General features: G+C 41.9%; 2 protein-coding genes, 5 long non-coding RNA genes and 2 pseudogenes across 8 annotated transcripts; 4 read left to right on the forward strand and 5 right to left on the reverse strand.

Annotated features, from left to right (window-relative positions):
* Nucleotides 1-1,262: 1,262 nt before the first annotated feature.
* LOC108341465 (pentatricopeptide repeat-containing protein At3g09040, mitochondrial-like) lies at nucleotides 1,263-3,122 on the reverse strand (annotated as a pseudogene).
* Nucleotides 3,123-4,342: 1,220 nt separating this feature from the next.
* On the reverse strand, nucleotides 4,343-12,023 carry LOC128197536 (uncharacterized). The gene is made up of 2 exons (XM_052879592.1): nucleotides 10,856-12,023; nucleotides 4,343-4,859 (listed from the first exon to the last, which is right to left on the reverse strand). The coding sequence occupies exons 1-2, from the start codon at nucleotides 12,021-12,023 to the stop codon at nucleotides 4,786-4,788; spliced, it is 1,242 nt and encodes a 413-aa protein (XP_052735552.1). The 3' UTR covers nucleotides 4,343-4,785.
* Nucleotides 12,024-12,201: 178 nt separating this feature from the next.
* LOC108342343 (phosphatidylinositol-3-phosphatase SAC1-like) lies at nucleotides 12,202-24,612 on the reverse strand (annotated as a pseudogene).
* Nucleotides 24,613-24,918: 306 nt separating this feature from the next.
* LOC128197379 (uncharacterized) lies at nucleotides 24,919-38,198 on the forward strand. 2 transcript variants are annotated; one of them, XR_008249875.1, is made up of 4 exons: nucleotides 24,919-25,339; nucleotides 25,831-25,899; nucleotides 36,936-37,068; nucleotides 37,255-38,198. It is a non-coding gene; the product is annotated as an uncharacterized LOC128197379 (long non-coding RNA). The 2 variants fall into 2 exon arrangements; XR_008249876.1 differs by lacking the exon at nucleotides 24,919-25,339 and adding an exon at nucleotides 25,388-25,476.
* Nucleotides 26,404-29,491, forward strand: LOC128197382 (uncharacterized). The gene is made up of 2 exons (XR_008249879.1): nucleotides 26,404-26,640; nucleotides 29,114-29,491. It is a non-coding gene; the product is annotated as an uncharacterized LOC128197382 (long non-coding RNA).
* On the reverse strand, nucleotides 26,710-27,950 carry LOC128197381 (uncharacterized). The gene is made up of 2 exons (XR_008249878.1): nucleotides 27,146-27,950; nucleotides 26,710-27,062 (listed from the first exon to the last, which is right to left on the reverse strand). It is a non-coding gene; the product is annotated as an uncharacterized LOC128197381 (long non-coding RNA).
* LOC128197383 (uncharacterized) lies at nucleotides 32,904-35,991 on the forward strand. Its single transcript, XR_008249880.1, has 2 exons — nucleotides 32,904-33,140; nucleotides 35,614-35,991. It is a non-coding gene; the product is annotated as an uncharacterized LOC128197383 (long non-coding RNA).
* Nucleotides 33,178-34,378, reverse strand: LOC128197380 (uncharacterized). The gene is made up of 2 exons (XR_008249877.1): nucleotides 33,646-34,378; nucleotides 33,178-33,562 (listed from the first exon to the last, which is right to left on the reverse strand). It is a non-coding gene; the product is annotated as an uncharacterized LOC128197380 (long non-coding RNA).
* A 27,573-nt stretch (nucleotides 38,199-65,771) lies between the features above and the next one.
* LOC128197537 (uncharacterized) lies at nucleotides 65,772-66,368 on the forward strand. The gene has a single exon (XM_052879593.1). The coding sequence runs from the start codon at nucleotides 65,772-65,774 to the stop codon at nucleotides 66,366-66,368; it is 597 nt and encodes a 198-aa protein (XP_052735553.1).
* Nucleotides 66,369-72,089: the final 5,721 nt, after the last annotated feature.

Consider the following 72,089-nt stretch of genomic DNA (forward strand, 5'->3'; position numbering starts at 1 on the left):
CTCTCTCGTGCTGAGTATTGTGCTTGGTGAATAGATGTTAATCACCAAAGTTTTTACTCGTAAGACCTTGAAGAACAAGGAAGATATGTCCGAAGTTGCGGGTGAAGGACAACTCTCATCCGCGGTTCATATGAGGAACCGGTGTTGATATATGTATATGAAGGATAGAGCCGAGATAGGTTCAATAGCTGCGTGTGAAGGGCCAGTGTCCATTAGCTTTGTGTGAAGGATAATAAGTCTATTATTCATGTGTAAGGAATGGAAAAAGAAGTGAGACTTGTGTACATTTATTTGTATACGATATAATATCAGGAGTTAACATTTAATGTTACTATTGATATTTAAGCTATGAAAATAAGTTTATTTATAATGTATATCTATTTGTAATTGGTTAGCTCACCCTATTTATGTGTCTACGATGATCGTATAACTCGTAACGTTATACGAGAGTAGATGATGTTTCAGGTAAAGTTGAAGAAGTTTAGTGCGAGGATGCGATGGGAAAACCTCTATGGGATTTTAGAACATGTATTTTAAATTGTGAAATGTGTGGTTTGTAATTTTAAAGAGTTTTAATATTTAGTTTGTACTTCAATAAATACTCTTGAAACTTTGACGATATTATTGTGTAATAATATTAAGTGTTGTGATTTCCAATGCGAATCAATGCGTTGTTTTAAAAAAAAAAATAAAAATAAAAATAAAAAATTACTGTAATACTCTAAAAAGGGGTGTTACATGTCGGACACCGTTTTTAGGGCTAGACACGGCCCTGTTCTCGGACGCGGCGAAGAAGATACGTCTTGGTTGTTGCAACCGGAAATCGAAAAAAGCGGAGTTACATAGGAAAACTCTCTTTTTATGAAAATATTTTTCGGAAGCTTTTGATAGGGTGTAGGAAGCTTTAACCATTTTATTGTTGTATGTCCTTGTATCCACCCTTTGTGAGCTACAATAATTCAGTCTCTTTTACATGATTTGCATAACAAGGGCTCTCGTCTTTCGGTCACATATTATAATAGTTAGAATGCAACTCATGTTACTGTTATTCCGACGGTTTACCAGAGGACCAAACATTTAGAGATATTTTCTCTCGGTCCAAGAGGAACTTCAACAAAGTCATATGAAATTGTTACGCTTTTCTACAAAAGTTTCTCTCCAAACCTCTCTGGAATCAATATTCTCACCTCCGATTTATGTGGGATATCAAAATCCATTAGTTGTCCCACTTCAGGTAGAAGAAGCACAGCAAGTTTGTCATACTACATGCCCAAAAACTCCGAGAAAAGAACGCTTGCATCTGCAAGCCTTTGTGAATCCATATACATGCCCAACAAAGAGGTTCCTAAGAATTCGCTACCACATAAGAGACCCCTCTTTACTACAACATAATGGATCTGCATGCCTAAAATTACCTCTGCAGAACCCTTACAAACATCTATGACGCTCACAAATGTAATCTCAGATGGCCACAGTCCCAGTATCAGCATCTCATGAATAAGACTAATAGCTTCTTTTATGTCTTTTGGAGCATATCCTGCAATCAGAGCATTATAGGAGACCACACTCCGTTCAGGCATCCTAGAATAAATTTTTTGTGCATCTTCAATGTCTCCGCATTTTGAATACATGTCAATAAGAGAACTTCCAGCAAAAAGGTTAGTTTCTAAACCCAACTTAACTGACAGGTAATGGAGTTCTTGTCCTACATCTAGGACCTTAATATTTCCACATGCACTAAGTATGTTGGCCAAAGATACCTCATCAGGTACAACGCCGTCCAAATTCATTCTTTGAAACAAACTGAAAGCAACAACCTCCTCTTCTTCCTGCACATAACCAACAATAATGGCATTCCAGGAAACATGATCTCGGCATGTCATGAGCTCAAACTGCTTAGCAGCTTCCGTCAAAGCCCCAGCTTTGGCATACATATCTATCAATGAATTGTTGACAAATAAATTGGAGGTAAAACCCTTCTTGATAATAGTTGAATGCAACTGGTGACCTATTCGTACGTATTCAAAGGATGCACACGAGCTCAAAATGCTTGTGTAGGTAAATTCATATGGGTGAACGCCACATATTGTCATATCCGAGAACAACTCCATGACATTACTTAAATACGCATTCTGTGAATAAACTCCTAGCATGGTGTTCCAGACAATCATATTTTTGTGAGATATAGCGTCAAATACTTGGCGTGCAGCATCCAGCATCGCACACTTGCCATACATATTGATCAAAGAACTTGCAACGTATATACTGGAATCGAAACCTTGCTTGATAGCCAGGGCATGAACTAGGAAGCCGTGATGGAGGGCGGCTAAACTGGCAATTGCACTTAAAACACTTGCGAGTGTGGATCTTGAGGATTTGACACCATGCTTACTCATTTGACGAAAGAAGGCAAGAGCCTCCTTATAATGGCCTCTCTTGGCATGACCAGAAATCATGACATTCCAAGCCACAACATTGCGGGTGGAGATGGGCATCTGTGCAAACAATTGGCAAGCATTGTCCAGCTTTCCTAAAGAGGTGTAAGTGTTTAAGACGGTGACAAGTGCCACAGGGTCTAGAAGTGGAAAAGAAGCAGGAGAAACAATGGTGCGTATTTTGTCAAATATGTGAAGTGCTTGCTGAGGCAAGCCGGCTCGAACATAACCAGAGATTAAAGAGGTCCAAGAAACAGGGTGGAGATGAGGGGAGGGTGCAGCGTCAAATAAGGTGAGCAGAAGTGAGAGAGTGGGAATTGGCGTAAAGATGGATGAGTGCGCCATGACAGAAGGAGGCAGATTGAAGACCCCTCTTAATTATGCAGCAGTGAACTGCCCTCCCCAACTCAACATTGTGTAGCTTTGCACAGGCGGACAGAGTGATGGCGAAAGTAAACTGATCAGGGGAATGGCCAGAGTTGAGAAAAGAAGCAAAACATCGAAGAACACTCTGGGGCAATATGGGTGGAGTGCATGCGAAGAAGGGAATTCCAGGCACTGGCATTCCCCTTCGCCTTCCCCTGGCACTCACTCTCAACACTCCAACGCCCATGGTAGCCTCTCCCTCTCACCACACCTCTCACTGTAACACTCACGCGCATCAATCAATTCGATTTGATTCCCTTTTCTCCCCTTTCCAAATATTCGCACATTCTTTCTCTTTTGTTCTTCTGTTATAAGTAAAATCCAATTTTGTGTATGGAACCTTCTATTCTCGTTTTTAATTAAGGCCAAATGACAGATGACATTTCATCCTTCCCTATGAAGCTCCGAGACGGCTGGGAGGTCGCGCTTCCCCGCTTCCGACACTTTGCTGACACGGACACGTTTCTGGGACGTGCACGACATGGTGTCGGACACCGTTTTTAGGGCTAAACACGGCCCTGTTCTTGGACGCGGCGAAGAAGATACGTCTTGGTTGTTGCAATCGGAAATCGAAAAAAGCGGAGTTGCATAGGAAAACTCTCTTTTTATGGAAACATTTTTCGGAAGCTTTTGATAAGGTGTAGGAAGCTTTAACCATTTTATTGTCTTATGTCCTTGCATTCACCCTTTGTGAGCTACAATAATTCAGTCTCTCTTACATGATTTGCGTAACAAGGGCTCTCGTCTTTCGGTCACATATTATAATAGTTAGAATGCGACTCATGTTACTGTTATTCCGATGGTTTACCAGAGGACCAAACATTTAAAGATATTTTCTCTCAATCCAAGAGGAACTTCAACAAAGTCATATGAAATTGTTACGCTTTTCTATAAAAGTTTCTCTCCAAACCTCTCTGGAATCAATATTCTCGCCTCCGATTTATGTGAGATATCAAAATACCATTAGTTGTCCCACTTCAGGTAGAAGAAGCACATCAAGTTTGTCATACTAATTTTGTCAATTCTAGATGGTTCAAGAACTATTTGTCATGCTTCCTATTTATTTTGTTTTTTCCTTTCTGTTATGCTGTTTTGTCCTATTTAGTTAGATTATTTCCTGTCTATCCAGTTACAAGAAAAATTCAGTCTGTGCATGCATCATTGTTTCCCACTTTAAAATAAGGGAAAACAACATAGAACATTTCATCCTTAATAGTTTCATTCATCCCTAAATATCCAAAATGTCTGAAAAAGCAAAACAATAGCACTTCAAAGCAAATTCATTAGAACCCATCTCTATATATTATAAGGATTAAAACAATTAGAATAAAATTATAAGAACTAAAACCTAAGTATAGTAAAAGTACCGGAACTAAACTTCAGTTTGAGTATGGAATAACCAAGGCAATCCTATGGAGAAAAAATGTGCTCAAATTTAAAAAAGAAAAATTAATTATATATATATATAAGGCCTGACCAAATGATAAGAAAACTGACAAAGTCTTTTGTATAAAATGTTCAAATTATACATGTCAAAATAATAACCCATCATATCCTTTGTAGTTTTTCTTCCCCAGTTAACCATCTTGTAAGCTGTGACATCCCAAAAATACAGCATAACACCATAAAATCAGAAAATCACATTTAATAATATTTCAATACAGTTTTCCAACTAAAAACAAAATAAAACCCGAACGAACGCTCAAGGACGAACGTCCTTGAGTACAAATCCAACATAACGGACGAATGTGCAAAAGTCGCACGCCACACATAAGAGTTTTACAAATTTAAGATAAACGTACAAGAAACCTGACCGAACGGTTTACACAGGATAATTACTGAACGGTCGAATTAACTCAAAAGAAAACAAGAGATGATCGAACGACCACTCAATTCAACTAAATACAATACTGGCCGAGCGATCTCACTGCTCGATCTTCACTTCAACATCAACCAGGCTCTCTTCATTCAATGCTTCTTCCAAACGCTCATCTCCCTCTGCTCACACCCGCACGGATGATCATTGCAATGACAAGACGGACGTACAAGTACAATGGACAACACAAGGAAAACGAAAGGGTAAGCTTACGTAATTTAACTCATGCATCAACATATAATTTCTAGCAAACAGTTCATTTCACACATACATATCAACGTACGCATTCATCATACATCACATAATTTAACACATGTACAAAATAAAACTCAACACGACTGACTGTCCGGACTGTATGAAATCTGCGTAGTTACAGGCGTTCACGCACCCGGGTGGTGTGGTAACTGGCATCCTCATCAGCTGCCACCCGAGGTTAGTCCGTTCTTACGTCGCCCATGTTAACTTATGGACTAAGGACCTCCTGCCGTTCCCACGCATGACGTGCGTCCTCTACTTGAGAACGAGCACTCACGGAACATCAGGATGAACAGCCAACATTAACTATCCACAGTCATACTTTACAACTTTCAACATTCAACCATGAGTCGTTCCTGCCTGGAACGCTCGTTCAATATTCATAACTTTCATATCATCGCAAATACTGTTCATCATTCATTATTCATCAATCCATAATCATTTTCATCATTCATAACCAAATCACCAAAAGTCGAACGTTCTGTCCCCAAAGAACGAGGACGAACGCTGTAAGTGAGACCAAAAGACGCTCGTTCGGAACGAAGACCGAACGTTAAAATCTGCAGAAAATTCTAATAGTACTGTTCATTGGACGCACGCATTTTAGTGGGAGAAGAGAACGAGCGCTCAAAACGATACCGAGCACTATTCGGACGAACGCTCAATTCAAAGAAGAGCACTATTAGGACGAACGCTCAGTTGGAGACCGAGCACTATTAGGACGAACGCTCAGTTGGAGACCGAGCACTATTAGGACGAACGCTCAGTTGGAGACCGAGCACTATTAGGACGAACGCTCAGTTGGAGACCGAACGACACTTTGAGCGTACGTTCAGTGTAAGACCGAACGCCTTCCAGTACAATCGTCCGGTGTAAGACCGAACGCTATTCTGGGCGAACGTCTGGTGTAAGACCGAACGCTATTCTGGGCGAACGTCTGGTGTAAGACCGAACGTCCAGTAACTCAGATTGATAAGTCTTGAAAATAAACTAAGAGAAGTTTGGAGAAGTAATACGAACGGAAATATGCACTGCTACGTATATATATACAAGTACAAAAAAAAAAAAAAAGGAAGTTTATCAGACGTACAACGTTTCTACAGTGCCAAACCGAACGCTCAAACAGAGCATTCTAGGGTGAGGACGCTCGTCCTCAACCAGGGAATTTATCATGTTGACCAACAAACACCGAACGGTCAGAGACCGTCTCAGAAACGAACGTAAAATATCATGGGAATTACAAAGAGAAGATCAAAACAGTGCTTGGCCGAACGCTCAAGCATGGCAATTTAGGACGAGGACGTTCGTCCTCAAACAGGGATTTATTAAAATGACAGGATCAACATTTCAAACCTTTTATTAGGGGAAAACCGAACGGTAAATGACTGTTCAGTACGAACGTACATGTTCATAAAGTCCTCTTACAATTCATTTTTCATTTCCAGTTCCTTTCTCATAGTTCCACTCGTTCACATAAAGAAAATCTCATTTTTCAAACGATTCATATCATGTACTTTCATATATTTCATTTCATCCAAGTAACGAACGTTCATGCATCCAAATCAACATATAATATTCTCATACTTTCAAAATAACGAACGTTCATGCAAATCAGTCATGGCAGCATCATACAGTGAAATAACGAACGTTCATACCATCATTTCATCATTCATCATGCATCTATACAGTAAAATAACGAACGTTCACACCCACACATACAACAAAACAGTTAAATTAAGTAAGCTTCCCTTACCCGGAAATGACGAACGTTCACAGATTCTCTACTCAAATTCCAATAACAAGCGCTCGTTAATCCACTGTTCAGACGAACCCCAATAATGAAAAATCAGAACCGCTCTACTCTAAGAAATACGAACGTACAACTCAAACACAGCTAAGGACGAACGTCAGAGAGGAAGGAAGAACCTACCAGCTTCACCAGTCGAACGTTCTCTCTGGAACTCCTACGCCGAGCGTCCTTCAATCTTGCCGGAGTGTGGAATGGAGGAGGTGCAGTGGTGATTTCTTAGAGAGAGAAGGGTGCAGAGAGTGAAGAGAGAAGGAGGAGAGAATTGAATCTGAGAAACTGAAGGAAAGAGGGTGAAGAGAGAGATCTATCAGAATTAAATTAAGAGGTGAGTGCTCCACTCAGCCGAACGCACGTCTCCACTATACCAGTGCGCGCTCGGCCGGACGCACTACACCAACCCACTCTGGACGGTCGACCACTGTACTTTTGCCACGCGTCTTCCACCATCGCCGACGCTCGTTCAGCTGGCCGACCCACTGTTCCCCACTACCGGACGTGTGGCGGCTGGCGTCCAGCAGTGGCTGTCGGGCACTGCTGTCGGCCATGTACACTACTGACGTGGCGCGCTCTCCTGCCGCCACGTGGACGCACGTTTTTTTTTTTTTTTTTTTTTTTTTTGAGTCCTCACATTCCCCCCAACTACAAAAATTTTCGTCCTCGAAAATTAGGACGGAGTCTCGAACAGATGGGGATATAAATCTTTCATAGCATCTTCCACTTCCCACGTAGAGTCGCTCGTCTTCTCGTCCCAGACGACTTTCACCAATCTGACGGCTTTCCTCTTGTAGTACTTGGTGTCGCTATCTTCAATGCGTACCGGCTGCATTTCCAACGTACGATCTTGACGAAGACGAATATTCTCCAACTCCAATACATGAGAAGGATCGGATACGTACTTACGGAGTTGAGAAACGTGAAAGACTGGATGCAAGTTTGATAACTGAGGCGGCAAGGACAACTCGTACGCAACTGGTCCAATCTTCCTCAAGATCTGATAAGGTCCGATGAACTTGGGAGATAACTTCTTTGGTCGGATGGCTCTCCCTACACCAGTGGTCGGATGTAGTCTAAGGAAGACATGATCTCCTGCATCGAACTCCAAGGGTCTTCTCCTCTTGTCAGCATAAGATTTCTGTCGACTCCTGGACGTCTTTAACCTTTCTTGAATCAGCTTCACTTTCTCAGTTGTTTGCTGAATGAGCTCTGGTCCTGTTAACACCTTTTCCCCTTCCTGAAACCAACACAAAGGCGTTCGGCATTTCCTTCCATATAGAGCTTCAAAAGGAGCCATTCCTATATTGGCTTGAAAACTGTTGTTGTATGTGAACTCCACTAAAGGCAAGACTTCATCCCAGACGCCCATGTGATCTAGGACACACGCCCTCAATAAGTCTTCAAGCGTCTGAATGGTTCTCTCGGACTGACCGTCTGTCTGAGGATGATAGGCCGAACTCATTTGAAGTTTACTACCGAGCTCACTTTGTAATGATTGCCAGAACCGAGAAGTAAACCTCGTGTCTCGGTCTGAAACAATGCTGGATGGAACTCCATGCAGGCGAACAATTTCTTGGATATAAAGCTTAGCCAGGTTCGTCATTGACATCTTTAGATTGACTGCTAGGAAATGAGCACTCTTCGTCAGTCGATCCACAATTACCCATACAGAATCATGATTTCTGACCGTTCGAGGTAAGTGAGTCACGAAGTCCATCGCAATGCTGTCCCACTTCCATTCTGGAATCTCTAACTGCTGAAGTAGACCGCCAGGTCTTTGATGTTCAGCTTTGGCTCGTTGGCACGTTAAACAAGATGCCACAAAACGTGCAACATCACTCTTCATTCCTGGCCACCAGAATGAGTTCCTGAGGTCTTGATACATCTTAGTCGTACCAGGGTGTATGCTAAGGCGGCTGTGATGTCCTTCCTCAAGAATGATTCTTTTCAACTCGCCATCATTCGGAATGCACGTTCTATCCATGTAGCGTAGAAGACCATCAGTTCCAGTGTTAAACTCCTTGGCCTGATCTGTACCGAGTGCGTTCAATATCTTCACCAACTCTTCATCTTCTCGTTGCTTCTCTCTGATCCGGTCGTATACATCACTGGAGATTCTAAGAGTACAACATTTAATAATATTCGGTTGCAAGTCGAACTGTAACCTTAGATCTCTAAAGCTTTCTACCAAACTTAACTCTCGGACCATCATGGAGGAGACGTGAACTACCTTTCTGCTTAAGGCGTCTGCTACAACATTTGCTTTTCCCGGGTGATAGAGTAGTTCAAAGTCGTAGTCCTTCAAGAACTCAAGCCAACGTCTCTGTCGCATATTCAGCTCCTTCTGATCAAACAGGTACTTGAGACTCTTGTGATCACTGAACACTTGAAATGTCGATCCATACAAGTAGTGCCTCCAGATTTTCAAAGCAAAGACGACCGCTGCTAATTCCAAGTCGTGAGTTGGGTAGTTCTTCTCATGAACCTTCAGTTGTCGAGAAGCATACGCAACCACCCTCTTTTCTTGCATAAGTACACAGCCCAAACCCTGATGAGACGCGTCACAATATACCACGAAGGGTTTAGCCGTGTCAGGTATGACTAATACTGGGGCGCTTGTTAACTTATTCTTCAATTCCTTGAAACTTTCTTCACACCGATCGGTCCAAGCGAACGGTTGATCCTTTCTGGTCAGCTGAGTAAGCGGAGCCACTATTTTGGAAAACCCTTCAATGAACCGTCTATAGTAGCCTGCAAGTCCCACAAAGCTGCGAACTTCAGTTACCGAACGTGGACTCTCCCATTCCAACACTGCTCGTACTTTAGCCGGATCCACTGAGATTCCTCCAGCTGAAACCACGTGTCCCAAAAATGGCACTTCCTTCATCCAAAATTCACATTTAGAGAATTTGGCATATAACTCCTTTTCCCTTAGCACGCCTAGAACGATCCTCAAGTGATCCTCATGCTCTTCATAGCTCTTGGAGTAGACAAGAATATCATCAATGAATACAACCACAAACTTATCAAGATACGGCCTGAAGATACGATTCATGTAGTCCATGAATATTGCTGGGGCATTTGTCACACCGAATGGCATCACTACATACTCGTAGTGTCCATAACGAGATCGGAAGGCTGTCTTCTGGATGTCTTCTTCCTTTACCCGAATCTGATGGTATCCCGACCGTAAATCAATCTTCGAGAATATGGTCGCGCCATGTAATTGATCCAGTAGGTCGTCTATCCGAGGCAAAGGATACTTGTTCTTGATGGTCAGCTTGTTTAACTGCCTGTAATCAATGCAGAGACGAGAACTGCCATCCTTCTTCTTCACTAAGAGTACTGGCGCTCCCCAAGGTGATGCGCTTGGTCTGATAAACTGCTTGTCCATTAACTCTTCTATCTGTTCCTTGAGTTCAGCTAACTCTGCTGGCGACATCCGATATGGTGCAATAGAGATAGGACCCGCATTCGACACTAAGTCGATAGTAAATTCCACCTCGCGCGGAGGAGGTAATCCAGGCACTTCATCAGGAAATACATCAGGGAATTCATCCACAACTGATCGTTCTCCACTCGACTTATTGGGCGATCGCTCATGATTCAAACCTTCAAGTCGTTCGTCCGAGTGCGTCATGATCAGAAAACAACTAGCACCATCCACGATGTCTTCCTTTAGCTGACCGAGCGTTACTGATAGTTCTACTTCGTACTCGTCTGGAAACACCAATTCCTTAGCACCACAGTCAATGAGAATGCGATTGGCAGCCAACCAATCCATTCCTAGTATCACTTCCAAATCCTTTAGGGGTAGGCAGATGAGGTTTACCTTATAGTTACGTCCTTCAACCTCTATAGGACATTTAACACATATAGTAGACGTCCTAACCTCACCCGCTGCTGGGGTTGATACTACCAAGTCGAACTGCATCTCGCGTTCGGCTAATCCCAATTTCTCAACACACGCCTTCGAAATGAAGGAGTGTGTTGCCCCCGAATCATACAACACACAAACAGGCATTCCATGTAATGAGCAAGTACCAGTGACGAGCGTACCTGAACTGGCAGCTTCCGTGGCCGTGATCGCATAAACTCTACCAACAGCCTGTGCTCGTCCACCCCTTCCCTGTTGCATTCTTCCAGCATTTGGCGGCCTCATTGGCGCTCGTCCGCCCATATTACAGTCGCGCTCTGTGTGACCATTCCTTCCACAACGAGTGCAGGACTTTGCTCCCAATAACTGAGGGCATGAAGACCGGTAATGTGGTCCTCCACATTGGAAACACTTGACTGATCCGTGCTGTCCAGATTGTCCGGCAACAACCATAGCCTGAGAATTAGATGGTTGTGCTGGACGAGCATACGACAACCTGTCCCGATTCATATTCGACCTGGACATGATCGGCCCTCTAGTTGGTTGTTGCTGCTTCTTCTGACGTTCTGCTTCAGCCATATTTTTCTCCAACACTTTTGCTCGCTCAATCATAACAGGAAAGGACTTAATGCAGAGGCTGGATATCAATACCTTAAGATCACTTCTCAGTCCATTTTCAAACTTCCTGCACTGCCACACCTCACTGGTGGCAAGGGTATTAAAGCGAACCAGATGTTTGAACCTGTTGGTGTACTCTGAAACAGACATATTACCTTGTACCAACTGGAGAAATTCCACCTCTTTGCCGAATCGAACACTATCCGGGAAATACTCCTCATAAAATTTTTCCTTGAAGACTTTCCAGGAAATAGGGCTGTGAGATTCTGCTAGTATCATCTTCGCAGTCGACCACCAATGACTGGCCTCTCCAGTCAACAGATACTCGGTGAATGCCAGTCTTCGATCATTAGGACATTCCTTGGCATCGTAAATCTGTTCCATGTCCCTTATCCACTGATCAGCTCCGTCGGGAAGGCATTTCCCATCAAATTTTGCAGGACGATGCTGTAGGAAATTTTCCAAACTCCACTCAGCCTGATGGGTGGTGTTTGAAGTAGATGCTCCGGGTGTACCCCTGGTAGATGCAAGAATCTCCATAAGCTGTCTCTGAGTCACTTCAGAACTTGCGCGAGCAGCTTCCAAACTCTGTAAGGCAGCCGCATTTTGCTGCGTCAAAACAACGTTCTGCTCTTGTAACCTTTCAATTACTGATTCCAACAATCTGGTGTTGTTGGGCACATCATGCTCATTAGTCTGCGGTGGAGGAGGAGGGGGAAGTCTAGGTGCCATTGGTTCTCTGAGAAACAGAGAAAAGAAACAAACGTTAGCCCTGTTGAAAGAGTCGAAAATAACTCATTGAACGCAATTTAAGCACACAACAAAAACACAGTGTACTCATAACCTACAGTGTCCTTAAGAGGACAAAACTGCTCTGATACCACTAATGTGACATCCCAAAAATACAGCATAACACCATAAAATCAGAAAATCACATTTAATAATATTTCAATACAGTTTTCCAACTAAAAACAAAATAAAACCCGAACGAACGCTCAAGGACGAACGTCCTTGAGTACAAATCCAACATAACGGACGAATGTGCAAAAGTCGCACGCCACACATAAGAGTTTTACAAATTTAAGATAAACGTACAAGAAACCTGACCGAACGGTTTACACAGGATAATTACTGAACGGTCGAATTAACTCAAAAGAAAACAAGAGATGATCGAACGACCACTCAATTCAACTAAATACAATACTGGCCGAGCGATCTCACTGCTCGATCTTCACTTCAACATCAACCAGGCTCTCTTCATTCAATGCTTCTTCCAAACGCTCATCTCCCTCTGCTCACACCCGCACGGATGATCATTGCAATGACAAGACGGACGTACAAGTACAATGGACAACACAAGGAAAACGAAAGGGTAAGCTTACGTAATTTAACTCATGCATCAACATATAATTTCTAGCAAACAGTTCATTTCACACATACATATCAACGTACGCATTCATCATACATCACATAATTTAACACATGTACAAAATAAAACTCAACACGACTGACTGTCCGGACTGTATGAAATCTGCGTAGTTACAGGCGTTCACGCACCCGGGTGGTGTGGTAACTGGCATCCTCATCAGCTGCCACCCGAGGTTAGTCCGTTCTTACGTCGCCCATGTTAACTTATGGACTAAGGACCTCCTGCCGTTCCCACGCATAACGTGCGTCCTCTACTTGAGAACGAGCACTCACGGAACATCAGGATGAACAGCCAGCATTAACTATCCACAGTCATACTTTACAACTTTCAACATTCAACCATGAGTCGTTCCTGCCTGGAACGCTCGTTCAATATTCATAACTTTCATATCATCGCAAATACTGTTCATCATTCATTATTCATCAATCCATAATCATTTTCATCATTCATAACCAAATCACCAAAAGCCGAACGTTCTGTCCCCAAAGAACGAGGACGAACGCTGTAAGTGAGACCAAAAGACGCTCGTTCGGAACGAAGACCGAACGTTAAAATCTGCAGAAAATTCTAATAGTACTGTTCATTGGACGCACGCTTTTTAGTGGGAGAAGAGAACGAGCGCTCAAAACGATACCGAGCACTATTCGGACGAACGCTCAATTCAAAGAAGAGCACTATTAGGACGAACGCTCAGTTGGAGACCGAGCACTATTAGGACGAACGCTCAGTTGGAGACCGAGCACTATTAGGACGAACGCTCAGTTGGAGACCGAGCACTATTAGGACGAACGCTCAGTTGGAGACCGAACGACACTTTGAGCGTACGTTCAGTGTAAGACCGAACGCCTTCCAGTACAATCGTCCGGTGTAAGACCGAACGCTATTCTGGGCGAACGTCTGGTGTAAGACCGAACGCTATTCTGGGCGAACGTCTGGTGTAAGACCGAACGTCCAGTAACTCAGATTGATAAGTCTTGAAAATAAACTAAGAGAAGTTTGGAGAAGTAATACGAACGGAAATATGCACTGCTACGTATATATATACAAGTACAAAAAAAAAAAAAAAAGGAAGTTTATCAGACGTACAACGTTTCTACAGTGCCAAACCGAACGCTCAAACAGAGCATTCTAGGGTGAGGACGCTCGTCCTCAACCAGGGAATTTATCATGTTGACCAACAAACACCGAACGGTCAGAGACCGTCTCAGAAACGAACGTAAAATATCATGGGAATTACAAAGAGAAGATCAAAACAGTGCTTGGCCGAACGCTCAAGCATGGCAATTTAGGACGAGGACGTTCGTCCTCAAACAGGGATTTATTAAAATGACAGGATCAACATTTCAAACCTTTTATTAGGGGAAAACCGAACGGTAAATGACTGTTCAGTACGAACGTACATGTTCATAAAGTCCTCTTACAATTCATTTTTCATTTCCAGTTCCTTTCTCATAGTTCCACTCGTTCACATAAAGAAAATCTCATTTTTCAAACGATTCATATCATGTACTTTCATATATTTCATTTCATCCAAGTAACGAACGTTCATGCATCCAAATCAACATATAATATTCTCATACTTTCAAAATAACGAACGTTCATGCAAATCAGTCATGGCAGCATCATACAGTGAAATAACGAACGTTCATACCATCATTTCATCATTCATCATGCATCTATACAGTAAAATAACGAACGTTCACACCCACACATACAACAAAACAGTTAAATTAAGTAAGCTTCCCTTACCCGGAAATGACGAACGTTCACAGATTCTCTACTCAAATTCCAATAACAAGCGCTCGTTAATCCACTGTTCAGACGAACCCCAATAATGAAAAATCAGAACCGCTCTACTCTAAGAAATACGAACGTACAACTCAAACACAGCTAAGGACGAACGTCAGAGAGGAAGGAAGAACCTACCAGCTTCACCAGTCGAACGTTCTCTCTGGAACTCCTACGCCGAGCGTCCTTCAATCTTGCCGGAGTGTGGAATGGAGGAGGTGCAGTGGTGATTTCTTAGAGAGAGAAGGGTGCAGAGAGTGAAGAGAGAAGGAGGAGAGAATTGAATCTGAGAAACTGAAGGAAAGAGGGTGAAGAGAGAGATCTATCAGAATTAAATTAAGAGGTGAGTGCTCCACTCAGCCGAACGCACGTCTCCACTATACCAGTGCGCGCTCGGCCGGACGCACTACACCAACCCACTTTGGACGGTCGACCACTGTACTTTTGCCACGCGTCTTCCACCATCGCCGACGCTCGTTCAGCTGGCCGACCCACTGTTCCCCACTACCGGACGTGTGGCGGCTGGCGTCCAGCAGTGGCTGTCGGGCACTGCTGTCGGCCATGTACACTACTGACGTGGCGCGCTCTCCTGCCGCCACGTGGACGCACGTTTTTTTTTTTTTTTTTTTTTTTTTTTTTTTTTTTTTGAGTCCTCACATAAGCCAACTCGGATCATCGGCAAAGAATTTACAAGATCTGGGAATGATCCCAAGGTCCGCACCAACTTGGTCATACTCCTTTAGAGCTGCTTCCATTTCTGTCGCAACGCTAGTATCATTAACAATTTCATATGAACTCGTGCTTAAAGCATCTGCGTAGTGTTGCTCCCTCTCAGAGTCATTTTGGAAAAGTTACATGGCAGGTCCCTGCATGCATGCCAAGGATAAAGGCGGTAAAAACTACATTTTGGCAGCAAACATGCATATCACATCCTAATAAAGATGCTATTTTATCTGCTTCATTTCATATTTATTTCTTTGTCATTTCTTATTAAAAATATAACATGCCAATCAACCCAGCATGTACTTAAACTAAAGGAGAGATTTGTACCTCTGACAGCGCTTTCTTTGAAGCAAGCAATGGTAAGTGTTTCATACATAAGTCCAGATACAAAGTACTAGTTATGTGGGCATGTTTATATTTCTCACGGTTAAAGCACATACCTGACATAGCTCGGCATAATGTTTATATATCTCACTGCTTTCATCTTGATCGCCGAGGAGACTACCTCCATACAACCCATTCGCCTCATTTGCTGAGGTCATTGCAAGGTACCTACCAGATTAAAAGTATAAAAAGAGCATCATCTGTAAACTGAACAAGCTAAAGGCATCAAGTGAGAACAAAGATTGTGGGACTGTCTACAGTGTTAATATGCCGGAAGAGACAACACTGGATTCCCAACCAATGAAGAATGGGATTTCAGGTAGTTATAAATACAGTAGATCCTAAACAAGCACTTCATAAATTTTTAAAAGAAATCCTTCATTCATTATAATTTAAACCAACTGTAGCATGAACTTACTTCTTAATTGTAGAAAATAAACAAGTTTAGAATTATTCGTGGTCACTTAAAATATTAAGAGCACCAGCTCAACTTAACGGATCAGATTCAAATGCACCAAGCCTGTTCCCCATTATCAGCATGGCAGCTCTGTCTAGAGCTAAAAAAATCACAACGCACAATGTAAACATACAAATGAGTTTTATAGGGACCTACAGTGCAAACGTTAGCCAACAGAAAAATAATCAAATGGGATACTGATCATCAAAGGAAAAATGGAAGGTGCAATGAAGTCACACAAGGATAATGAACTTTTAAGATACATACCTTTGGAAAACATCCTCTTCATTCATATCACTGCCAGAAGAAAGCCAATTCAAGTCACAAAATCCATTAGCATGAGATCCTTCAACGTCAGTTTCATGAGAAGCTACTTTTGCAGCAGAGGAACCCTCTTCGTACTTTCTCTGGCCAAAAAGCCAATTCGGACTTTTTAGCTGTATCTCACTGGGGATTAACAAACAATCATTGTCTCGACATGTGTTACCTCAAGTTACTTAGATCACTGAATAGCTTTTGCATCTCACACTAGTCAGAAATTCTACCCACTATTTCCATACAAAATGATGTACATGGTTAGGGTGGAAGGAATGGCTTAAATGGCAACTAAGTTTAAACAGAAATTACATTCATCTAGAAATGGTGATTCTAATCTTACTTTCAAGAGAGATTGTCTTCTAAATAATCTACCAAAATTATCAACCGGATTAATGGATTGCTTCTATTTGATGTTGTTTGACATCAGAGGAAGTTGATTGAAAGGAATCCAACTTTTTGCTGCTTGTGTTAGTTAGAATCTGAACTGAACATGCGGTGAATTATTCAATCATAATCACAAAATTTAATAGGCCTTCATAAACCAATCAAACAAAACTATCTCAATTAGATTCCTGAGCATTGATAGAAAATTAGTTGAAGGGACAGAAGCTAAAAAGCACAGGACAATATGGATTATTTCAAAAATGCAACAGAAAATACAGTAGGATGGTGATTTCTACTGCCGCATCCTCTAGACAAGTTAGCACCTTCAAGCCATAACAGAATTCCACAATATATTTTCGTATCCTCTCTTCTCATTCTCCTCCCATTTATATTCCCACTACTTCTCACACCTTAACTAATTTTGTTACACCCTTTGCCACATCAGCATTTTTATTCACACCCTTGTTTCTCCTCTCCTGCACTCTCCAAATCCCGGGCCTAGTTTCAAAATGTAAGCCCACATTTCCAGTCCTAACAAATTATTTTTGAAATGATAAAACCGGTCAAGTAAGTACTAAGAAGCAGGGAGAGACAAAATCAGCTACTTTTGTCTTATAATAAGAACCAAAGCTACAGGAACTGGTCTTTAAGTGGAATGGCAATAAAATTTCTAATATTTACATATGCATGTCAGAAAATCACGAGAAAAGGGAAGCAGTCTATAAAAAGTACAATAAACGAGAAATAAAATCATTAAACAGCAACTCAGAATAAGAGAAATTACGCTGCATCAGGTGCCACTCCTCTGTTTCCAGAACTCCCACCTGGTCTTTGATCAGGTTCAGAGCATAGTCTTACATTTTTAATTGTACTACAGGTCTTCAAAATTAACTTGTCAAACGATGTCAACTTTATCCGTAAAAAGTCTTCTCTGCAAGCGGGTATTGGGGTGAATACTATTCCACCACTTTCAGAAGGCTTAGGATTCGGTTCAGAACTGAAAAATTCAGGAAGAAAATATGAACTGATAAGGAAAATAAACAATAGAAACTGTATTTACATACAAAAGAAATGAGAAAATCAATTCTAAATATCATAGAAGCATGTGCATGTCACTAATGGATTTTAATATCAGCCAATTTAACTAGGATGACTCACCACTTCTCAGGAATTAGATCATCCCCAACCCCAGATACATGGAGATAATAATCTGAATCCAGCTCCCACAGAGCAGGTTTCCCTTCATGTGGTTGGAAGTAACCTAAAAATCTGGAAAAAGAACAATATATTAAATATTTAAAATATTAATTATTTATTCAACACTAGATTAACCAAGGGACAGAGGAATAATACAAGTTTATTGCATCTTGCTTTTCACCATCTGTGTAACAATTGCTATAATATCCTTTTATGGACTTCAAAAACTCTCTTGATTGTGTTGTTGCTTTCCACTTTCCCTGCCTCTCCGGAAACACCTGTCATTCACCAAAATATACACACATGTATTACAGCAAACAGCAGAAGAAGACGGAGACTAGATATTTGTGAAGGAGAATCTCATAAAATATGTCATACAGTATTGTGAGCTGCTGAACCACCATACTGCTGAGCAAGAGCATCCCCATGCTTTGATACATATCCATTAGAGCTGCAGCGATACTACTATCAGGATCCACTTTGGGCACATCAGTCAAACCCATTGCATGGAGCTGGCGTCCTAAAGCTTGAAGACCATATGCATACTGGGCAACATTTGTACGGTCCAAGCAGTCAATGCAGTTGGTACGAAGAACTCCACTCTGAAAATGTGGTGCATCACTACTAAAATTATCTTTTTTATTCTGATGGTTAGTGTCAGTCTCTTTGTCTCGGTTAACCACAGAGTTTATCATTTCATTACTGTTCCCAATCCTCACAATATCACCAGAACTAGCTCTCAGATCTCTCAGTGAAGCATCCCTAACAAAATAAAGAATTAGTTGAAAACATAAATAGAACTTCCATTCTCTAAAGCAACATGTTGCACTTTTACAATTATGATAAAATAAAACTGCAGTAGCATTCTGTTGGGCTGTCAGCCCAGTACACAGACAAACCCAGTCAAAGATTGATATTCTTAGTAATAGGTTTGAGCTGTTAGTTCTACGGTTCCGTTTGTTGTTTGGTCCTAGGCCACACTTCACGTGATAAGGAATCTTCAAGTGGTACAAATTTGAGAATAAATTCTCTTCAAGAAAGAGGGTATGATAAAGTATTATCTCCTAAACATATATGAGAAGAATTTGAGGAAGAACATTTGTCATTCAAAGGATCTATGACAAGGTCAAAGATAACACATCTCCATCAAACTTATAATATTCCATAAAGGAGGAAAATAAAGAACATGAAGATCATGAACACAATTATAGAATAATTTAAGAAATTAAATAAATTTTAATTTTATTTTAATTTTACAAAATAAATTTGTTGGGCGACCCAATCAGTGTTTGCTAGGCGAGTGGTGTCAGGCCTCGAAAAACGTGCGTCCACGTGGCGGCTGGAGAGCGCGCCACCTCAGCAGTGAACATGGCCGACAACAGTGCCCGACATCCACTGACGGACGCCAGCTGCCGCGCGTCCGGGTGAGTCAGCAGCGTCAGTGGAGCGCCGACTGCCAGCCTGTGATCGAGCGTCCGGCATAGTGGAGTACACGTGGCGATCGCAGAGTGGACGTCCGGTAGTGGGGAACAGTGTGTCGGCCAGACCGAACGTGCGTCAGCGATGGTGGAAAACGCGTGGCAACAGTGCATTGGTCGACCGTCAGTTGTGGGCGGCTGAGGCGTAGTGGAGTGCGCTGGTGGGTGCGGAAGTGCGCTGGTGGGTGCGGACGTGTGCTGGCAAAGTGCGGACGTGCGCTGGCAGGGTGGAAAGCAAATATGAGAATTTCTGAAATACTCTCCACCCTCTGCACGCACCCCTCTTTCCTTCATTTCTGAAACTCAAATTTTCTCCACCTTCTCTCTACACCCTCTGCACCCTTTCTCACTCTAAGATACCACCCGTTTAATCTCCTCCAATCTGTATTTCCGGCACTGTTGAAGGACGCTCGGCGTCAAAGAATTCCAGGAGAACGTTCGGTTCGTGAATCAGGACCGGTAAGTCCTTTCCTTCCTCTCTGACGTTCGTTTTCCTGGCATGCAAACTCATTTCTGAGTTGTACGTTCGTTATTTTCTTTGGGTAGAGAAGTTGTTGGGGTTCGCTCGTACAGTGGATTAACGAGCGTTGGTTAGTGGAATTTGAGTGGAGAAGCGTTTGTGTGCGTCTGTGAACGTTCGTTCATTTTCAGGTAAGGGAAGCTTATTTGATTTAATTCATGTTGTGTGCTTCGTTTGAACGTTCGTTGTTAACTGTATGAGTATAATGCATGATGTTACTGTGATTTTATTGTATGGACGTTCGTTATTTGATTGAGTAAAATGCATGATTTTTGATATAACTGGAGTATATGAACGTTCGTTATTTTGGGTGAAGTGAGATAAATGAATTTGCATGATATTTGCTGTGATTGATATGTATGTACGTACGTTATTTTAGGTGAAGTGAGAAATATGAATTTACATAATATGGATCGTATGAAATATGAAAGTTAATGATGATATGAACGTATGAAACTATGAGATTTTGCATAATGAAGAATGAACTGGAAATGTAAATGAATATTGAATAAGAACTTCCCCTATGATTTTTACGTTCGTACTGAACGGTCTTTGGAATGGGATTCGTTCATTTGGAATGATCCCTGGTAGAGGACGAGCGTCCTCATATTCCACTGCCTTGTTGAGCGTTCGGCCAAGCTTTGTTGTATCTGGTATGTTTGAAATAGTCTATTTCCGTTCGTAAAATCTATTATTTAAGGTTATTAACGTTCGGTCTCACACCTAACGTTCGCATCAATTAGCGTTCGTCCAAATGATGCTCTGTTTGAAATGAGCGTTCGCCCTTTTGTGTGGTCGGTTTTAATGGGAGCGTTCGTCCATATTGCAGTTCGGTCTTACACCAAACGTTCGTTCAAATTTGGTGTTCGGTCTTACACCGAACGTTCGTTCAAAATTGGTGTTCGGTCTCATACCGAACGTTCGTCCTAATTGCTGTTCAGTCTTATACTGAACGCTCGTTCTGTTTGGTGGTCGGTTTTGCATTGAGCGTTCGTTCATTTAGCTGATTATCAAGGTAAATAACGTTCGTCCAAATAGCCATTCGCGTTCGTCCTGTGAACAGTATATTATTCAGCCATTCGCGAACGTCATTGAAATGCTGCCGTTCGTACTCTGATTTGAACGAGCGTCTTTTTGGGTCTCGGCTCACAGCGTTCGTCCTCGGTCTTATTGGGGACAGAACGTTCGTTTTTAATGGCTTCCTTATGAATGATGAAAATGATTATGGAATGATGACTAGTGAATTATGAATAGTGAATGATGAACAGTATATGAGATGAAATGAAAATATGAATACATGATGAAAAGTGAATGATGAACAGTATATGAGATGAAAGTAAAGTTATGAATGTTGAACGAGCGTTCCAGGCAGGAACGACTCATGGATGAAAGTTGAAAGTTATAAAGTATGACCGTGGACAGACTTAGCAGGCGATTCGATCCTGATATTCCGTGACTACTCGTCCTCACATAGATGGGGTATGTCATGCGTGGGAATGGCAGGAGGTCCCCGTCACATAACAGTAATTTGGACGGAACCGTCACATAACAGTAATTTGGACGGAACGGACTAACCTCGGGTGGCAGCTGATGAGAATGCCAGTTACCACACCACCCGGGTGCACGATCGTCGTAGCTACACGGGAATTTATACAGTCCGGACAGTCAGTCGTGTTGAGTTTAATTAGTACTTACTTTACAGTATATTGATATGTGATGAATGAGTGCGTTGAAATATGCATGTATGTTGAATTGTTTACCTAAATTTGTATGTTGATGCATGAGTTAAATTACATAAGCTTACCCTTTCGTTTCCTTGTGTTGTCCATTGTACTTGTACGTCCGTCTTGTCATTGCAATGATCATCCGTGTGGATGTGAGCAGAGAGAGACGAGCGTTTGGAAGAGGCGCTGAACGAAGAGAATCTGGTAGAAGTTGAAGTGAAGACCGAGCAGTGAGACGCTCGGCTATTAGTTGTTGGTGTGAGTGGTCGTTCGACCTACTACTCATTTTCTTTTAATAATCGATCGTTCGGTAATTGTCCTATGTAAACTGTTCGGTCAGGTTTCTTGTACGTTCGGTTTTCAATAGTAACTCTTGTTGTAAGACACGCGGCTTGTCGTCGTTCGTTTCTTTAAAGTTGTAATACTGTACTCAAGGACGTTCGTCCTTGAGCGTCCGTTCGTTTCAAATTTTGTTTTTAGTGAAAAACTGTACTGAATTATTATTAAATGTGATTTTTCTGAATTTATAGTTCTGAGTGTATTTTTGGGATGTCACAAGTGGGCCTCGCTAAGTGAAAGTGAAAGTTTGCATCTGTAATTTTCATTTTCTGTTATTTTTGTGTTGTGGGCGTTATTTTAGGATTTCGAGGTATTTTTAAACTTATATACCTATATATAGAGATACTAAAAATTGATGTAAACACTTGAGTCATATTATATGCATTTGTATTTTTTGAGAAAAGATTCTATTCGTTCTTGTATTAGAACTTTAATTCTTATCAAAGACTAAGATATTTGTGGCAAATCTTCACTTAACTTATCAATATGCTAGATTAGATTGTGGCATCTCCATCTCTCTTATTCCGCATTCTTTATTCTCCATACTTTTTCCTAAACAAGATCGTATCATTGGGTATTAGAGCAAGGTTCTGGTTTGAATTTTTTTCTTAGTTACTATTGTAATTACAGAAGACATCTTTAGAATCTTCCTAATTAGGGAAAATAGATGTATAATCTTCTATTTTATTTTGTTTCCTTAGTTTTCCTATTTCTCTTTTTAGGAGAATTTGATTGTTATAAATAGAGGATATGAAAATGTATTTTTCATGATTAAGAATAATAAAATCAGTCCTATTTTCTACTTGGTGTCAGAGCTCTGATCTTGGAGCTCCATCCCGCTGCACAAGTCGCGCCGCTGCCGCTGTCCGACTACCACCGTTGTCACCGTTGCCGGTTGGGGTCATTGATAGGGCAGAAAGATGCGCCCAACACTGTTAAACTGATTTTTGTCGCCTAAAATCAGAACAAAATCTGGTCCCCACTAATGTAGCATAGGGCAACCAGAATATCAATCCTAGGACTCAACAAAATTAAGTTTTAAAATGTAGAGTTAAGTCTTGTATTTATTTACTAATTATTTACTTACTAACTACTACTAAACAGGTGGGGACATTTAAAATGAAAACACAGAAATTAAAAAATTAAGAAAAGCGAAACTATAATCTGTTTTAAAATAAAAGAAGGAAGAAAATAAAGAAATAAAACCTAAGCTAAAGTAATGAAGAGATTAAACCTATTTATATCCAAAACAAAACCTATATACTAAACTGGAACAAAATCAGAAATAAAACCAAACTGAAAAGAACTTAAAACTCAAGATTGAAAAGCATCATATCAACAAGAATGTAAAGGCTGAAACAGAAGTAAAGCAGATCATAAATTCTAAAATACTCAAAGTAAACAACTGGAACATCAAAACTCAAACTGAACTTCAACTATCACTGTCAAAAGCAAAGACAGAATTGATTTCATAGGTGAATGTACATTGATATGAATAAAAGAGTGCTTAGAGTTCTCAAGAAGACATCATGATAATGTGAATCCCAATCCAAGGTATTCTAGTTCATATTTCAGAACTTTAATTTGACTCTTTCCACTCATTTTTCCAATCAAGCTCATCAATCTAAAATTCACAAACAAATTCAAGAAACACAAATTTGAATCAATTTTTATGCATTGGACTTTTCTCTGTCTCGAGAAGACATCTCAATGAAAAATGCTCACCACGGAGACATTTAATTCCGAAAGAAATCATAAAATTGCAGAGAATCAGAATCCAAATCATTTTCTCAAAACATAACAATGGCAGAAATCAAGAACACAGAACAATCTCAACACAAACGAGAATACGAAATACAACTTTATTAATATGAAAAGAAGATTACAACTATACCGGAAGTCACCAATATTCTCGCGACTGTCACTCTCGCAATTGTCTCAGCGAAATCCAGAAGCAAGAACAATATCTCTACTCTAAGAAAAGCGTAAAAACCCTAATCTACAGAGCGTCTGAAAATGTATCTCAAAAGTATATGAAGAAGTGTTCTCTATATCTCTATTTACATGCAGAAAAACCCCTTTTTATAGGGTTGGAGAACGAAAAGAGAAAGGGGAAAAATTGGGAGAGGGGAACCTCGCTTCACTTGGACGCTTCAATCTTCGCCCTTCACGTGGCATCTCCGGTCAGCTCTATTTGCTCGCCGGTCAGCTTCTCCTTCTCCGGTCAGCTATGGTCAGAGTGCCGCGCTCCTCTTTTCACTTCGCTCTCTGCCCTCGCTCAAGGGTGAATTTCTTTTACCCCTTTTCAAATGAAGATGAAGGGAAGAGATGCCTAAGGAGCAGCAACGTTTTTGTTCCAATTATCCAAATGCAGCCCAATTTCTCGGTGCAGCGGCCCAATCTTCCAATGCAATGTTCAGTCAGTGCAGCAGCAACAACAATGGCCTAACAGCATAATTCAACACTCTGCAATAGCAACCCAATTCCTGAAATCAGATTCACCAAGCAACAAAGAAAAATTAATCAGAAATTAAAGAAAGAAAAGAAAAATTAACAAATAAAAGAAAAGAATTTTTATCAAAAGATTTTCTAAAAAAAAAATATTAATTTTCTAATTATTAACATAAACTAAAAATTATATCTAAAAACCTAATTTTAACTAAATTTATACAAAACTAAAGAATTACAAGAAAAACATAGCCTAATTCCAAGAAATTAAAAAGTAAAGAAATCTAAGAAGTGATTTTTAACAAAGAAAAGAAAAATGATACTTGAACAACCTGTTTCGACAACATTTAGACACTGGACGCGTGTCTAAATGTGACTGGTGCACGTGGAATTGTTTTTTAAAATGAAAGAATGACGTGGAAATGAGAGAATTGGGGGCAGATTCAAATTGTAGGGTTATTTCGAAAATTTCAGATTGAAATGTTTTCAGAGAGAGAAGGTGGAGAACATTTCACGGAGCACCGAACCTTCGAACCTTCGAGCCAGCCACCACAACTCTCGCCGGATATCCGCCGCCCGTAGACGTTGTCGTTGCCGTTTTCGCTCCATCCAGTGCCGTCGTAGTGCCGTCGGTGTCCGTCGTCTTCCACCCAGCCAGGCAGTTCGGATTGCGGGTCGCCGCAGCTCCGGCGTCGGCAGACGAATCGAAGACGGCATCGTCTTCCCTCCGGCCTAGCCAACCAAGGGCGCATTTTGAGTATCGATTCCTCCCACCCGCTTCCTTCCCTGTGCCGGACCCTTGCGGTGGCCGCCGGAGCATCGCCGGAGTGTCGTCGAAGTGTCGCCGGACCCTTTCAAGGTATGGTTTAGTGTGGGTTGAAGTTGTGTAGAAGATTTAGTGCCACCAGTGGAACTATTCGCGAACCCTATTCACGATCCAACTTCAGAACATGATATCTTTGCAAGCTCTTTTCTTGCTTATTCAATGTTTGCTTTGTAAGTTCTTGTTAATTTAAGTTGATGATATTTTATGGACTTGCAAATCTCTTTTTCCAGTAAACAACTTCCTTAAATTCTACTGATTCATTGGATGGTAGAAATACATAAATTTGTTGCAATATATGCTGTCTTTTATGGACGAATTTCTCATAAACTATGCTTAGAATATATGTTCATTAGATTTGATAGAGTATTGAGATCAAGTTCTTTAATTGCTTGAATAGACCCAAAACTATTTTTGTCGTTCTTGGATTTATTTTGTTAATTTGAGTTGACAAATCATGATACAATGATAATTTTGTTTCGGTTCTTACATGTTTTAATCACATCTATTGGTTTGAAATTCCACAGGAGACTAGAAATGAACAAATTATTTGAGGATGTGTCTTCGTTTGTAAATTGCCTTAGTCTTTCTTTGATGTAAGTTCTATCTTTTTTTATTTTACTTTTGGAACAATTTAGCATTATAGTTCTCTGGAAAGATCATATAACTTTTACCTAACAGATTGGTTATTGACTTAAAAATCTATACTAATGTATCTTACAAAAATTTAGTTGGTGTTATTCCCACAAGCAATAATTTTTCAAGATATTACCATCAATGTTTTGTTTCTATAGTTTTGTGTTGTCTCGCTAATCCGATTCTTCTGCATTTTCTATGTAAGTAAAAGATTTACAACATCTTAGTTCCTGTCTTCATTGAGATTGAAAATCATGGGCATTTTCCTACAATGTTGTTATTTATATTTTTTTTCCAAATTTCTCTCAGTTGCTCTATGTAAGAACCTTGTTTTTATCTTTATTTTATTTAATTAATTTTGTTAAAAAAATATATATATAATAATAAATAAATAAAAATGATAGCAGCCGTCTATATTCTACTTGAAAGTTGGTGTCCCATGTTCATGCAAGAGAATAGTGATATGCCACTCCGTGAACATTATTGTAGTTCACATGCCACCATTACATTTTTATGATTATCTTCTCTTCACGGGGGATCAATGTTTGGTGGTGGGATCATGTGCAAAAGAATTTAAAAAGAGAAGGAGGCTAGGGAGAAGGGGGCTGCCGCGAAGAAGAAAGGGAGGAGGAAGCTCTGAACACATCACAACAGTAAGAAGAAGAGATACAAGATCAAATTTTTTTTAAAAAGCTACGGAGGTACTCTTCCCGTCTTAACATATCAACCTTATGAGGCATGCTTCTCCTTTATGTTATATACGTAAATCATTTGCATCGTAATTGATCATAGATATCATACCACAATCCCTGCATATCTAATGTCTAATACAGAAAAGATATATCAAAATCAAATTCTACTTTCTTCCTATTCTTCCTTCAATCCAATCAATAAAGCTCCCATATGCCACCATGACTGCTGTCGTCACTGGTCCTCCTCACCGACCACGGTAGTCGCCGGTCACCCTCACACCGAACCATCTACTTCATCACAGTCTCATTATGACTTGCCAGCCCAATTTCTTTCAACATGAAGGCTGTCCGAACTTAATCTTCCACTGTTTCATATCCCTGGGTAAGAAAGATGTCCACGGACCGCATCTAAGCTCGTCATCATCTTTCCCCTGCACAAGCAATACAAACAGATTAACCAGAACCCATGCGATCAACCCAAGCTAACCGTGAACCACATTCTCTCCGCACTCACCGCCACTCAGCTTCCCACTCATCATCACTGCCATCGCGTGACCACAACCCGCAGGAGACCTTGGCTTCTCTTCGGTCTGGCCTCCGCGAGCCAGTCACATTCCAATCGAACCCATATTCACCGTCGCGTCTTCGACCTCAGCCATAGCAGCCACCATCACCGCCGCTCTTCCAATCTCACCGTCTCTTCCACCGTGACAGCCATCAACACCTCCGCCGTAAGTCACTGTGAGCCCTGATTCCCGCCTATCCTTGGCCGCGGATACCCTTCCCTTTGTTTAATATCACCATCGCGAGTCACCCTCTTCGTCGTGCGACCCTTATCCGCCACCACCGCAATATTCTTCTCCACCGCGGACACCACCCAGCTCGACGCTTCTCCTTCGGATCTCCGCCGTCAGCACTGCCTTCGTCAACCATCACTGCTGCGACGATCCCTGTGACCACGAACCATCCTCCTTGCCTCCGTCGTTCTCCTTTAATCGGACGCTGCCGCCGCTCTGAGGCTGTTGCTTTCCTCACGCTTCCCCACTTTCAACATCGCGCCACCGCGACAAAGCCGGTTACCCTCATTCGCGTCTCCACCTCCCTGAGCCGCAAACTCGCTGCCACCCTGACGCTAACGCCGCCGCCTCTAAGTTGATGCCGAGCAAAAAGGGAAGGAAAGGGTTGCTCTGGTGAAAACCCTTTCCTGTGTAGTCATCACATCTCAACAACAATGGAAGTGGAGACCCCCTTTTTCTCAGTTGGACCGAAAAAGAGAATCAAAGAGATAATTGGGCTTTAAGCCCACTTTCGTACTAAAAGAATACACCCCCCTGCCTTAAGTCATCCAGGACTGATCAGGAAATACCTTGGGCCATTTTGCCTTCACTCACCCTCCATCTTTTTATGTGCACTCCTTACAGTTGGGCTTGTATCAGAAAACCCCGTTCTTCCTCTCTTTGGCCAATTCGTGAGCCTGTTAATAAATTAAAAATTCATAAAATCATAAAAGTATAAAATATTCAGAAAATTCCAAATGTATCAAATTCTCATCAAAGAATCTAAGCCAGAACTACGTAGGCCTTGATTCTCCACCGAAAATGGAGATACGTAGGAGCAAGGCAATGCCTTGTCAGGTTCTTTCCTCACAAATATCTAAATGTTTCCTCAACATCTAAATCATGATCTCTGTTGTACTCGTGATGTACTAGTGTTCTTCTAGAGCTTATAACATTCGGTCTGTGTAAGTCAGAGTGTTTGTGGTTTACTCATTAAGTGTTCGATTGATGTTTTATTCATGCCAGTATACTATTTTAATTGATTATTCTACGTGGCTTTAAGAGTGTATGTATGCATTATCATTGTTGGCATTACAGTGAAAGGGTATGTGATTCAAAGCGATGAAAGTGTATGGTTATAAGTGAATTATGAACAGTACATGAGATGAAATGAAAGTATGAATGTTGAATGAGAGTTCCAGGGATGATCATGAGAATTTGTAAAGTGTGACCGTGGCTAGACTTAGCAGGCGATTCGATCCTGATATTCCGTGACTACTCGTCTTCACATAGAAGGGGTATGTCATGCGTGGGAATGGCAGGAGGTCCCCGTCACATAACTGTAATTTGGACGGAACCGTCACATAACTGTAATTTGGACGGAATGGACTAACCTCGGGTGGCAGCTGATGAGAATGCCAGTTACCACACCACCCGGGTGCGCGATCGTCGTAGCTACACGGAGATTTCATACAGTCTGGACAGTCAGTCGTGTTGAGTTTTATTTAATGAGTACGTTGAAGTGGGTTGTTATGTAATGAATGTGTATGTTGAGATATGCATGTATGTTGAATTGTTTACCTGAAATTGTATGTTGATGCATGAGTTAAATTATGTAAGCTTACCCTTTCGTTTTCCTTGTGTTGTCCTTTGTCCTTGTACGTCCGTCTTGTCATTGCGATGATCATCCGTGTGGATGTGAGCAGAGGGAGACGAGCGTTTAGAAGAGTTGCTGGAAGAGGAGAACCTAATTAATGTTGAAGTGAAGACCGAGCAGTGAGACCGCTCGGCCAGTAGTGTGATTGTTGAACTGAGTGGTCGTTCGATCACCTCTTGTTTTCGTTAAGTTTAAATTCGACCGTTCGGTAATTGTTTCTGTAAACCGTTCGGTCAGATTTTTCTTGTACGTTCGGTTTTAATTGTAAACTCTTGTGTGGACGTGCAGTTGTGCACGTTCGTCCCTTAATGTTGTACTGTACTCAAGGACGTTCGTCCTTGGTCATTCGTTCGTTTTTAATTTTTAGTGGAAAAACTGTACTGAATTATTATTAAATGTGATTTCTGAATTTATAGTTATGACTGTATTTTTGGGATGTCACATTAGTGGTATCAGAGCAGTTCTTCCTTAGAAACCTGTAGGTTGTGGGTGCGCTTCGTTTGTGATTGTGTACTTTGGTCTCGGATGGGAAGCTGTGTTGGTTTGTGTCAGGCTAATGGTATTTCTTTCTGTATGAATAGAAAATGGTACCTACTTTTTCTCCTCCTTCGTCTTAGGGAGTTGATCCGTCTGACTTTAATCAGATGCTGAATGCGGTGCTCCAAGCGTTGCAACAACAGAATGCTGCATTGGTGGAGTAAAATACCATAACCCTGCATAATTAAGAAGCCGCTAGGGTATTTGCCGAGAACGCGAGAGTAACATCTGAGAACACTCAAAGACAATCCATTAAAGTGACTGACTAGTGACAGGACCGTTCAGGGTGTTTTCTCTTCTGTATTCCGGTCCAAGAGTGGAACTTGGAAAACTTTCTACAACACCATTCAGCCCGGTTTGATGGGAAGTGCAGTCCGAATGAAGCTGATCAGTGGTTTAGGGACATTGAGAGAATTTATAGTGCTAAGAGATGTCCAGATGAGAAAGAGCTAGCATATACCGAGTACTTACCTTACAGTGTAAGGTATGACCTGGAGATTGAATTCCTTCAGTTAATACCGGGAAATATGTCATGACTGAGTATGCATACAGGTTCAAGCACTTGCTCCGATTGTACACCATGACTACGGTTATAAAAATTTGTTATCACTATGAGTTTAATTCTCCCTGTCTTAACCTTGATATGCCGTGTTTGGTCCATCACTCGTGTTTAAGCCTAAACACTGTTTAAACCGTTTTTGTCATCAAGTTAATGTTTTAATCCAGTCATGTTCAACCTTAAACATTCATTCATTTCATTAACATGTATCATTTTTGGGTTATCAACCTCTATGTGTCTAAACCAGATTTCGGCTCCCGTTCATGTGTCTTTTGTTTTCAAATGTCTATGTGAGCCAATCTAATTTTTCAGTTTCACCCAGTTCAGGTTGTGTTAAACGTATGTGTTCTGTGTTTTCAAAGTTCATTAATACTTTGTTATTTTTGAGTCTGTAAACACAAAGGTCGTTTTAAGATTGGGTCAAATTAGTGTTTTGTTTACCTCATCGAGTATTGTAGCATCGTTAAAATCTTGATCAATTTTAGACATAATTTTCATGCGTTTCAAACTCATTGATAACTTATTATGTTCTTCTTTTGGGCCAAATAAAAATAAAAATAGTTGAGAATAACTCTGAGTCAAATTTCAAAATTTCGTAATAAATTAATTTATATGAATTTATGAACAAGTACATATATATATATTTTAATTAAATACAATAAAAATTACAAACAGGTGGTTGTGTTTCTGTGAGGTTTTTCTCTTCTGATACTCTTGAGTTTGGTAAGACGTTAACCTGTAAATAAATCGTTAGAAAAATATATAACTAGCAGGGCAGATAAATATTACAATGCATAATTAAAATAAAGATGTTCTAGAGTCGATCATAAGTGATCGTTAAATATTACAGTCCATAAAATACGCAAATAAAGCAAATAAACAAAAGCAAATAAAGGACGTTCGGGATTCGATCACTCGTGATCATTAAGTTACAGATAAAAATAAAAATTTAACGAAAAAATTCCCGAGCTGGTTGTGGTGGTCTAAGGGAGAGCTCCGTCGAGGGAGCTCTGGTTCGGAATGTGAGAAGCATGGGTGGAGGAATTTGTCGTTCGTCCCTGTCATCTTCGATGATGATCGGAACGGGGAACAAATTCAGCAGCCTCGGCGCCTTCATAATTACCCAACCATATTCTTCAAACAAAAAAATTTTGTGTCAATAATAGAAGGGGAAGAATAAAATAAAATAAATAAAAAAAATAAAAATAGTGGTAATTAGGGTTCTTACCATACATGTACAGCGGCAGCTGAGAAAATACGGTGCCAGTGGGGTCTAAGTCCGCTTGCCAGCGCCTGACCCGGTTACCATGATTGTTGAACCAGCAGTGTACATTATATTCACTGACTTCTCCGAAGGCCCTGAGTCGAGATGCAATCTCGGCGACTTGGGCTCTGCTGGGATGTGTGACCCCGTAGTTGAAGATATTGGCCATCATTTTGACCTGATCATCAGTAGGTTTCCACCGCTGACTGCTGTACCTCTCCATCTCCATCTCACTCATCCTTCTTTTCAAAGTGTTTCTAAAGCATAAAAATAATGAAATAAAATAAAAAGAACAAAACAAAAATTGTCAGTGTTTTCTTGATTTGTTTTGGTTCCTTTTAAGTTTACTTCGTCCAGGCGGTCTTTGTTGTTTCGGTGTCTAGTCTCTGGTCTGTTTCACGGTCCTCGCAAAGGTTCCTAAACGGATCTACGTCCAAGTTTGTTTGTGTCCATTTCGTACATACAAATAAATTTCTTTTTTTTTTTAAGTTTTCTGTTTTTATGGAGTACGTGGCATTGTTCTACCCGATTGTCTCTGCCATACCCTCAATCGAGGGGAGATTAACGTCTGGTTTCCAGCCGATATACCCCTTATCTTTGTTAAGGCAGTGTGTTCTTAGATTTAGTTAATTAAAGGAATATAGAAGAAGAGGAAAGTAATGCAGGAGCAAAAAAAAAAATATATATATATAATAATAATAATAATAATAATAATAACAAGCGGAAAGTAAAGAAGAAAGCAGAATGTAAGTGCGAGAAACGAAAGCTCAGAAAAGAAAAAGAAGAAGAAAAATACATGAAAGGAAGCAGAAAGAAGAAAGGAAAGAAAAGAAGCGAGAAGTAAAGAAGAAGGAGAAGCTGGGTAAGGGAAAGGAAGAGATAAGATAAGAGAAGTACTTACTCGAGGCGGAGCAAAACCTTGGAACGGGAAGATTGAAGTTTGGCTAGAAAGGGCTCCCGATCTCGCGTTCAAGATCTCCGATCTCCAACACTCAGTCGTTCAGATCTCACAAGCTCCCACACTCAGAACTCTCTGTGCTCAGATCTCTCTCTCTCTCTCTTACGCTCTCCAAAATATCAACGTTTCGAATGTCGCCCAACGCAGCTAGCACATCGTTTTATAGCCAAGGAACCTCACTGTGTCCACAGTTCCGGTCATGCATACCGGAGTCTTCAATAGTATCGGTTTAAAAAAAAAAAAATAATAACAATAATAATAATTGTAGTAGTATCTGATTTCTTTCACATTTTGAAAATATGAAATATTCAAATTAGTCATAGTAATTCGAGTGATAAATTTTCGAGGACGAAAATTTTTGATGTATGGGAGATTGTAAGAACCTTGTTTTTATCTTTATTTTATTTAATTAATTTTGTTAAAAAAATATATATATAATAATAAATAAATAAAAATGATAGCAGCCGTCTATATTCTACTTGAAAGTTGGTGTCCCATGTTCATGCAAGAGAATAGTGATATGCCACTCCGTGAACATTATTGTAGTTCACATGCCACCATTACATTTTTATGATTATCTTCTCTTCACGGGGGATCAATGTTTGGTGGTGGGATCATGTGCAAAAGAATTTAAAAAGAGAAGGAGGCTAGGGAGAAGGGGGCTGCCGCGAAGAAGAAAGGGAGGAGGAAGCTCTGAACACATCACAACAGTAAGAAGAAGAGATACAAGATCAAATTTTTTTTAAAAAGCTACGGAGGTACTCTTCCCGTCTTAACATATCAACCTTATGAGGCATGCTTCTCCTTTATGTTATATACGTAAATCATTTGCATCGTAATTGATCATAGATATCATACCACAATCCCTGCATATCTAATGTCTAATACAGAAAAGATATATCAAAATCAAATTCTACTTTCTTCCTATTCTTCCTTCAATCCAATCAATAAAGCTCCCATATGCCACCATGACTGCTGTCGTCACTGGTCCTCCTCACCGACCACGGTAGTCGCCGGTCACCCTCACACCGAACCATCTACTTCATCACAGTCTCATTATGACTTGCCAGCCCAATTTCTTTCAACATGAAGGCTGTCCGAACTTAATCTTCCACTGTTTCATATCCCTGGGTAAGAAAGATGTCCACGGACCGCATCTAAGCTCGTCATCATCTTTCCCCTGCACAAGCAATACAAACAGATTAACCAGAACCCATGCGATCAACCCAAGCTAACCGTGAACCACATTCTCTCCGCACTCACCGCCACTCAGCTTCCCACTCATCATCACTGCCATCGCGTGACCACAACCCGCAGGAGACCTTGGCTTCTCTTCGGTCTGGCCTCCGCGAGCCAGTCACATTCCAATCGAACCCATATTCACCGTCGCGTCTTCGACCTCAGCCATAGCAGCCACCATCACCGCCGCTCTTCCAATCTCACCGTCTCTTCCACCGTGACAGCCATCAACACCTCCGCCGTAAGTCACTGTGAGCCCTGATTCCCGCCTATCCTTGGCCGCGGATACCCTTCCCTTTGTTTAATATCACCATCGCGAGTCACCCTCTTCGTCGTGCGACCCTTATCCGCCACCACCGCAATATTCTTCTCCACCGCGGACACCACCCAGCTCGACGCTTCTCCTTCGGATCTCCGCCGTCAGCACTGCCTTCGTCAACCATCACTGCTGCGACGATCCCTGTGACCACGAACCATCCTCCTTGCCTCCGTCGTTCTCCTTTAATCGGACGCTGCCGCCGCTCTGAGGCTGTTGCTTTCCTCACGCTTCCCCACTTTCAACATCGCGCCACCGCGACAAAGCCGGTTACCCTCATTCGCGTCTCCACCTCCCTGAGCCGCAAACTCGCTGCCACCCTGACGCTAACGCCGCCGCCTCTAAGTTGCTGCCGAGCGAAAAGGGAAGGAAAGGGTTGCTCTGGTGAAAACCCTTTCCTGTGTAGTCATCACATCTCAACAACAATGGAAGTGGAGACCCCCTTTTTCTCAGTTGGACCGAAAAAGAGAATCAAAGAGATAATTGGGCTTTAAGCCCACTTTCGTACTAAAAGAATACACCCCCCTGCCTTAAGTCATCCAGGACTGATCAGGAAATACCTTGGGCCATTTTGCCTTCACTCACCCTCCATCTTTTTATGTGCACTCCTTACAGTTGGGCTTGTATCAGAAAACCCCGTTCTTCCTCTCTTTGGCCAATTCGTGAGCCTGTTAATAAATTAAAAATTCATAAAATCATAAAAGTATAAAATATTCAGAAAATTCCAAATGTATCAAATTCTCATCAAAGAATCTAAGCCAGAACTACGTAGGCCTTGATTCTCCACCGAAAATGGAGATACGTAGGAGCAAGGCAATGCCTTGTCAGGTTCTTTCCTCACAAATATCTAAATGTTTCCTCAACATCTAAATCATGATCTCTGTTGTACTCGTGATGTACTAGTGTTCTTCTAGAGCTTATAACATTCGGTCTGTGTAAGTCAGAGTGTTTGTGGTTTACTCATTAAGTGTTCGATTGATGTTTTATTCATGCCAGTATACTATTTTAATTGATTATTCTACGTGGCTTTAAGAGTGTATGTATGCATTATCATTGTTGGCATTACAGTGAAAGGGTATGTGATTCAAAGCGATGAAAGTGTATGGTTATAAGTGAATTATGAACAGTACATGAGATGAAATGAAAGTATGAATGTTGAATGAGAGTTCCAGGGATGATCATGAGAATTTGTAAAGTGTGACCGTGGCTAGACTTAGCAGGCGATTCAATCCTGATATTCCGTGACTACTCGTCTTCACATAGAAGGGGTATGTCATGCGTGGGAATGGCAGGAGGTCCCCGTTACATAACTGTAATTTGGACGGAACCGTCACATAACTGTAATTTGGACGGAATGGACTAACCTCGGGTGGCAGCTGATGAGAATGCCAGTTACCACACCACCCGGGTGCGCGATCGTCGTAGCTACACGGAGATTTCATACAGTCTGGACAGTCAGTCGTGTTGAGTTTTATTTAATGAGTACGTTGAAGTGGGTTGTTATGTAATGAATGTGTATGTTGAGATATGCATGTATGTTGAATTGTTTACCTGAAATTGTATGTTGATGCATGAGTTAAATTATGTAAGCTTACCCTTTCGTTTTCCTTGTGTTGTCCTTTGTCCTTGTACGTCCGTCTTGTCATTGCGATGATCATCCGTGTGGATGTGAGCAGAGGGAGACGAGCGTTTAGAAGAGTTGCTGGAAGAGGAGAACCTAATTAATGTTGAAGTGAAGACCGAGCAGTGAGACCGCTCGGCCAGTAGTGTGATTGTTGAACTGAGTGGTCGTTCGATCACCTCTTGTTTTCGTTAAGTTTAAATTCGACCGTTCGGTAATTGTTTCTGTAAACCGTTCGGTCAGATTTTTCTTGTACGTTCGGTTTTAATTGTAAACTCTTGTGTGGACGTGCAGTTGTGCACGTTCGTCCCTTAATGTTGTACTGTACTCAAGGACGTTCGTCCTTGGTCATTCGTTCGTTTTTAATTTTTAGTGGAAAAACTGTACTGAATTATTATTAAATGTGATTTCTGAATTTATAGTTATGACTGTATTTTTGGGATGTCACACTCTATCTGTCGGCATGTTTAGTAGCATCCGTTAATTAACTCTCCATCCATCCGTTTATATAGCAGTAATAGATCATGTAACTGTAATCTATATTTGGAAGTTGGTATTGTTGCTTCTCCACCCATGTTGGTATCTAGAAATTTTGTGCACACTTACGAAAATTTGAAAAAGTAATCATAACTAGCTCAATGCTTTAAAATTTATGAATTTATAGTCATTAGAGATATCTTTGAGTCTACTGTCCAACCCAAAAAGAATTAACTCATTTGGAGTTATGTGGAGAGAGTTATAAGAAAATCAATCATCAAAGGTCATAGCTGAAAATACAGAAAAACGTGATTAAAATACTAGTCTTAAAAGTTTTACTGCAGCTAACTCTGTAATCTAAAATTTACGAGTCTTGTCTCTATAGAAAGATATTTGAGTCTAGATTCCAACAAAACAAGAATCATCTGATTTGGAATTCTGTGAAGAGAGTAATGAGTAAAATAGTGAGTAAAGGTCATAGCTGAAAATACTGAAAAACGTAATTAAAATGTCGATCTTAAAATTTGTACTGCAGTTGACTCTGTTGTCTAAAAGTTACGAGTCTGGTGTCCAAAGAAAGATCTCTGAGTCTAGATTCCAAAAGAATAAGAATCATTGCATTTGGAATTTTGTGGAAAGAGTAATGAGTAAAATAGTGAGTAAAGGTCATAGCTGAAAATACTTAAAAACGTAATTAAAATGTCGATCTTAAAATTTGTACTGCAGTTGACTCTCTTGTCTAAAAGTTACGAGTCTGGTGTCCAAAGAAAGATCTTTGAGTCTGGAATCCAATAAAACAAGAATCAATTCATTCGGAATTATGTGGAAAGAGTAATGAGTAAAATAGCGAGTAAAGGACATAACTGAAAATACTGAAAATAATTAGATTTATTGTTTCAGGCGAGAGAAGGTCAAACGCAAGAGAGTACAAGCAACAAAAGAATCTGGTAGCAAACCGCAAGATGCTATTAAGCAGAACCAACAATAGCCAGATATGACTGAACTCGCCAAGGGTCTCCCAAGTAATTGGCAGGTGTGTTTTCATTAACCTTTTTAATGTGCTCTTTACAACCATCATTGATGACAATCAAAATTTAACATTTTAAGTTCATGTAATTGAATTGTTCACCACAAAATACAATTACGCTTTGTTTGCTCTTATGGGACATTGTTTACATTGAACATCATTTTCATCCACCTTACCTTCTTTTGGTTTCAGCATTCCCAATTGGATCCATCAGACGTCTGATAGGTGAAAAGTTTACTTGTTTTTGTTGCTTATATTGTGTGGCTTTTGAGTAAGTTTTAGTGTTTATTCTCATGAAAAGTGTATAATTGTTGATATAAGTATAATTTTGACTGTTTAAATGTTTTTGATGCTTTTGTTGTTTATTTTGATGTAAAATAAGGATTGAATATCATAAAAGACTTGGACCAGGCCTAATGGACGATGTTTTGCCGAAAGTTTCGCGCCCGGGCGTGAGAAAAAGGGCTCTGGGCGTGATTTTACCGAGAGGGTCGCGCCCGGGCGCGAGATACAAAGGGGCCCCCGGGCGCCACTTAGAAGAATTGAGACGCTCGTCCAGCGTACAGAGGACGCTCGTCCAGCGCGCAGAGGACGTTCGGCAGAGGACGCTCGTCCAGAGTGAGGACGCTCGTCCAACGCTCGTCCAGGGACGCTCGTCCAGCAGAGGTCGCTCGTTCGGCAGAGGACGCTCGTCCAGAGTGAGGACGCTCGTCCAACGCTCGTCCAGCGCTCGTCCAGGGACGCTCGTCCAGCAGAGGTCGCTCGTTCGGCAGAGGACGCTCGTCAAGCAGGGGACGCTCGTCCAGCAGGGGACGCTCGTCCAGAATAGGAGAGGACGCTCGTCCAGGGTCTCAACAACGTCCTTCATCTGAAACAAACTGAGCTCAATGCATTTCTAGAAGGCTTGTATCCAACGCCAACAAACCGAATAAACACTTCGTCCATACCGGTCATTCCACCGAACCCCATTGAAGACAACAAAATAAAGGACATACTAAGGAAGCTTGTTAATTCCTCATGCCAACGTTATCTTTCTCAACATTGTAACTCATCCATTGCTCCAAGTTAAGGTGCAAAGAAAGACTAATGTCTAAAGACAAACTTCCTATATCAATGGAAATTTTCTTTATTTAGTATAGTTGTTGTCAACACTCAATTTCGTCCGGGTTGATTAAATAAAATTTATTTTCATAAAAAAAAAAAAGAAATAAATATAAAAAAAATACAAAAAAAATATATATATAATAACAAAAAATAAAAAAAAGGAAAGAAGACGTCCGTCCCAAGCGCCCATCTAGCGCTCCAATTGTTGAGCGCTCGTCCCATACCGTTCGTTCATCTTCGCCTCAGTTTTAGGACGAGCGTTCGGTCTTCGTCTTGACGACTCGAGATTTTATCCAGACGTTCGGTCACTTACGTATTAGTGGCGTTCGTTCTTGTTATGGCTTTGTTCTCAGTTTGGCGGGCGTCCATGGTCACCGTTCGGTCTTATTTTTGGTTTAAGTCTTAAGCGTTCTACCGTTCGGCCATGCAGGTTTATCGTTCGTTCTTCAGTAACTGAGAGCGTTCGGTTATTTTGTTTTAATGAACGTTCGCTCTTCATCTGGACGTTTGGTCTTGGTTGTGTGATTGAGCGTTCGGTCTCTTTGTGATATCGTTCGTCATGTATGGTGTTGCGCTTAAGGACGAACGTTCGGTCTTGTACTGTGTGATTGAACGTTCGGTCTCTTTAAGGACGAACGCCCCGATCACTAAACCAAAACGAACGAACGCTCGAAATTGCATATGCTTTTAACGCTCGCTCTTGGTTCTGTGTTACTGATTGTGAGCGTTCGGTATGATTCAGACTGTGAGCGCTCGTTTATTTTATGAACGGTCGTTTGTTTGCATATTGACCGAACGTCCAAAACTGGCTGCATTTTAAATTGATGTGTCAGTGAAGATTCCCACCGTCGACTGCCGAAAATGTCTGCCATGTGAAAGCTGCAGACGATATGGGTTTCGCGATTAAAAAAAGGGGGGTGAAGCAGAGAATATTCCTGGCTAACACTTCCACTTGTCTTCCACGTGCGCCCAGATGGAACCCCTGCTGATTCCGTCTGGCATCCCAAACGCGTGCAACGCCCTGCCTCCCACTTACCTTCAGCATCATTACCTTATTCGAAAAAAGGGAGGGAAAAATGAAACGGAATCTCCAGCAAGGTCACCTGGGCATATTCAAACCGAACTCCACCACCAACATCATTATCCATTTTCACGGCATAATCCTTCAATCACCACCTCTGACCCCCGCCAAATACCGTGACCACTTCACTCATCAGCCACCAGGTTGCACCTCCACGGGACCACCAGGAACCCATCTTTGAGTCACAGCCGTCATCATCCCAAGCCCCCTCAGCCACCATTGCCATCCTCAATACTACCGTCTAGCTCCTTCATCACCATTGCACCACTGTAACTCTCCACCGTGACCAGTCCAACACCGTCATCATCTTCCTCGGAAACCTTCCACCCAAACCGCCAAGTTGCTGCCACCGTGCTCAGTCTAAAACACCAAAACCGAACGCTTAGGCTGAAACATCAAAGTTTGAATGGAACCATAAAACGCGTAGTATAACCTTACGTTCATGCACAAATTAAACTTAAGCATAAAACGCAAACCCAGAAACACAAACTTGAATGGAACCAACGACTGAAAGCAAGCATGAACAATAAAATCCTACCTTGGCAGCGTGAAAGAGATGATGAACAGTAAAACTTGCAGTACAATGAACAGTTAAAGCGTAAAATGAATAAGAAACTTGAGTGGAGAAACAGATTCAACTAGAAAATTTCAAAGAGACTCAGTTCAATACATGAAAATGGGAAAGAAACCAAACCCTAAACCTCCCCAAATGGGAAAGAAACCTAAACCTAAACCCCTCTTTTTCGTCCACCGAACAGTCGACACTCCGGCGGCACTCCGGCGATGCTCCGGCGGTTAATGCAAAGGTCCGGCACAGGGAGGGAAGCAGGTGGGACGAATCGAGACTCAGAACGCGCCCCTAGTTCGCTGGGTTGGAGGGAAGACGATGCCGCCTTCGTTTCGTTGGCCAACGTCGGAGCTGCGGCGACCGTGAATCGGAACCGGCTGGAGGGGTTGAATAGCTCCGACACGGCCTTCAACGTTGTCCGGCGGCATTCCGGCAAGCACTCCGTCGGACCTCTCTCTCTCTCGAATGCCCTTTCTCCAACTCTCTCGGCCTCTCTCTAGGTCACACTCTCCCTCTCAACCTTCGCGCTTCTCTCTCTACAATTCTTCCAAAAATGAATTTCAAATTTGAATTTGAAAGGCACGTCTTGAAAACCCTGCCCACCCCCTTTCCACGTCAGATTTCATTTTCAAATTGATTTTCTACGTGGACCACTCAAATTTAGACACGTGTGGCGTGTCTAAATGTTGTCAAAACAGGTTGTTCAAGTATCATTTTCCCAAAGAAAAATATGTAAATATAGAGTGTTATCAAACACGACGACCACAACGTCGGACGTTGCTCCAGGAGAGAAGCCGCCACTCGCCGCCACCGTCGTCGGCGCGTATAGCCCACGCACCTACCTCCGGTGAAACTCACTTGCCGCCACTGCCACAGACAGAGTCGTCAAAGCCTCCTGAGTCTTTTCCTAGAGTCGGTGACAACCCGTTTGGCCTATATTTGAGTAGATCTGAGTTTTAAGTTCTGCTCCTTTTTTTTCGGTGTGACCCACAGGCTGTCGTTGTCTCAAAAAAGGTCACCGGAGCCTCCTGGGCTTTGAAGTAAAAAATGAAAAAAGCAAGGTATGCCTCCTGAAGAAAGCATTGTATGGGCTTAAGCAATCCACTGGAGCATGGTTTGGAAGATTTACAAAAGCAATGGTTTCCTTGGGATACTAACAAAGCCAAGGAGATCACACTCTATTCATAAAGCACTCTTCTACAAGTAAACTCACTCTATTGTTTGTGTATGTAGATGATATGATTATTGTAGGAGATGATGAAATAGAAAAATTGGCATTAAAAGATAAATTGGCACCTCAATTTGAAATGAAAGACCTAGAAAAACTCAAATATTTTCTTGGAATAGAGGTTGCCTACTTCAAGAACGGAATTTTCATCTCCCAAAGGTAATATGTACTTGATATCCTCAAAGAAACAGGAAAAGTAGGATGTAGAACCTCAACAGTTCCTCTAAAACAGAATCACAAAATTGGAAGTGAAGAAAGTGCTCCTGTAGAGAAGTCCGATTGGTAGGAAAATTGATTTATCTATCACACACAAGACCTTGTGTGACATCCCAAAAATACAGTCATAACTATAAATTCAGAAAAATCACATTTAATAATAATCTCAAACAGTTTTTCCACTAAAAATTAAAAACGAACGAATGACCAAGGACGAACGTCCTTGAGTACAGTACAACATTAAGGGACAAGCGTGCACAACTGCACGTCCACACAAGAGTTACAAGAAATAAAACCGAACGTACAAGAAAATCTGACCGAACGGTTTACAGAAAACAATTACCGAACGGTCGAAATCAACTTAAATGAAAACTAGAGGTGGTCGGACGACCACTCACGCCAACAACTAACTAGCCGAGCGTCTCACTGCTCGGTCTTCACTTCAACATCAACCAGGTTCTCTTCATTCAGCGCCTCTTCCAAACGTTCGTCTCCCTCTGCTCACATCCACACGGATGATCATCGCAATGACAAGACGGACGTACAAGAACAATTGACAACACAAGGAAAACGAAAGGATAAGCTTACATAATTTAACTCATGCATCAACATACAATTTCAGGTAAACAATTCAACATACATGCATATCTCAACATACACATTCATTACATAACAACCAACTTCAACGTACTCACTAAATAAAACTCAACACGACTGACTGTCCGGACTGTATGAAATCTGTGTAGTTTCGGTGTTCGTGCACCCGGGTGATGTAGTAACTGGAACTCTCATCAGCTGTCCAAATAATCACCAGGACTAGGACCTCCTGCCGTTCCCACACATGACGTACCCTCTCTACGTGAGGACGAGTACTCACGGAACATCAGGATGAACTACCGGCTAAGCTTACCACATTCATACATTACAAATCTTAATAATCAAGTTCTGAGTCGTTCCTCCTTGGAACGCTCTTTCAAAAGTCACAACATTTCCATTCATCTCATATACACTTCATCATTTACTATTCGTCCTCATTTACTATTCATCATCATTTACTATTCATCATGTACTGTTCATTAATATCATGTACCGAACGTCCCAACCCAAGGAGACCGAGAACGAACGCAGTGAACGAAACCAAGAGAACGCTCGTTCGTATTAAAGTACGAACGGCAGAAAAACAAATAAGTTCGGAAAATGGCCAAGTATGATGCTGTTCATTTGGACGAACGCTATTTTATGGGAAAAGAGAACGAGCGCTCAAAATGATACCGAGCACTATTCGGACGAACGCTCAGTTGGAGACCGAGCACTATTAGGACGAACGCTCGAGGCCGAGCACTATTTGGACGAACGCTCGAGTCCGAGCACTATTTGGACGAACGCTAAGTTGGAGACCGAGCACTATTAGGACGAACGCTTGAGGCCAAGCACTATTTGGACGAACCCTCGAGGCCGAGCACTATTTGGACGAACGATCAGTTGGAGACCGAGCACTATTAGGACGAACGCTCGAGGCCGAGCACTATTTGGACGAACGCTCGAGGCCGAGCACTATTTGGACGAACGCTCAGTTCGAGACCGAGCACTATTAGGACGAACGCTCGAGGCCGAGCACTATTTGGACGAACGCTCAGTTGGAGACCGAGCACTATTAGGACGAACGCTCGAGGCCGAGCACTATTTGGACGAACGCTCAGTTGGAGACCGAGCCTCATTTATAACGAACGCTCGGTATGAAACCGAACGACACTTTGAGCGTACGTTCAGTGTAAGACCGAACGCTCCAGTGACTCAGATTAATAAATCTTGAAAATAAACTAAGAGAATTTTTGGAGAAGTAATACGAACGGGAAAATGCACTGTTACATATACATATACAAGTACAAAAAGAGAGAATTTATCAAACGTACAAGATTCAACAGGACTAAACCGAACGCTCAAACAGTGAGGACGTTCGTCCTCGACCAGGATTCTACCCAGATGACAGAATCCCATTTCAATGATTTTTGCCAACAAAACCGAACGGTCAATGACCGTTCAGAACGAACGCACAACATCTCAGGGAAGGTGCAGAAGTGCCTAAAACTCATTTTTTTTTAAATGGTGACCCCTGTTCATCTGACTGAGTATCTGTGTTGGACTTTCTGTACATATTGGCTAACTGTCTCGGGTAATCGTTTACAGAGGTGCTGTAAACGATTACCAGACCCTTTTCTTTTCACCACTCTCAGTCATATATCATTCTCATTCCATAAAAACGAACGTTCAACATAAATCAAACATAACAGCTTCATATAATCAAAATAACGAACGTTCATGCAAATCACCCCAGAAACATCATACAGTAAAATAACGGACGTTCATACCATCATTTCATACATCATGCATTACTTTCATGCAGCCAAATAACGAACGTTCAAATAGCATACATCAAACCAGTTAAATTAAATAAGCTTCCCTTACCCGGAAATGGACGAACGTTCACAGACGCACACACCGACGCTTCTCCACTCAAATTCCACTAACCAGCGCTCGTTAATCCACTGTACGAGCGAACGAACCCCAACACCAAACTCAGAATCACGCTAGAGATTCACTAACCGAACGTTCTTCTCTGGAAGCTCTTGTCGCCGAGCGTCCTTCCACGTTGCCGGAATCCAGAATTGGAGGGGATGAAACAGTGGTTTCTTAGAGAGAGAGAGAGAATGCAGAGAGCAAGGGAAGAGAAGGAATTCTCAGAAATGAAGCAAAGAGATGCGTGAAGGGAGGAGTGGAGAATAAGTTCAAAAATCTCAGATTTGCTTTCTTCTCCGCCAGCGCACGTCCGCACTCGCCAGCGCACGTCCGCACTCGCCAGCGCACGTCCGCACTCCGCCAGCGCACCCCACGACGCCTCTGCCAGCCCATACCGGACGGTCGACCATTCTACAGTTGCCACGCGTCTTCCACTACCGTCGACGCACGTTCTTCCTGACTGCCCATGCCGGTCGTCCCTTCTGCAGCGCACGTTCGCACCATGCCAGTCAGCTTTCCACCAACATTCCTGACTCACCTCCATGTGCAGCACCAGGCGTTCCGTTAGTGGCTGTCAGGCGCTGCTGTCGCCCATGTGCCCTGCTGGTGTGGCGCGTCCTCCTGCTGCCACGTGGACGCCACGTGGACGCCACGTGGACGCACGTTTTCCGAGGCCTGACATTCCCCTCAACTACAAAAATTTTCGTCCTCGAAAATTAGGACTGAGTCTCGAACAGATGGGGATACAAATCCTTAATGGCATCTTCCACTTCCCACGTAGAGTCGCCCGTCTTCTCGTCCCAGACGACTTTCACCAGTCTGACTGCTTTCCTCTTGTAGTACTTGGTGTCGCTATCTTCAATGCGTACCGGCTGCATTTCCAACGTACGATCTTGACGAAGACGAATATTCTCCAACTCCAATACATGAGAAGGATCGGATACGTACTTACGGAGTTGAGAAACGTGAAAGACTGGGTGCAAGTTTGATAACTGAGGCGGCAAGGACAACTCGTACGCAACTGGCCCAATCTTCCTCAAGATTTGATAAGGTCCAATGAACTTGGGAGACAACTTCTTTGGTCGGATGGCTCTCCCTACACCAGTGGTCGGATGTAGTCTAAGGAAGACATGATCTCCTGCATCGAACTCCAAGGGTCTTCTCCTCTTGTCAGCATAAGATTTCTGTCGACTCCTGGACGTCTTTAACCTCTCTTGAATCAGCTTCACCTTCTCAGTGGTCTGCTGAATGAGCTCTGGTCCTGTTAACACCTTTTCCCCTTCCTGAAACCAACACAAAGGTGTTCGACATTTCCTTCCATATAGAGCTTCAAAAGGAGCCATTCCTATACTGGCTTGAAAACTGTTGTTGTATGTGAACTCCACTAAAGGCAAGACTTCATCCCAGACGCCCCATGTGATCTAGGACACACGCCCTCAATAAGTCTTCAAGCGTCTGAATGGTTCTCTCGGACTGACCGTCTGTCTGAGGATGATAGGCCGAACTCATTTGAAGTTTACTACCGAGCTCACTTTGTAATGATCGCCAGAACCGAGAAGTAAACCTCGTGTCTCGGTCTGAAACAATGCTGGATGGAACTCCATGTAGGCGAACAATTTCTTGGATATAAAAAGCTTAGCCAGGTTCGTCATTGACATCTTCAGGTTGACTGCTAGGAAATGAGCACTCTTCGTCAGTCGATCCACAATTACCCATACAGAATCATGATTTCTGACCGTTCGAGGTAAGTGAGTCACGAAGTCCATTGCAATGCTGCCCCACTTCCATTCTGGAATCTCTAACTGCTGAAGTAGACCACCTGGCCTTTGATGTTCAGCCTTGGCTCGCTGGCACGTTAAACAAGATGCCACAAAACGTGCGACATCACTTTTCATTCCCGGCCACCAGAATGAGCTCCTGAGGTCTTGATACATCTTAGTCATACCAGGGTGTATGCTAAGGCGGCTGTGATGTCCTTCCTCAAGAATGATTCTTTTCAACTCGCCATCATTCGGAATGCACGTTCTATCCATGTAGCGTAGAAGACCATCAGTTCCAGTGTTAAACTCCTTGGCCTGATCTGTACCGAGTGCGTTCAATATCTTCACCAACTCTTCATCTTCTCGCTGCTTCTCTCTGATCCGGTCGTATACATCACTGGAGATTCTAAGAGTACAGCATTTAATCACATTCGGTTCCAAGTCAAACTGTAACTTTAGATCTCTAAAACTTTCTACCAAACTCAACTCCCGGACCATCATAGAGGAGACGTGAACCACCTTTCTGCTTAAGGCATCTGCTACCACATTTGCTTTTCCCGGATGGTAGAGTAGTTCAAAGTCGTAATCCTTCAAGAACTCTAGCCAACGTCTCTGTCTCATATTCAGCTCCTTCTGATCAAACAGATACTTGAGACTCTTGTGATCACTGAACACTTGGAATGTCGATCCATACAGTAGTGTCTCCAGATTTTCAAGGCAAAGACGACTGCTGCTAATTCCAGGTCGTGAGTTGGGTAGTTCTTCTCATGAACCTTCAGTTGTCGAGATGCATACGCAACCACTCTCTTTTCTTGCATGAGTACACAACCTAAACCCTGATGAGACGCGTCACAATATACTACGAAGAGTTTAGCCGTGTCAGGAATGACCAATACCGGGGCGCTCGTTAACTTATTCTTCAATTCCTGGAAACTTCCTTCACACCGATCGGTCCAAGCGAACGGTTGATCTTTTCTGGTCAGCTGAGTCAACGGAGCTACTATCTTGGAAAACCCTTCAATGAACCGTCTATAGTAGCCCGCGAGTCCCACAAAGCTACGAACTTCAGTTACCGAACGTGGACTCTCCCACTCCAATACTGCTCTTACTTTTGCCGGATCCACTGATATTCCTCCAGCTGAAACCATGTGTCCCAAGAACTGCACTTCCTTCATCCAAAATTCACATTTAGAGAATTTGGCGTACAACTCCTTTTTTCTTAGTACGCCCAGAACAGTCCTCAAATGATCCTCATGTTCTTCATAGCTCTTGGAGTAGACCAAAATATCATCAATGAATACAACCACGAACTTGTCTAGATACGGCCTGAAGATACGATTCATGTAGTCCATAAATATTGCTGGGGCGTTTGTCACACCGAATGGCATCACTACATACTCGTAGTGTCCATAACGAGATCGGAAGGCCGTCTTCTGGATGTCTTCTTCCTTTACCCGAATCTGATGGTATCCCGACCGTAAATCAATCTTCGAGAATATGGTCGCGCCATGTAATTGATCCAGTAGGTCGTCTATCCGAGGCAAAGGATACTTGTTCTTGATAGTCAGCTTGTTTAACTGCCTGTAATCAATGCAGAGACGAGAACTGCCATCCTTCTTCTTCACTAAGAGTACTGGCGCTCCCCAAGGTGATGCGCTTGGTCTGATAAACTGCTTGTCCATTAACTCTTCTATCTGTTCCTTGAGTTCAGCTAACTCTGCTGGCGACATCCGATATGGTGCAATAGAGATAGGTCCAGCATTCGACACTAGGTCGATAGTAAATTCTACCTCGTGTGGAGGAGGTAATCCAGGCACTTCATCAGGAAATACATCAGGGAATTCATCCACAACTGATCGTTCTCCACTCGACTTCCTGGACAAGATCGTATCATCAAACGAGTTTGCATTTCCAGTCCTAGCTTCTGAGTTAACTCAGTGGAATTGTAACTAAACTTCGTGGGATCGGTTAGAATAATACATAATAAACTTCGTGGGTTCGTTCATTGTAGCTCGCTCAAAATGGTGTTCGCGCTCGCTCAAATTGGTGCTCGGTCTCACACTGAGCGTTCGTCCAAAATGGTGCTCGGATTGAACTGAGCGTTCGTCCTAGTGATGCTAGGTTTTGAACTCAGCGTTCGTCCAAAATGGTGCTCGGTTTTGAACTGAGCGTTCGTCCAAATGGTGCTCGGTTTTGATTTGAGCGTTCGTCCTAAAGGGTGTTCGGTTTTATACTGAACGCTCGTCCTAATGGTGCTCGGTTTTGAACTGAGCGCTCGTCCTAAAATGGGGCTCGGTATTATACTGAGCGCTCGCTCTAAATGGTGTTCGGTTTTTATTGAAATAGCGTACGTCCAACTTCAGATTTACCACGTTCGGTTATTGATTCACGAGCGTCCGTTCATTCAACTGATTCTCAAGGTAATTAACGTTCGTCCAAATGAACAGTATATTTTTCAGCCATTCGCGAACGTAATTGTAACTCTGCCGTTCGTACTCTAATTCGAACGAGCGTCTTTTTGGGTCTCGCTCACAGCGTTCGTCCTCGGTCTTATTGTTGACAGAACGTTCGTTTTTTTTGGTTTCCCTATGAATGATTAAAATGATTATGGAATGATGAATAGTGAATGATGTACAGTTTATGAGAATGAAATAAAAGTATGAATATTGAACGAGCGTTCCGGGGAGGAATGACTCTTTGATGATTATGAGAATTTGTAAAGTATGACCGTGGCCAGACTTAGCAGGCGATTCGATCCTGATATTCCGTGACTACTCGTCCTCACATAGAGGGTGTATGTCATGCGTGGGAATGGCAGGAGGTCCCCGTCACATAACAGTAATTTGTAACTCTGGTGTTTTCCTGTGTGAACCGTTCGGTCAGGATTTAATTTTACGTTCGGTTGTAATTTGTAACTCTGGTATGGATGTGCGGCTTTACGCGTTCATTCTTTATTGTTGTAAGACTATTCAAGGACGTTCGTCCTTGAGCGTTTGTTTGGTTTTATTTAGTTGGAAAACTGTACTGAATTATTATTAAATGTGATTTTCTAATTTTATGGTTTAATACTGTATTATTGGGATGTCACAATATTTAATAAAGTTCACATCAATATCTTTTAAATATTATTCAAAATAATTAATATAAATCAATTTTATTTTAGTTGTAATAAATTGAATTGAATATAATTGTTTTTTGTTTATAATAAGATTTGAGTGGCTTGAAAACTTTTCATGAATGTTCTTGACTATCGAAACATAAACAAAATATTCATCTACAAAAAATTCTCTAATTTACAAATCAATAAAAAATAACATGTATTTATAATGTTTATAAGTCCTTAAGAAATCAATTACACAAAAATCATAATATCAATAATAATAATAATAACTTATGATATATCCTATACTTAGTAATAATAAAAGATAATACAAACTAATAAAATATATTATGTAACATCCCAAAATACCGTAATTACCATAAATCAGGATTAATTACAATTAACAGTAAAATAACAGTCTTTAGCATTAACAGAACTCAAGGGTTCAAAGCCGAACGGCTGCCGTACAAAAATAACGAGCGTATCAAAGTACAGGGAATTAAAACAGAACGAACGGTTTTACAAAAGGATTAACCGAACGTCCAAAACGAGCTAACAATTACACCCTAACATTTACGAGCGCTCTAAGGCTCGGCCTTGACTTCCATCTCAACCAGACTTGCATCTTCCAAATTTTCTTCTTCCAGCATTTCTTCAAGAGATGCACCACCATCTGCTCACATCCACACGGATGATCATTGCAAGACAAGACGAACGTACATGGACAGTGGACAACACAATGGAAATGCAAGGGTAAGCTTATAATATTTAATTTATACAATTAGCACATACATTTTCATTTCGATTCACACATACATGTAACTTTTCAAATAATAATCATAGCAATACGTATATAAGACAGACCGTCCGGACTGTATGAACCATGTAGTTACAAGCGTCCTTGCACCCGAGTGGTGTACTAGCCGGGATATACCTAATCAGCTACCACTCGAGGTTAATCCCTCACCCATATCTAAGCGATGAACGAAGAACCTCCTGCCATTCCCACGCATGACTACCCCCTTCTACGTGAAGATGAGTATCACGGAATATCAGGATGGACCGCGAGGCTTAACTTATCCATGTTCATACTTTACCAAATTAACATTTAATACATCTGAGTCGTTCCTCCATGGAACGCTCGTTTAAATTCCATAATCATAGAATCACTTAATATAACGTTCGTACTGTAATTTATCATAATTCATAATCAATCTCATCTTTAACTTTAAGAGTACAAAAGAACGAACGTTCAGTCCTTTGAAGAAATAGGACGAACGTTCAAATATAGTACAGGATGGACGGACGTGACTCCCTGTTTGACCAGTAAAATGAACTGACTATATTGAAGGTATAATGATACTTAGAAGATTTCATAATATAGATCTTGGACCAGATTCAATGTATTAAGGATGGTCAATAACACTTAGAATTTTCTTTGAAAAATTTTGTATATACTGAACTGATGCCAGTATTTGAACGAACGTAAGAGAATGAATATTGAAATATTTGGACGAACGCTATTTACGTTAGTTAAGGAATTAAGAATAAGGACGAGCGTTCGGTTTAAGACCGAACACTTCATTAAAGCGAACGCTAAATAGATGACCGAAGGTAATTTGTGACGAACGTTCGATACAAAACTGAGCGTTCTTTAGGACGAACGCTTCGGTATGAGACCGAGCGCTTTTTAGAACGAACGCTTCGGTATAAGACCGAGCGCTATTTAGGACGAACGCTTCGGTATGAGACCGAGCGCTATTTAGAACGTACGCTTCGGTATAAGACCGAGCGCTAATTAGGACGACCGCTTCGGTATGAGACCGAGCGCTATTTAGAACGAACGTTCGACATAAGGCCGAACGCTGTTTAAGGACGAACGTTCGGTTTAAGACCGAACGTTACGTATTCATAAAGTTTTAAATATTTAAAAACTGCTGAGCAAAAACCGAACGCTCAGACATCCAAATGGGACGCTCGTTCTCGGGCAGAGTCCTTTCCAAATGAAAGAATTCCATTCTAAGTTATTGTAAGGAAACCGAACGGTTTAAGACCGTAGAGTGACGAGCGTCATTGATCATAGGAATTGATTTAAGTTTCAGGTTTTTCAACCTTAACAGATTTCCAGATTTCAACATTTAAACTTATACTGTATAATTCATATGATTTTCAATTTATAAACTTTATAACATTCATTCCAGTAACTTCATATTCAACATCAACGTACAGATTTACTTCATACACCATAATATCCATTTTTCATACGTATCAAACCAACATGCAGATCAAGCAAAGATCAGAAATCATTTTCCATAACAGTAGTCGTCCATACCGCTCAAACGTCATACAATTCATACATGCACATCAGATCATATAACATACAGTATAAATTAAACATATAAGCTTCCCTTACCCGGATTGGCAACCAAACTTGTCCTAGATGTAAAAGTGGCTTCGTTCAACAAGCTTTTCTTAGGTTCTTGACTCTTCCAAAACAAAATCTAACCACAGAATACAGAACACTTAGAATACATGCTTGCATGCAACTAAAAACCCTATTTTTCCAGAAACCTAAGGACGAACTACGGAAAGGGGACTCACCAGCTTAGATTCCAATTCGGTTCGGTCCAAAAGGAAGATCACAGCAAGAAGAACACTCCTACGGTGCTGCAAACGTGATCGGAGAAGAGATGTGAGTTTTACAGTAGAGAGAAGGTGACTGGTTTCAGAGAGAAGTTGGAGAAGATGAATGGGTGTGTTTCGTGAGGAAGAAGATGAGTGATGCAGGTGGGAGAGTTTTTCAGAAAAATCTGGTTTTGTAAATCTCACGCTCGTTTGAACGAACGTGTCTCAAGCCGACACCTGCACCCAAACTCTGATTTGGAAACTTCTTCCGCAACACGTGGCGTGCTTGCATGTAAAGATTGGTGCGTTTTTAATGTTTCCAGAGAAATGATTTTGCCCAGCTTTCCATGCACAGCAGAGAGGTGAAAATCAGAGTTGGGAGTGGGTTTTAATGGCTTGAGAATTGATGTGGCGTGCATTAATGGTGAGGATGTCAGAATTAATTTATGCTAATTATTAAGGGTCTCACATATTATATTATGTTGATATATAATATTAAGAATATATAAAATATAATCAAACTACTAATATTTTATCACATATTTTGTTAATATATTTTAATTAAGCTATATTTTTAGACATTATTAACCACATCATGTGAATAGTGTTAAATAGACTAGCAATGTTATTTAATATATTTTTTGTGTTCAGATAAATACCGTCTTAATTATTATTTTTAGATGTTATTTTATTTGATGGTTTTAGTTACATTGAAATCTACATTTTTAAAGGATTGAAAATGAATATATTAGTTATTGGATTTGAAGTCTCGTTTATAAATTTTGGAAGTTTAGACAAATTTGTTGAATTTCTATAAAATAATTTATATGTGTTTGATTTTTCTTGTATTAAGGTGAAATTTTGTATTTGAAGTTATGGACCTCGTTAGATTCCTTCTATAGACTTATGTTGTAACATCCCAATTATATACGTCATGCATGTATAATAAAGACGTCATCATGCATAATATAGGAAAGCAGTCAAGAGTTAATCAAGGATTACAGTCATCCTTAGAATAGTGCGAAATTTCCTACTAGAGTATTAGAATTTCTCCCTGGAATTTATGGGACAATTAAAAATTTAAACACTCAAAAGTTCTTCCAAATAATATGAGTCCTCGGAATAAAAGCTAGCACATCTAAGCTGCAGCACTGCCGTCTCCATCAAGAGCTGTTTCCAAAGTATCCTCCCCGTCATCTGCTCCCATCCAAGTGGATGATCATCGCCAAAGAAACATACCCAAACAGCACACAACACAAACAATGCAAGGGTGAGCTAGATATAAAAAGCATGTTATCATACATAGATTCATATAAAAGAACAATTAAAGCATACTCATTAAACCACAATTCACACACTCACACGACATGTAAACATTCATCCAAACATGGTAAACTGACATCACAAGACTTGTTACTTTATACCCCGACTTGTTGCTTTATAGACCGACTCGTCCGGACTAGAATGATTACCGAGCTATGGCGGGTCTTGCACTCGTGGTGGCTTTATGAAATTTGGGCACTCCCGCCCTGGCACTACCGCCTTGTGAAACTTGGGCACTACCGCCCGGTGGAACTTTGGGCACTACCGCCCGACCACAGTCACGAGGTTAATCCGTTATCACTCACCTTGGATCATATGGAAGCATCCAAGACTAGGACCTCCTGCTACTCCTCACCACATGTTCAATCCTCTCTACATGAGAAGAAAGACCGTTGAAGTTTCACCCCCAAAACTGAGCTATCATGTAATCATTCTATACAACCCCAAAACACCACCATGTATCCTCTCCTTGAGGATCATGGAATTACGTTCATGAATCATACTGTTACTTTGAACCTTATCCCAAGTTATGAATAACCAGAACTACCATATTATCACAGTAAATCCAACATATCTCATTCATTCACATAAATCACATAACAGTCAGTATATATATTCCAAACATTTTGCACATAATTCAATTCAAGAGAAAATGAACTTAAAACCCAACATTTGCATAATACTATTTGGACGAACGTTATCTGCCGAACGGTAATGAACGAACGCTATTTACCAACAGGCCGAACGCTATTTCACCGAACACACTATTAGGCCGAACGCTGAGATTGATACTTAGGCCGAACGCTTGGATCGAATTCTTAGGCCGAATACCATATGGACCGAACACTTCTAGAACGAACGCTGTGAGATCAAACCATACTAGGCCGAACGCTCAAGAACGAACACAATGTTGGATTCAACACTACTGAGCCGAACGCTAATATCAAGTACCTAGGGCGAACGTTAAATCATTGAACACCATATCGAATTCCTCACTGTTTGGACGAGCGCCCAAATATAAAACCTCTTCGAGACCGCACTCTGCCTATGACGGAAACTATTAGAACGAACGTTTATTTTCTGCGTCGAATACCTAGATCACTTTATCAAACACCTAAAATACTGGCCGAACGTCTAAAACCTTGGCCGAATGATCACGACTTATCCAAACAGTATTAAATCAAAATTTGACCGAACGGTACTACATCCATTCTGACCGTTCGGTACTAACTCAAATCCAGAGAGTATTAATTTTTATCCGAACGCTACAATTTCTAATACACTAAAACCGGACGTTCATGATCTAAATTTACCGAATATCAATTCAAAACCGAACGCACACTAATACATCACAAACGAATGTTCAAGATTCAATCCTAAGAATATCAGATGAAGACCGAACACTACAATCACTAATACATCAAAACCGACCGTTTAAGATCCAAACCTAAGAATTCAAATTAACACCGAACGCTTACATTCATTAATTTATCAAGACCGAACGACTAAGATTCAAACTTAAGAATTCCAAATTAATACCGAACGCTCACAAGCCGAGAATACATCATCTAAACCGAACGCTGAATATGAGTATACCAGTTTAAGATTGAACGCTTAAGATTACTATTACACCAAGACCGAACGCTACACTTACATTGAAGGACGAACACTACACTTACTAACGTTCGCCGAACACAAAACCGAACGCTTAACATTCTTTGGCCGATCACTAATTTGTCGAGCCATTTGGACGAACGCGCGTTCTGCAGAATTCTGCAGAAACGCACCAGATTTCCAGAAAACCCAGAAACCCCATTTTCATCCCCTTCTTCCCATATTTTCTTCAACAACACAATTTTACAACCACTCATACAGATTCATACACAACAAAGTTACTCTAAGTACAAAATTTGTTCATCAACGACACTATATTATAGATTTCGGTACACACATACATGGTTCATACAATCCAGAGAAAAGGATCTAGCTCCCCTTACCTCTTGAAGACTTCCTTGGATCTTTCTCCAAAAGATTTGCAGTAAAGGTCTTTACTCCTCCGGATGCAGCACCCAGTACCCTTCTTGCCTGCTTGAAACTCCAGCAGCTCTCAACTTCACCTCTCTCACGGATTTTACAGCAAGGATTTCATTCCCCAAGTGCAGAACCCATACCCCCTTCTTATCTCCTACGCACAATGCTTTTTGAATGGTGCCAAAACTGAAAGCAAGGGCTTGAACGTGTGTTGTTCCCCTTTTGCCAAATAAATTTAAAATCTCACTTCCTTCTATGGACGGTTGGTGCTTCCCAGCGCTGATTGTCCCCAGTTCCTTCTTTTTTTTTTTTTTTTAAAGAAAATTATTTAAGTCCTTATGTGACATCCCAAAAATACAGCCAAAACTATATATTCAGAATATCACATTTAACAATAATTCAAAACAGTTTTTCACTAGAAATTTGAAAATTTTAAAACTTTCAAACGAACGAATGCTCAAGGACGAACATCCTTGAGTACAGTATTACAACAAAACGAACGAACGCGCCAAACCGCACGTCTTACAAGAGTTACAAGTGAATAAACCGAACGTACAAGAAAGCTGACTGAACGGTTTACAGAAACAATTACCGAACGGTCGAATTTAAACTTAAACGAAAGCAAGAGGTGGTCGAACGACCACTCAGTTCAACAAAATACACTACTGGCCGAGCGGTCTCACTGCTCGGTCTTCACTTCCACATCTACTAGATTCTCTTCTTCCAGCAACTCTTCCAAACGCTCATCTCCCTCTGCTCACATCCACACGGATGATCATTGCAATGACAAGACGGACGTACAAGAACAATGGACAACACAAGGAAAACGAAAGGGTAAGCTTATGTAATTTAACTCATGCATCAACATATAAATTCCAGCAAACAGTTCATTTCACACATACATATCAACGTACGCATTCATCATACATCACATAATTTAACGCACGTACAAAATAAAACTCAACACGACTGTCTATCCAGACTGTAAGATTTCTCCGTGTAGCTACGACGATCGCGCACCCGGGTGGTGTGGTAACTGGCATTCTCATCAGCTGCCACCCGAGGTTAGTCCATTCCGTCCAAATTACAGTTATGTGACGGTTCCGTCCAAATTACAGTTATGTGACGGGGACCTCCTGCCATTCCCACGCATGACATACCCCCTCTATGTGAAGACGAGTAGTCACGGAATATCAGGATCGAATCGCCTGCTAAGTCTGGCCACGGTCGCACTTTACAAATTCTCATAATCATCCTCGGAACTCTCATTCAACATTCATACTTTCATTTCATCTCATATACTGTTCATCATTCACTATTCATCAAACATTCATACTTTCATTTCCCCTCATTTACTGTTCATCATTCACTATTCATCATTCCATAATCATTTTTGATAAGAAAATCACCAAAAGCCGAACGTTCTGTCCCCAAAGACCGAGGACGAACGCTGTAAGTGAGACCAAAAGGACGAACGCTATTTAGTTCAGAAATGTCCAAGTCTAATACTGTTCATTGGACGAACGCTATTTAGTGGGAAAAGAGAACGAGCGCTCAAAATAATACCGAGCACCATTAGGACGAACGTTCATTTCAAAACCGAGCACTATTAGGACAAACGCTCATTCAAAACCGAGCACTATTAGGACGAACGCTCATTTCAATACCGAGCACTATTTGGACGAACGCTCATTCAAAACCGAGCACTATTAGGACGAACGCTCATTTCAATACCGAGCACTATTTGGACGAACGCTCATTCAAAACCGAGCACTATTAGGACGAACGCTCATTTCAATACCGAGCACTATTTGGACGAACGCTCGAGGCCGAGCACTATTTGAACGAACGCTCGAGGCCGAGCACTATTTGAACGAACGCTCAGTTGGAGACCGAGCACTGTTTCGGGCGGACGCTCAGTTGGAGACCGAGCACTGTTTCGGGCGGACGCCCATTATAAGGCCGAGCCTCATTTAAAACGAACGCTCGGTATGAAACCGAACGACACTTTGAGCGTACGTTCAGTGTAAGACCGAACGTCTTCCAGTACGATCGTCCGGTGTAAGACCGAATGCTATTCTGGGCGAACGTCTGGTGTAAGACCGAACGCTCCAGTGACTCAGATTAATAAATCTTGAAAATAAACTAAGAGAATTTTTGGAGAAGTAATACGAACGGGAAAATGCACTGTTACATATACATATACAAGTCCAAAAAGAGAGAATTTATCAAACGTACAAGATTCAACAGGACTAAACCGAACGCTCAAACAGTGAGGACGTTCGTCCTCGACCAGGATTCTACCCAGATGACAGAATCCCATTTCAATGATTTTTGCCAACAAAACCGAACGGTCAATGACCGTTCAGAACGAACGCACAACATCTCAGGGAAGGTGCAGAAGTGCCTAAAACTCATTTTTTTTAAATGGTGACCCCTGTTCATCTGACTGAGTACCTGTGTTGGACTTTCTGTACATATTGGCTAACTCTCTCGGGTAATCGTTTACAGGGGTGCTGTAAACGATTACCAGACCCTTTTCTTTTCACCACTCTCAGTCATATATCATTCTCATTCCATAAAAACGAACGTTCAACATAAATCAAACATAACAGCTTCATATAATCAAAATAACGAACGTTCATGCAAATCACCCCAGAAACATCATACAGTAAAATAACGAACGTTCATACCATCATTTCATACATCATGCATTACTTTCATGCAGCCAAATAACGAACGTTCAAATAGCATACATCAAACCAGTTAAATTAAATAAGCTTCCCTTACCCGGAAATGGACGAACGTTCACTGACGCACACACAGACGCTCTCCACAGAGACTCAACTCGCCAACGCTCGTTAATTCACTATACGAATGAACGCCAAAAACTAACATCAGAACCACCCATTTTGAGGAAAAGACGAACGTACAACATGCATGCATGAAACCGAACGTCAGAGAGGAAGGGAAGGACTTACCGGTTCAGTTTTTCACGAACCGAACGTCCTTCTGGAGTACCACGTCGAGCGTCCTTCAGCTGCACCGGAGATACTGATCGGAGGAGGTGCAGAGAGTGTAGAGAGAAGGAGGAGAGAATGCAGAGAGCAAGGGAAGAGAAGGAACTCTCAGAAATGAAGCAAAGAGATGCGTGAAGGGAGGAGTGGAGAATAAGTTCAAAAATCTCAGATTTGCTTTCTTCTCCGCCAGCGCACGTCCGCACTCGCCAGCGCACGTCCGCACTCCGCCAGCGCACCCCACGACGCCTCTGCCAGCCCATACCGGACGGTCGACCACTCTACAGTTGCCACGCGTCTTCCACTACCGTCGACGCACGTTCTTCCTGACTGCCCATGCCGGACGCCCCTTCTGCAGCACACGTTCTCCCCATGCCAGTTGTCAACACTCAATTTCGTCCGGGTTGTTTAAATAAAATTTATTTTCACCAACAAAAGGAATAAATATCAAAAATACAAAAAAAAGGGGTATATAATAACAAAAATTAGAAAAAAAAAATAATAATAATAAATAAAAAAAAAGGGGGATCAGACGTTCGTCCTCTATGAGGCCGTTCGTCCAAACAGTTGCTGTGGGCGCTCGTCCGAATAGTGAGCGTTCGTCCTTCCCCGATGTTCGTCCAAAATGTTCAACCGTTCGTTCTTTCCCACTGTTACTGTGGCCGCTCGTCTAAACAGTGGTCGTTCGTCCTCACACACTGTTTCTGCGACCGTTCGCCCAGAATCGACTGCTTGAGCGTTCGGTATTCCACTATTTGGCCGTTCGGCCATGTGTTAATTTGGGACGTTCGTCCTTTGTTTCGAAGCGCTCGTCCTCGCCTTTATGCGAACGTTCGTTTCAACCCGTTCGTCCTTCCCTTTGTGGACGTTCGTCCAAACTGTTCAACCGTTCGTCCACTTTTGGTTTGGCCGCTCGTCCGAACAGTAACCGTTCGTCCACTTTTGGTTTGGCCGCTCGTCCGAACAGTAACCGTTCGTCCTCGCTTCTCAACGTTCGGTCTCTACTTTTTGAACGTTCGTCCTTTGCATTATTCGACCGTTCGTTCTAGATCATCACAGACGCGGTCTCATGGACGTTCGGCAATCATATGATCGTGCGTCATATAACGTTCGTCCTCCATGTGCGTTCGGTTTCACTTTTTCTACTGTTTGCGTTCGGCTTTGTTTCGGTTGTTTTTTTTTGAACGTTCGGTATGGGCGTTCGTTCTTTGTTGTTAACGGTCGTTCGTTTTGGTGGCACTCCCGTATTTGGCCGAGCGTCCAATAGTTGGTGGCTGCATTTTAAATTTGTCTGAGCTTTCCAGCCTCAGCTGTCTGCCATTAACGTCTGTGAAGCCACTCACTGTATGGGTTTCGGGAATTAATAAAGGAGGAATCAGAATCATTTCGCTGGCACCTGAATCTGCCTCCCACTTACCTTCAACACCTTGGCTTCCACTCAACACCAAGGCAGCAGGGCAACTGTTGGAGGCACATGGTAAAACAAACACGCAGCCAGTCGAAAAACCACTCAGAGTATGGGTGAGGAGAATCAATCTGCTGGAGGTCCACCTGAGTTTGTCTCCCACGAGTGCCCATCTGGCTCTTCGGTGCTGATTCTGTATGGCCTCTGAAATGCAGGCAACAGGGGGGCTCCCACTGACCTTCGACACTCACTGACTAACTCCCAACCGAACTCCTCTGATCACCTCACCAAACGAGACTCAACCTTCAGCATGATCATCATCATCACCCCCATCTTCATCACCCTCTCCATCTAACCCAACACTACAGTGGCGATCACCGCATACCATCACCCATCCTCTTCCCTCTCCACACTTATCATCCTCACAAAAAGCCAGACAGAATCTCCAGCATCCTCACCTCTGCACATTCACCCATTGCCATCGGCCACCATAGCAACTCCTTCCCCTCATCACTTCACGACCATCACTCAGAAACCGATCCCCTGACCAAACCGAATTCCACCACCAACATCATTATCCCTTCACGGCACAACCCTTCATCCAGCTTCACCCACTGTCACAGCCGCCCACTGACTTCACGGGGTCACCCCATAATCACACGACCAACACTCACTACACCTATCATTTTCCCATCTTCCATTCACGCATCCGGACCCTCCCCGGCAACGGTGCTATGTGATGCAGAAATCAGAGACGTATGCTGGAAGGGAGGAGTTTTGAAAAGAGGGGACGAGACTGAAGCAAGGAGGACTGGAAGTGAAGTTGCTGGAGAGTAAATACAAGCGAAAATGAAAACCAGAGGCTACTGGACCAGGGTTTGTTGAAGCTGAAACCGAAAAGGAAAATAAAAGGATAGCTTCAAGAGAGAGAGGAAACCACTGGGGAAGCTACCGGAGAGAGAAGGACACTTGAAGAAGGCCACGGAAAGCGGAAGAAATAGAAGGAGGCTTCAAGAGGTGTGTGTTTAAATTGATTGTATTCATTGTTGTTAGGCATCTCTGAAATACGTAAATCTATTTAGCTATGATTTTGAAATGCATGTCAAAGATCATCTTGTGTGTTGATGTTACTGTGAATTATAATGCTGCACTGAGTTCATGTTATCTTTCCCATGCCCTTTTCTCTATCTGAATTTGGAAGATTCATGCATAATCCACCAATTCACTGTTTCATCTCTCTATCATTAAACCATATCCATATGCCACTCCCGACATCACCTCCTCATCCTCACCCCTTTTATCACGACCAATATACGATCTTCATCGCAGACGATATCGATCATCTTCAACCTTACAACACCTCACCTCCAGCATCCATCTCTTCATCCCCACGACCACTGCTACTAGTAACTGCCCACCCTCTTTATTCACTCACTGCCCGGGCCACCTTGATACAACCAAATCACCCAGCCACCTTGCGCCATTATCACTGAGACTACTGGTTCATCACCGTTACCTCCCACCATACCCCGACCGTGAAACCGATGTTACCGGGAATCATCACTTCCTCTTCAACCTTTTCTTCATTGCCTGCAATCGCCACCTCTGACCACCACCAGGAATCCATCTTTGAGTCACAGTCACACTCCCAGCCAATATCTTCATCTTCATCTTACCACAACCATCACAGGACCTTCTCCATATTTTTTACCATCCCCACGCTATCTCCACCATGATCATCATCATCTGACTCTCTCATCACTTTCCAACTTCGATTCACTTCCAACATTTGATGATGATCCTCCATTGAACTTCACACGGCCAAACTCCCATCCTTCATATTCATACACAGCCCACAACTCACGGTCAGCCTTTTCATCTTCTCCATTTTCATCTCTGACGCCCACGGCTTCCCGCATCCATCATCTTCATTCTTCTTTTTAGCCTCTTCCTACCCATAAAAACCTCAACCTTTGACTCCCTTCACCCTTACCCTTTTCTTTGGCACGAAACCACCAAAAAAAACAAGGACCATTATACTCGCACAAGTCATCACTGATCTCAATCTCTCGGCCCTTAAAATCTATCCCGTTCGGTCAACGTGAACCATGCACTCACCGCCAGCTTCAACCGCAATCCACCAAACGCCGAAAAAGGGTTCCACCAAGTAGTTCCCATCCAAGCTTAAAAGAAGACTCACGGCCTGGAAGAAACTCTCCACCCTTGCAACTTCCAGAAGTCGGTGCAGCAACTCTCATGCATGCAGGCTGACCAGGAGCTTCTCGGTAGTTGAAACACTGTCCTAGCCACTCTCGGGCACTCACTGTCACCGTCATCATCTTCCTCGGAAGCCTTCTATCCAAACCAACAAGTTGCTGCCGCCATTCTTCAGCCGCCATTGCCATCCTCAACACTACCGTCTAGCTCCCTCATCACCGTTGCACCACTGTAACCGTCCACTATCTATCTTCACCCATCTCCATCATATTCCCATCTAACCCTACACCACAGTGACAGTCACCGTAAGCAACCCCCGAAACCACTTTCTTCACTGTGCCATGAGACAACTGTGCCGGCGAAGCTTCGGACGAGGTAGGTGTCTCATGAGTCTTTCGTTCAGAGGATAAAATGGAATGCTGATACTGAGTTGAACTTGGAGGGACCCCTAACGCTTCTTTCTGAATAAACACTTCGGGCCGAGTCCCCTTGGCACCCCCATTTTTCACCTGCACACCCCATATTTCACTCACGCACCCCCTGTCAAAAAAAGGATGATAAAAAACAAAACTTTTCTCTTTGTAACCCCTTGTATAGTAACCTTCATCTTTTTGTTTTTTTTTTTTATGAATATAGTAAACTTATTTGTGCTGTTTTACATAAATTTCAAAAATTATAAAAAATTGTAAATAATAAAAAATATATAAAACTTTAAAAAAACATTTAATGAAATAAAAAGCCGTGTGAGTGCTCGTGCGATCGTACGCATCAGCCTAGTACTCATTACGCAAAACAATAAAAATAAAAAGCCGTGTGAGTGCTCGTGCGATCGTACGCATCAGCCTAGTACTCATTACGCAAAACAATAAAAAGAGAAAGTCGTGTGAGTGCTCGTGCGATCGTACGCATCAGCCTAGTACTCATTACGCAAAACAATAAAAATAAAAAGCCGTGTGAGTGCTCGTGCGATCGTACGCATCAGCCTAGTACTCATTACGCAAAACAATAAAAAGAGAAAGCCGTGTGAGTGCTCGTGCGATCGTACGCATTAGCCTAGTACTCATTACGCAAAACAATAAAAAGAGAAAGCCGTGTGAGTGCTCGTGCGATCGTACGCATCAGCCTAGTACTCATTACGCAAAACAATAAAAAGAGAAAGCCGTGTGAGTGCTCGTGCGATCGTACGCATCAGCCTAGTACTCATTACGCAAAAAAATAAATATTACAGCAAAAATACCAAAAAAATATAAAAATCTTCAAAAACCAAAAACGTCTACTTTTCAAACAACAAACAATATCGCCTTGTAGAACTACGTGATCCTTGATTCTCCATCAAAAGTGGAGATACGTAGGAGCAAGGCCAGTCCTTGTCAGGCTCACTTTCCCAAAAAAATCCAAATCAATTTTCCAAACGAATTCTCAAACAATTTTCAAACAACATCTCAAACAGTTTTCAAAAGAACTACGTAACCCTGATTTCTCACATGAGAATACGTAGGAGCAAGGTCAATCCTTGTCGGGCCCAAAAAGCTAAAAAATATTGTTTGTTTCTTTCGAGTTTTATTTTAAGGGAAAGTTAAACACTTTGAAAACCACATCCACATTCGCGCATTTAGTTAAAGGTACTGCCTTAGGGCAGGCGTTGTAGGGTGCTAATACCTTCCCTACACGTAACCGACTCCCGAACCAAGAATCTGGTTCAATTTGACCATGCCTTATCATTTTATGGTTTTTCCGTAGTTTTCCAGAATAAACTATGGTGGCGACTCCAAAATCTCTTTATTTTTCAAATATCTCTTCTTTTTATTGGATCGTCGTCCCGTCGCGATTCCGGTTGCGACAGATGGCGACTCCACTGGGGATATACAGAGAGTCAGGCCATTTATTTAGATGTGCGAATTTAATGTGGTTTTTCTTTGTGTTTTTCTTCCCCTTTTTCTTTGTCTTTGTTTGATATTTGTCATAATTGTATATGTGTTTGTTTTGGTTATATTGAACCCTAGGGTAGAAAACATGTTATATCTGCCTGGGAATTTTCTGGTTGTTTTGCAGGTGAGGGTTTGGGGTGTATAATTGCATTCTCCCTTCACACACACACATCATATGCATATCATGAGTGAGGCCCTATACCCGGGTCTGAGCGCAACTTAGAAATAGAGGGGTTGTGTAGCGGTGTCACTCTGGGATGTACTTCCTGTTTGGCTATCGTGAGAACCCCAGCCAGAGTCTGTTCTTTTCATTTGTGTCTCCACACCTAGTTGATTACTCTGACTGTTGTGGAGAAACAGTGAAAAGAGCCATAGCTCTGGTGGCCTGATTTAAGCATTAGGAAGCTATCCTTGTGAGTGCATATATTTGGCCTTAGAACTTCAGTCATCCAACCTTTGATAAGGCACAAAAGGGAGAAATGTGTATTCTTATAACCCTCATGGTCGCTTAATAAAAATCACGCACCGCGTACATATCATCATATCTCTTTTTCTTTTTTTTCTTTCTTTCTTTTGCTTTTTCCTTTTTCTTCGCTCATTGTTTTTCTTTATAGTCTTGTCACATTTTGTGGATTCTAGTCAAAAATTATAAAGTTGTGATTAAGACCTTAAGCTAAAAAAAAAAGGGAATTAACATGGAATTTTGAGTCAAGAGGTATTCGAGTTCATACATTTTGACGAAAAAATGCACGTCGAGTAAAGGAGGATAATATTGGTGGGGTATAAGATTTTGTTGAGTCTGTTAGAGGTGGAGGTCCAAACATCAGCAATTACTACTTTAGCCCAGTACTATGATCCACCACTAAAGTGCTTCACTTTCCAAGATTTCCAACTAGTACCACCAGTGGAAGAATTCGAGCAAGTCTTAAATATGGGAAAGACTCCATACAGCTACCTTGAGCAGTATATCCTTGTCTTGCAGTTAGCGAGGATCAGGAAAGTACACCCAATGAAGTTGGAAAGCGAGTTCACAATCAAGGGCAAAGTGAGGGGTCTTCCTCAAAGATACTTATGGGAATACCTACATCGTTTGGCTTAAGAGGAAATTTGGGAAATGTTTACAGATGTATTAGCCTTTCTCCTCTATGGTGTCATGCTTTCTCCTAAAATGTTAAGAACCTCGTCAATTATGCCGCTATGAATGCATTTGTGGGAGACAAAGAGCGCTGTAAGAATCTAGTCAGTGCCATCCTGGCTGAAGTTTATGAGACCCTTAATCGTTGTTATGAACTTAAAGGGAGAAGGATGTTATGTTGTCTACCAGTGTTGTATATGTGGTTCATTTCCCGTGAGACTGGAGACGCGCCTAAAATTCCCTATACCCCATGGACGAATTATTGTGGTATATAATCGATTACAAGGACATTGTAAACGATTACCCGAGAGAAAGTTGGATTTTGTACAAAAAGTTCATCACAGGTACTCAGTCAGGTGAACATGGGTCACCATTGGAAAAAGAAGTGACTTTTAGGCACTTTTGCACTTGTCTTGGGCTGTTCCTTGTGAACCACATGTGAAAAGAGTAAATGAATGGGCGCAACTTTGTGCAAGTTTAAATGAAGAACAAGTTAAATGGTGTGTCCCTTGGCAGCATAGATCGCAGATCACATATCATTGCAGGAGGTATCCTAACGTACCCATCATGGGTATTAGGTGTTGTATTAATTGCAATCCTATGTTAGCGCAAAAAATAATTTGAGTATCCTGAGAGGATCGCTAACAACTGCATCTCTCGCCACATTGCGGATCATATGAGGAATGAATCTTCGCTGAAATGTTCCAACAAGTTAAAGACAATTCGGGGAAATGTTGTTCGCTTCAAAGAAAGGCCCAAGATCATGGACTGTTAGTGGAAGTTTCCCTTAGCCAATGGATCGCAAAAAGGGTTAAGACAATCAAGTTGTAATTCACATTAATTTCCCCTACCCAATTTGTGAAAAGAAATTTCAAAATGATGAGCAGTGGATAGAAACAACAATGACAAAACTAGAGAAGGAATGTTGCCATTCAGCTAAAAGAGGACATAAAAGATTGATGAGTCGGATGAAGGAATATGTCGTTGAATAAGGACAAGTTAAAAGAATTGGAGGAGAAGTCTCTCATAGCTAGCTTCCCTTGCCAATGGAGCCATTGAAAACGTCCTTAAGTTCTTAGTTGATGCTAATGTCAATCATCAACCCGCCTAAGGGGATTGAAACATTCCTCGATTGCTGCGAGAAACTGATCAGACAAATGAAGAATGTGATGACTAAAGCCTGCGATGGTTGACCAAGAATTCCTATGTCTCGCATTTTGGGGATTTCTGAATGATGAACCACCTTATTGACTCTGTTTCGTGTTAATTTCCAAATTATATTGGGGCAAACATTTTCACAGCTTTATAGTTTCTGACTAGAGAATTTGAACTATGTTTTCTTTTCTTTTCTTTTCTTTTTATTTTTCTTTTTTCTTAATTTGTTTCACAAAAAAAAAAATAAATACAGTTAAACATCTAAGACACCCTAAAGGACACGAACCAGTTGCAAAATCATGGAGAACCAAGTAGAAGTTCAAGAGGGAATGAAAGCCGATATCCAACAGCTGAAGGAACAAATGAGACAAGTCCTAAAGACCCTGGATGCCTTACAAGATCCTGAATGTTTATGCACGCAACGATCACAACAAGGAGCTCCAGAAGCACGAACTTTCCCTTCCTATGGTCTTCCCCCGAATTATACTCCACCCTCAGGAGTGGACTCGAGACATCTTGACACTCAAAAGGCCGAAGGTAATGCAGCTGAAGTAGAAGACGAGCCTGGGGCAACCACTTTCACAATTCCTGGGCAGACGATCCAACCAGGTATTGAGAGCACGATAATGAAAAAACAACTTGAGACGAAGTCTCCATCTTCTGTCATTACACCAGCAGATTTTAAGGATGATAAGAGCATATTAGAAGTCCTTGAAAAAAGGTTGAGAGCCGTAGAGGGTGAAGGAAGTTTTGAATGTGGAGATGCTAAAAAACTATGTTTAGTTCCTGATGTGGTGATACCTCCAAAGTTCAGGCTGCCAGAGTTCGAGAAATATCGGGGAAATACTTGCCCGAGGGGCCATATAAGCATGTACTGCAGGAAAATGGCAGCTTAGGCCCTCGATGAAAAACTTTTGATTCATTTCTTCCAAGAAAGTTTAACTGACGAGGCTCTAACTTGGTACATGCACCTAGATACTACTCACATCTACTCATGGAAGCGTCTGGTTGAGACATTCCTAAGGCAGTATGGATATGATAAAGATTTGACACCTGACAGAGCACAATTGCAGAACATGGTGAAGAAAGAATCTGAATCATTCAGAGAATATGCCCAAGGGTGGAGAGAGATAGCTGCTCAAGTAGAACCGCGTCTGAGCAACAAGAAGGTCACTACTGTCACCGTCATCATCTTCCTCGGAAGCCTTCTATCCAAACCAACAAGTTGCTGCCGCCATTCTTCAGCCGCCATTGCCATCCTCAACACTACCGTCTAGCTCCCTCATCACCGTTGCACCACTGTAACCGTCCACTATCTATCTTCACCCATCTCCATCATATTCCCATCTAACCCTACACCACAGTGACAGTCACCGTAAGCAACCCCCGAAACCACTTTCTTCACTGTGCCATGAGACAACTGTGCCGGCGAAGCTTCGGACGAGGTAGGTGTCTCATGAGTCTTTCGTTCAGAGGATAAAATGGAATGCTGATACTGAGTTGAACTTGGAGGGACCCCTAACGCTTCTTTCTGAATAAACACTTCGGGCCGAGTCCCCTTGGCACCCCCATTTTTCACCTGCACACCCCATATTTCACTCACGCACCCCCTGTCAAAAAAAGGATGATAAAAAACAAAACTTTTCTCTTTGTAACCCCTTGTATAGTAACCTTCATCTTTTTGTTTTTTTTTTTTATGAATATAGTAAACTTATTTGTGCTGTTTTACATAAATTTCAAAAATTATAAAAAATTGTAAATAATAAAAAATATATAAAACTTTAAAAAAACATTTAATGAAATAAAAAGCCGTGTGAGTGCTCGTGCGATCGTACGCATCAGCCTAGTACTCATTACGCAAAACAATAAAAATAAAAAGCCGTGTGAGTGCTCGTGCGATCGTACGCATCAGCCTAGTACTCATTACGCAAAACAATAAAAAGAGAAAGTCGTGTGAGTGCTCGTGCGATCGTACGCATCAGCCTAGTACTCATTACGCAAAACAATAAAAATAAAAAGCCGTGTGAGTGCTCGTGCGATCGTACGCATCAGCCTAGTACTCATTACGCAAAACAATAAAAAGAGAAAGCCGTGTGAGTGCTCGTGCGATCGTACGCATTAGCCTAGTACTCATTACGCAAAACAATAAAAAGAGAAAGCCGTGTGAGTGCTCGTGCGATCGTACGCATCAGCCTAGTACTCATTACGCAAAACAATAAAAAGAGAAAGCCGTGTGAGTGCTCGTGCGATCGTACGCATCAGCCTAGTACTCATTACGCAAAAAAATAAATATTACAGCAAAAATACCAAAAAAATATAAAAATCTTCAAAAACCAAAAACGTCTACTTTTCAAACAACAAACAATATCGCCTTGTAGAACTACGTGATCCTTGATTCTCCATCAAAAGTGGAGATACGTAGGAGCAAGGCCAGTCCTTGTCAGGCTCACTTTCCCAAAAAAATCCAAATCAATTTTCCAAACGAATTCTCAAACAATTTTCAAACAACATCTCAAACAGTTTTCAAAAGAACTACGTAACCCTGATTTCTCACATGAGAATACGTAGGAGCAAGGTCAATCCTTGTCGGGCCCAAAAAGCTAAAAAATATTGTTTGTTTCTTTCGAGTTTTATTTTAAGGGAAAGTTAAACACTTTGAAAACCACATCCACATTCGCGCATTTAGTTAAAGGTACTGCCTTAGGGCAGGCGTTGTAGGGTGCTAATACCTTCCCTACACGTAACCGACTCCCGAACCAAGAATCTGGTTCAATTTGACCATGCCTTATCATTTTATGGTTTTTCCGTAGTTTTCCAGAATAAACTATGGTGGCGACTCCAAAATCTCTTTATTTTTCAAATATCTCTTCTTTTTATTGGATCGTCGTCCCGTCGCGATTCCGGTTGCGACAGATGGCGACTCCACTGGGGATTATGACACTCAATTTCGTCTGGATCGTTTAATAAATTTACTTTCATAAAAAAAAAAAAAAAATATTGCCTCGTTCATTTCATCTGTAGCGTTGGTACACCCTCCGCGAGGTTGTCACACTTCATTTCTTTCAATTTTGTTTGTTTGTTTTATTCTCTGTTTGTTTCTTGTTTATCTTGAAACCCAGACGAAATTAGTATTTCTATCTTTACTTATCTTTTACTCTGATAATATGAAAACTTTGTTTATCATATGATCTAGTAAAATCTAAGTAAAGAGGGGCAGCTGTCAACACTCAATTTCGTCCGGGTTGTTTAAATAAAATTTATTTTCACCAACAAAAGGAATAAATATCAAAAATACAAAAAAAAGGGGTATATAATAACAAAAATTAGAAAAAAAAAATCATAATAATAAATAAAAAAAAAGGGGGATCAGACGTTCGTCCTCTATGAGGCCGTTCGTCCAAACAGTTGCTGTGGGCGCTCGTCCGAATAGTGAGCGTTCGTCCTTCCCCGATGTTCGTCCAAAATGTTCAACCGTTCGTTCTTTCCCACTGTTACTGTGGCCGCTCGTCTAAACAGTGGTCGTTCGTCCTCACACACTGTTTCTGCGACCGTTCGCCCAGAATCGACTGCTTGAGCGTTCGGTATTCCACTATTTGGCCGTTCGGCCATGTGTTAATTTGGGACGTTCGTCCTTTGTTTCGAAGCGCTCGTCCTCGCCTTTATGCGAACGTTCGTTTCAACCCGTTCGTCCTTCCCTTTGTGGACGTTCGTCCAAACTGTTCAACCGTTCGTCCACTTTTGGTTTGGCCGCTCGTCCGAACAGTAACCGTTCGTCCACTTTTGGTTTGGCCGCTCGTCCGAACAGTAACCGTTCGTCCTCGCTTCTCAACGTTCGGTCTCTACTTTTTGAACGTTCGTCCTTTGCATTATTCGACCGTTCGTTCTAGATCATCACAGACGCGGTCTCATGGACGTTCGGCAATCATATGATCGTGCGTCATATAACGTTCGTCCTCCATGTGCGTTCGGTTTCACTTTTTCTACTGTTTGCGTTCGGCTTTGTTTCGGTTGTTTTTTTTTGAACGTTCGGTATGGGCGTTCGTTCTTTGTTGTTAACGGTCGTTCGTTTTGGTGGCACTCCCGTATTTGGCCGAGCGTCCAATAGTTGGTGGCTGCATTTTAAATTTGTCTGAGCTTTCCAGCCTCAGCTGTCTGCCATTAACGTCTGTGAAGCCACTCACTGTATGGGTTTCGGGAATTAATAAAGGAGGAATCAGAATCATTTCGCTGGCACCTGAATCTGCCTCCCACTTACCTTCAACACCTTGGCTTCCACTCAACACCAAGGCAGCAGGGCAACTGTTGGAGGCACATGGTAAAACAAACACGCAGCCAGTCGAAAAACCACTCAGAGTATGGGTGAGGAGAATCAATCTGCTGGAGGTCCACCTGAGTTTGTCTCCCACGAGTGCCCATCTGGCTCTTCGGTGCTGATTCTGTATGGCCTCTGAAATGCAGGCAACAGGGGGGCTCCCACTGACCTTCGACACTCACTGACTAACTCCCAACCGAACTCCTCTGATCACCTCACCAAACGAGACTCAACCTTCAGCATGATCATCATCATCACCCCCATCTTCATCACCCTCTCCATCTAACCCAACACTACAGTGGCGATCACCGCATACCATCACCCATCCTCTTCCCTCTCCACACTTATCATCCTCACAAAAAGCCAGACAGAATCTCCAGCATCCTCACCTCTGCACATTCACCCATTGCCATCGGCCACCATAGCAACTCCTTCCCCTCATCACTTCACGACCATCACTCAGAAACCGATCCCCTGACCAAACCGAATTCCACCACCAACATCATTATCCCTTCACGGCACAACCCTTCATCCAGCTTCACCCACTGTCACAGCCGCCCACTGACTTCACGGGGTCACCCCATAATCACACGACCAACACTCACTACACCTATCATTTTCCCATCTTCCATTCACGCATCCGGACCCTCCCCGGCAACGGTGCTATGTGATGCAGAAATCAGAGACGTATGCTGGAAGGGAGGAGTTTTGAAAAGAGGGGACGAGACTGAAGCAAGGAGGACTGGAAGTGAAGTTGCTGGAGAGTAAATACAAGCGAAAATGAAAACCAGAGGCTACTGGACCAGGGTTTGTTGAAGCTGAAACCGAAAAGGAAAATAAAAGGATAGCTTCAAGAGAGAGAGGAAACCACTGGGGAAGCTACCGGAGAGAGAAGGACACTTGAAGAAGGCCACGGAAAGCGGAAGAAATAGAAGGAGGCTTCAAGAGGTGTGTGTTTAAATTGATTGTATTCATTGTTGTTAGGCATCTCTGAAATACGTAAATCTATTTAGCTATGATTTTGAAATGCATGTCAAAGATCATCTTGTGTGTTGATGTTACTGTGAATTATAATGCTGCACTGAGTTCATGTTATCTTTCCCATGCCCTTTTCTCTATCTGAATTTGGAAGATTCATGCATAATCCACCAATTCACTGTTTCATCTCTCTATCATTAAACCATATCCATATGCCACTCCCGACATCACCTCCTCATCCTCACCCCTTTTATCACGACCAATATACGATCTTCATCGCAGACGATATCGATCATCTTCAACCTTACAACACCTCACCTCCAGCATCCATCTCTTCATCCCCACGACCACTGCTACTAGTAACTGCCCACCCTCTTTATTCACTCACTGCCCGGGCCACCTTGATACAACCAAATCACCCAGCCACCTTGCGCCATTATCACTGAGACTACTGGTTCATCACCGTTACCTCCCACCATACCCCGACCGTGAAACCGATGTTACCGGGAATCATCACTTCCTCTTCAACCTTTTCTTCATTGCCTGCAATCGCCACCTCTGACCACCACCAGGAATCCATCTTTGAGTCACAGTCACACTCCCAGCCAATATCTTCATCTTCATCTTACCACAACCATCACAGGACCTTCTCCATATTTTTTACCATCCCCACGCTATCTCCACCATGATCATCATCATCTGACTCTCTCATCACTTTCCAACTTCGATTCACTTCCAACATTTGATGATGATCCTCCATTGAACTTCACACGGCCAAACTCCCATCCTTCATATTCATACACAGCCCACAACTCACGGTCAGCCTTTTCATCTTCTCCATTTTCATCTCTGACGCCCACGGCTTCCCGCATCCATCATCTTCATTCTTCTTTTTAGCCTCTTCCTACCCATAAAAACCTCAACCTTTGACTCCCTTCACCCTTACCCTTTTCTTTGGCACGAAACCACCAAAAAAAACAAGGACCATTATACTCGCACTAGTCATCACTGATCTCAATCTCTCGGCCCTTAAAATCTATCCCGTTCGGTCAACGTGAACCATGCACTCACCGCCAGCTTCAACCGCAATCCACCAAACGCCGAAAAAGGGTTCCACCAAGTAGTTCCCATCCAAGCTTAAAAGAAGACTCACGGCCTGGAAGAAACTCTCCACCCTTGCAACTTCCAGAAGTCGGTGCAGCAACTCTCATGCATGCAGGCTGACCAGGAGCTTCTCGGTAGTTGAAACACTGTCCTAGCCACTCTCGGGCACTCACTGTCACCGTCATCATCTTCCTCGGAAGCCTTCTATCCAAACCAACAAGTT

Source organism: Vigna angularis, chromosome 6 (assembly GCF_016808095.1).
Source record: "Vigna angularis cultivar LongXiaoDou No.4 chromosome 6, ASM1680809v1, whole genome shotgun sequence".
NCBI classification, from domain to species: Eukaryota; Viridiplantae; Streptophyta; class Magnoliopsida; order Fabales; family Fabaceae; genus Vigna; species Vigna angularis.

Excerpts from the sequence above, each read along its gene's own strand:
- LOC128197537 (XM_052879593.1), top strand. The coding sequence starts at position 65,772 with ATGGAGAACCAAGTAGAAGTTCAAGAGGGAATGAAAGCCGATATCCAA.
- LOC128197536 (XM_052879592.1), bottom strand. The coding sequence starts at position 12,023 with ATGGCACCTAGACTTCCCCCTCCTCCTCCACCGCAGACTAATGAGCAT. Across the intron at positions 4,860-10,855 it reads CACGGAAGCTGCCAGTTCAG|AGGGAGATGAGCGTTTGGAA; the intron begins GTACGCTCGTCA and ends GGGTGTGAGCAG.